The following is a 72,089-nucleotide window of genomic DNA, read 5'->3' on the forward strand; positions in this document are numbered from 1 at the left end:
GTTTCCCCTTGGGTGAAAGTTGCTACTTCCAGCGGCGGTCGTTGGCCGCGATACATGCACAAACACACGGGCCCACACCTTCCCCGAAAGGACGCAAGCGAACAAGTACGAAAAACGCATAAGAAGCGCCTTTTTTTCCTTTCAGGCAAACGGAAACGGAGCTCAGCCGAAAGGAAAAACCAAAACCGGACGAAGCACCGACCGGCGCAGATTTGCCTTTCAAGCGGAACAGGAGCTACCCACCACCATCGCTTACGCCCACTTCCACACGTTTGACCAGACAATCGTTTAGGGCGGAACGAGTTTTGCCTACCTCTCTCTCTCTCTCTCTGTTTGTGTCGGTGTGATGACGTCGGTGCAAATCCTTACCTGGTCGGTTTCCGTTCCCCCCACTTCCGTCAGTGTTGCAAAGCAAGAGTATGTTGAGGATTTTGCTCAAGAACCATTTGTGCCTTCTTGCTCGTCTTCGCTGCCGTTCTTCGTCGTTCGAAAGTTACCGTCGATGAAAGGGAGCAGTAATCTGTGTGCTGTGCGCTGTACACCAAAGAAACTGGCAAATGTGAGTTTTCTAGTGCAAAAAACAAACATAAAGGAAAAGGACTGATAGAGAGATAGAGAGAGGAAGGAACGGGCCCACCGGTACCTACAGGAAATGGAATGCCGTACCGGATGGTCTTAAGTAGACTTGTGCCTTTGCTGGCGGGTGTAAGGTCCCTTGGCAACTAGGCACTAGGTGCCAGTTGCAAGTACACGTGCGCACCTGACTCCTTCCTTTCGCTCTCTCTCTCTTTCTCTCTCTTTCTCTCTAGGGATTTTTTGTTCAAATATTCATAGGTGAACTTTTAATCCTCCTGCCTTTCTGTCTGTTTGCCGGTGGTGGTTGCACGGTTCTACACTAGCAGAACAAGAAAACTTATGCCACCTTCTCTATCTCCTCCTAGAAACTTTTTACCCCTTCCCCATTCGAACGACACGACAACAAAAGGCACGAACCAAGAGAGTGATCTAATGGTTCGTCATTTGATTTCTGCTGTTGGTTGGTTGGCTGTTTCCTTCACTCTTCCCTCTCCTTAGCCGTAATCGGTCGGAAATGTTGTGCATTTTAAATCGCTCTGGACTTCAGGCACACTTGTTGAAGGATGATGATGATGATGATCCCATACCCGTACGAGCGAATGGATACGCGAACGAGGTGCAACGTACGGTGGGCGTATTATAAATAGCTTGCAAGGGATGGAACGATACTAGATGTCTTCCGATTACGTGGTCTGTGTAAGGATGTAAGGATGTGCTGCTTCAATTCTTAAATTGGTTGCTTATTTGTATTTCAAATCTTCAGTGATGATTTTTACTAGTTCGTAGGTGATGCTGTGTTTGAATGTTGTGCCATCGGAATAGAAGCTTACCATCTGGTGTCTTGCTTTAGAGCTCGAGCATTAGGACTTGTTGTAAGGCGGAAATGTAGTTAACCATGAGATTGATTAACATTAAAACAAAGGTCGTTGTGCATTCAACAACTACGATCCCCGGACAATGGAAATTAAATGATCATATAATGTCGGATTCTTCTAACCACATCCTGAATATTTCAGCCCATTCTGCGTAGTTCTTCAACTGCGTAGTTTATTTTACTCAGAAGCTGATTGTGTCTGCTCAACTGATTGTGCAAGAGTAAACTGTAATAGCGTAATTTTGTTTTAAAAAACTTAACGAAAAGATATTAAAGTATTTCTTATATGAAAATCTCTTTTGGTTGCTAGCTATCAACTTAAACACGGTTGTAGAAAATTTCATTTCATTCTTTCTTTTTGTCTACCTAATGGTTAAACAAAAATATAAGGGGGCGTCCATAAATTACGTAACACCCAAAGGGGGGGGTGGGGGAGGGGGTTCCCTGTAGCGTTACGGTTTGTTACATAGGGGAGAGGGGGGGGTTCACATTCTGTTACGTAACGTAATACAATCCTATCACTGGTCACTGACAAATGATCGCCCACCAGGGTAAGTTTTGCACTTTTATTTCTTTATATCTTTTGATAGGGAATACGTTTTGCTAAACGAGCATTTGAGAATGCATGCTAGCCAAGGAGAAGGGAAAAAAAACCTTACTTCAGAACAAAATAATGATGATAGGCTTAAAGAAGTAATACACATACATAATGAAGATGCCATATGGAATGAAGAAAATGCCAATGTAATCGAAACAGATAGTGTTCCCATCATAAACATTACTGAACAATTGAAGCCAATCTGGCAAGATGTCTAAAAATGCTCAACATATATATTATGCGTTTCTTTAATTATAATTTTTTATCTAACTTTCCTTTCATTAATTAAACATTAATTTTAATTAAACATTAATTAAAACAACTCTGCATACTTTATAAAAGCAATCAAATAAAAAAATATAAAACCATATTTTTTGTATTTGTTGATGCAAAACCAAATTAAGGGGGAGTGTTCGATCATGCGTTACGTAATTTTGGAAGGGGGGTCTCCTCCAACGTTACGTTTTGTTACGATAGGGGGGAGGGGGTCGAAAAATCCCAATTTCAGCGTTACGTTATTTATGGACAGCCCCTAAAAGGCTTATAACTAGCCCAAATTATGGTAAAAAGGGAAGTATGACTAAAATACAGTAGAAAGAAAAGTAAATATAGAAAGGAAGCTAAAGAAGGAGTAGAAGGAGAATACTAGCTAGAACTGGCGTCGGTCCTCAGCCTAGGCCTAAATGACGTCGAAGAAATGCTGTGATCAAATAAGTAAGATGAATCGTAGAAGCGTTGAATCTGTTATCTGTCCATAGGTTAAAGATAGCTCTTGAAATAATCATACATAGGAAATCAATGTATGGATGTGCTGGTAGAGCTTTAGGGCATCCATAAAATTTGAACTAACTGCATAAAATCATTTTAGAAAGAATAACACGTATTTTTTCCATTTTCTCAAACAAATCATATCGTAAACGATGATAATTTCTTTAACATTTTCAAAAGTTTTTCTCATCATAAGGACTAATCAAATTTTATAACTCTATCAAATAATTTGTCGATTTTTGGGACATAAAGAGTCTAGCACAAGTGAACATGTTAAGACGCGTTAAATATATATAAAAAGAAATTATCAACATCTCGGAACGAACCCTTTGAGATGCTTTTTGTTTGGAGGATAGTATCAGCAATTGTTTCATTCTTCCATATCTTTTCCATATGGAGAAAAGAGACTGTTATTTACTCTTTCTGGTCATATCCAAGTCTGTAATCGTGATACTATGTGTGATCCTACTTTACCATCTGGGACTAAGGGTCAAACAGGGTCAACAAGGGTCAAAAGATTCTTGATTATTATCCAGTACGGTTCTTTGACATCAGTGTCATCTAAGCATCAAATCAACGCCTCTTAAACGTAGGAATGTACCGTGCTTGAACACTATCACAAGATCTGGAAGACATCGGCTGGTTACATGAATATAGCGTGTTAGATGCTTTACAAATAATTGTCCAAAAAAGAGTATGAATTGGTTCTACTTCTATGGCACAACAACTGTGTGGTCGGTCAAAGCCTGTCTGTCCCACTTGTGGGGTTGGTTTTCAATGACTTATTAATTTACCCATAGCAGGATAGTCAGTCCCACGTATAGGGGCACGGTATATGGGGCTTGAACCCATGACAGGCATCTTGTTAAGTCATACGAGTTGACGACTGTACCACTGTACCAGAATTGATAAGAATTAATTACCAAAGTTAAAAAACTGATTTCTGATTTGGATAAGATTACTTTTGTTCGCAATGTTTTACAGCAGATCTTTGAAATCTGAATGATACAACGTGATGTGAAAAGGGATAAACGAGATTCTGTATAAAATTTCAATAAGAAAAAAGTGTAATAAATTGATATACGTCCTACATCACAATAAATTAACGTTTGATTGCTTTAAAACCAAACTCAAACAGACATTTCATTACAATTCTTGTCTCAGTGTCCCTGCATGTATCTCCAAAGACCATTTCCATCAGCATCACCTACAGGTTCAATCAAACAGCATTGTAATACTGCAATGCTAAAATGTTGCACGCGCTCAATCGTGTGCTCAATCGTGCGCACAAATCGAATCCGCTACAACGTCCGGTGAGGCGTGACTATAGTCGACAACCTAATTACAGAACTCATTACCGAGCATAATTTAACCGCACCACTCACGAATACGACGGACCGCAAGCGGCCCACACCGACCGACCGTGCAACAAATTAATTCGACAGGATTGGGTGATGTTACCGGTGAGACCTAGCAAAGGAAGGAAACACCCGGAGCCGGTACGGAATCGTAATCGATCAAACTGACCGTAAGCTATCCCTGGGGAGCAATCTTCCCACTTCGATGTGGCACGATATGGAGATGAAGATGGGAGGAAAGTGATCAGGCAACTCAAAATGGGAGAAGGAAACGGAACACGTGGAAATGGGTTTTGGTCGCTCAGATACACACACGCACTTCAAGGTGGTGTAGATGATGATGCATCTGTCAATATGTTTTATCAGTTTGTTTGGAGTCTGGTCGGTGGTAGGCAATAGTCTCAAGAGCCTTTAGCCTATACGATACAGGCGCCTATGGAGAAACCCCAAAACAAAGCCGTCTGCAATCGTACCAGACACGGCACAACCGACACCGGAAACAATGGATGCAACCTCGCAACCACTCCAACCAACTCGTGGCCACCCATTCAGGGCGGGTCAACTTTGGAACAGGCCAGTTTGGAATGGTAAAGGGTGACAGTTAAATTGCTTCGTAGCTGAATCTGATTGAGTGGACAACGGCAACTCGATAGGCCACTCTACATCGGATGCGCCCTCGGTGTCTGAGCCCGTGTGCAATACATTATCTGTGCGCTGGTCAAGTGCAGTTGGGCAGGGTAAACATGATTTGTCTTGCCTTTATTCTGTGACACCAGCTGATGTTTACATATCGATTACAAGGATAGTTGAAGATGTTTTATCTTCTACGCATGCTGTTACCCCAATATTTATGTGTCAATTGTTATAAATATTTGTCTCAAAAAAATTAAACTATAGTCTTAAGATTATTTGAATATGATACATTGAAATACATATTTGCTTGTAGTTGTTATTTTTTTGCAGTAAAATACAGACGATTGGGGTGTGTTCAAATTCAACGTTGCTTAGTTAAATGTTATTTGTAATTTTCTTTATGGATTACAATTGCGATTGGAATACATTTTTCATTGGCTGAGATCATGAAAATTTCAAAAATAAATCACTTTTTGTAGATTTTCGACTTGCGCACTGTTTTATAATGGTTCCGAGTCATTTTTCAATTTCAAAAACATTTTGCAATGCTTGCGAGATGTTTTTCAAACAGCTGTCAAATATTGCATTTGCATAACGACAATATTTTAGTCCTTCCACATGATTTTCATCACGTCTCAAGCTAGATTGAGTTTGACAGTTTTTTCGTGATGTGCTGAAAATCATGTTTAATAACTGAAATTTTGTTGAAAAAATAAAAAAATAAAAAATGGAAAAACTATGTAAAAGTACCACAACTTTCTTCAAATTGACTAGGAAAATAATAACAGCATAAAAAAGCAATCAATAAAGTAAACCTGCATCTATTTTTTCTAGAATCGTCAACAATATTAAACTTATATCACGCACTGTGACAAAACACTCGCACTATGGGTTTGTGGATGGTACATGGCGGACAAAAATATTGTTGAAAGATTATTCTACGAACGAAATCCAACATTGATAGGGGAAGGTAGGTAAAGACGGACACTGCGGGTAAGATGGACACTTTTCATAAATGCATGAAAAAGGTAATTTTTGCAAAAATCAACAATGCAGTATCCTAACTTAAAGTTTAACAACATGTTTGAGAACATTTTTTACATAATATATGCAAAATTGGTTAAATCCACGAACAAAATAAATTTTCAATCGTGTGCACCCTTGTGGATCTAATATGACTACTACGGATCTTAAGCTCTACAACTTGTATCGTTTATATTTCCGGAAGTTTTATTTCATGAATGAGTTGTCGTGATCATTAATGAAAAAACTGGCGAAAGAACGAGAATGAAACCAATGCAAAATATGGTTTTCTGGTGGTTTAAACATCCTGGCACCAAAGCGGGAAAGACGGACACTTTGTTGTAGGGAAAGATGGACACCGAATTTATTGATTTATTTTACTTCTTATATCAATTGGTGATGAATAGATTTCTTCAAATACCTTAAATAAAGGTATTCCAAAGCTATACACCAATCAGCAACTAGATAAAGTATTGAAATTAACGAGAAATGAAACAACGGTCAAAATAGTAGCCATTCATTATGCTATTACTCGCTTGACGCTGAAGAGGCGCTTCAAGAAATCCAATATCTTGTCACGACTTGGACAACTTTAAGCAATAAAAAGATGAGGCATCGATACGACATCGTTCAGGAATAAATGAGAAATTCTGTGGGATTACAAATATCAAATGTTGAATTGCGACATGGATTATGGACATGGAAAATTGATTAAACTATTAACAAGTCCCTCAAAAATTACTGGGGTCATGGTCTTTTCGCGGAGTAATTTCCTTAAAGGAAGTTCTAGGCAGTTGTTCTGTAAGCTGGAGCAACGTCAGCTGTAAGTGCGCGATATTTCAATAATGCTTTAGATCCTGCATTCTACGATATATTACAAGCGCCGTTTACAATTCCTAAATTCATGGCTGAATGAATCGCCGTTGCAATAGACCAAGAATTGGTTTATAAACGTACCAGGACGTGGAAAGCGATAGAATTTGTTAAAATGCTGTAAAACTCTTCATTTTCTAACCTTTTCTACAGGTGTCCATCTTACCCTTGATGGTGTCCATCTTTCCCATATCAGGTGTCCGTCTAACCCGAACATTTAAAAACCGCACGAAAAAAATCATGTTTTTCATTCATGAAAAAACGCAAAAATCGATGGAAACTTAAAAGTCTCAACACATTTTCTGATAAAACATGAGTGTAAGATAATGTATGCACATTTTCATGGTCGTTGAACTTATATATCCCAAGATTTTTACCATTTCCCTTAACGTGTCCGTCTTTACCTATCTTCCCCTAATATTAATATTGTCTTTTTCATTTTATATCTGAATATTTTGACTAAGATATATTATTTCTTATCCTACAAACTTAGCAAATAATGGTTATCTATAGAAATCTAGTCGTTGCTATTTGTTTGAGTAGTGATTGAGCTTGAGATTAAAAAAAAAAGAATATTTGTTGAGTTGATTGAATTCTTTAAAAGCAATTAAAAAGAGAAATAAACACAAAAAGTAGTTTGTAGGAGACAATTTCAATGCATTTATTGATATTAAATTATAATACTTAATATAAACACAAGTATTCGGATACCAATGAAACATGTTTCGTTTAACCCAGCTCAGACCCACACCGATCCCCAATAAAACGCTTTCATTTCAACTAACTAAATAATTTTTATTGTAGTTTTGATCTAAGTATAGGCGCCCAGTAGTAAAAAGTTTCCTTTGTGTGTAGTTATTTTTCCTTTCATGGGTTGTTTTTGGGTTTTGTTTCCTCTTGCCTTCTCTTCACCCAATAGTTTAGTGATTTTTACTTTGCTATTTTGCCTTTAAATCATTTTGTTTGTAAATTTCCCGTATTATTTTAGCTTTACTTTCCGTTTTTTGTGTACTTTTGTGTGTAGGTGTTGTTTGTTTTACCCTTCCTCTCGTATGCTGTGATTAGTTCAACTACTAGGTGTTTTTGTTTTGTTTTAGTATTCTTTTAACCGTCCATTCTTTCCTTCCTTCGCTCCAGTTTCAAACTTTTAGCGCGTACCATTGCTAACATTGCTCTCACTAACATGCCTTATTACTTGCTGTCAAACATCCTACACATTATTATACTGTTCCTTCTCTTACTCACACTTTCATTCCCAAAGCGAACAGCAAACTGATTTTTTGTTACGGAAAAAACGTTTAACATCGTTTATTTTGCTTACAGTGTGTGTGTGTGTTTTCTTACAGCTAAAACTTCACCATCAATTTCAACTACTGACAAAAACCTCCAGCCAAGGCTTTCGTGCGTTCCTTCCTTTTTCCCATGTCTAGCTGACCTGATTTCCTAATATGTGTGTGTGTGTGGTTTTTAAATGGTAAAATTTATGCCGCTCTTTTACTACGCAAAACATGTAGCGATACAATTTCCGTCCCTGCTCACTTCCATTTTCCTACTAATTGCTCTATTCGAGTTTCTTTCCCATTAGTTAGATTTGATCCATCAACGCGCTCACACTACTCTTCATAAAACTGTACGATTTCTAAATAAGTGAACGGAAATCGGTACAAAAACAAGGAAAAATGTTCCTTTTATAATTTGATTTTGAAGAAAAAACAACCTAGTATCAATCTTATACAGCTACGTAACTATATTGTCACTTATCTATACCTTTATTGCCTGCTCAGGATAATAAATTAAATATAAGACTGAAAAAAAACAATCAGAAAACAAGACACCTCTCTGCGGATTAACGTTCAAACAAAAAGGGGGAAAATACCTTAAGTAATAAAGCAAACTAGCAAACACACGGCCTAAAGAAATGTCGAACGGTCGTTATTATATGACGAGCTGCTAAACCATGACTAGAGTTTCATCAAACGAACGCACATAAACAGTTTTGTTCCTTTCCCTCCCATCATTGGTTTTTCGTGTATACTTTTCCCTCCCCATTGTCCCCTCCCTTGTTCCTACACCCTCATACCGCGCTGCAACGTGTTGTTATTTACAATGATCGATTGTAGCGTATTTGCGTTGCGTTCGAAGACAAGCGCACACTGGATAGGAGGTTTTTTACTTTATATAATGGAATTAAACTGTTTGCGATTGAATTAAATAAAGCTCAACAAAAACAGAACTCTCTAATGTAGCTACGGCTTGCAGAGGATGCACAACCTTCTCGCCATCTCTCTCTGAACTGCACTGAAGAATTGACGAAATTTGCACCAGCTTAATCGAGTCCCAATGTAGTATAACAATAACTATCCTTGTGGCTATTCTCTTTGTCACGTGTCTCTTCTTCTCTCCCTTCCAAGCTAGGCGGTTGTTCGGTTTCTGTTCTATTTAAGCGTTTAGCGATCACTGTTTGTGTGTGTGTGTTTCTGGTTTTTATAACGATGATTTGGGATGTGATGACGAACGACCGTTTTCGTGCATCCTAATATTTATGGTAAAGTGTTTGCTTCGAAGAGAGTTCGCGCTCGCGGTGCTGTTTGCGAATTTTGTGTGGGACAGAGAAGGAGATAGAGAGAGAGAGAGAGAGAGAGAGAGAGAGGGAGCGAGCGAAAGGTAATAAACGAGACGAAGAATATTGTAGCTTATTGTACATGCCGGATATAGCACCTTCTCCGAACGGCTTGCACTTTGTTTTTTTTTTTACATTTTCTCTCATTGCAGCGGCAAAATATAACAAAAGTCGAAATGTGTATATCATAGTTCCGGGCTTGGGGTTTTCGTATTTATATTCTTTACTCAAATTACTAGAATAATTAAACGTTCCCTACACTTTTGCTTTCTTCACCTTAGTTCGCCTCCACTCCGGACGGGCGACAGAAGTAGACGTTCGTAATAAAAAAGTATAACACGCACACATTCAATACTAGCAGCAGCAGCAGCACCACCCACCGCCAGTGGGCGCACCCTGGTGTGCTGGACTGGGCGAAAGGAAAAGGAACAGGATGATACACCGCACTGCTGTGGTAGCGAACACCGGTATCCGGGATTGCACTGCTGTTCCCCCAATTCCTTCCGTTTGCTTCGATTTTTTGTTTTTACCGCAGCTCAGTCCCTGCTCAGTCAAGGTGTTTGTACATGTCATCCAGCTGGGGCGCAAAGTAACTTCGGATCTGGGGCCGCCGGGATTTGTAGGTAGGCGTTAGCAGACCGTTCTGTACGGAGAATGGATCCGGATGCAGGTAGATGTCTTTGACCTAGAATGACAAAAAACGTTTGAAGATAAGAACCTTGATTGTTGCACCACACAGAGCCTTAGAGACGACATGTACCTGTTCGAAAGACTTCAGTCCAAACTCTTTGCCCCACAGGATCATGTCGTTCAGGATGAGCTGCTTCACGTCTGGGTTGTTGCACAGTACGCTCAGCGTGCCGGGAATGTTGTTCTCCTGGGCCCAGCTCTTGATGACCTCCACGTCCGGGACCACGATTGCCACTATGCAGCTCTGGAATTAATGAAAAGTTCCAATAGATTCAGATTTGAATCAGCTGGGAACAAGCTGAATGTCTACGACTTCTCAATAGACACGTCTGTTGTGAATTCCATACATTATCATTTTGAGCTCTACGCTCTTTGGACAAATAGTCTTACATCAAACTTTATAATAACTCTAATTAGCTTATGTCTTATGTTTTACATGTCATTTTCTATTGACCTAGCATTTAGTACATCAAGATTAAAGTACATATAGACTTTGGCTTTCCTAACTTGTTCATTCTATATAACTCGGAATGCTATTTCAGGGTTAAGCTATAAGATTTGCTTGAAGAGGTCTAAAAAAAAGCTGCTTGATACGTTGTCTGACATACGCTGATTGCCTCTGGTACTATGCTCTGAGCTAGTGATAAAAGTAGGCAAAAAATCGTTTCAAATCCGAAAATGTTGGGGATTTTAGGGAATTTTGGCAGCTGTAACTGTCCGGAGTCGTTCAAAAACAGAGCCGATTTAAGTCATCTTAAATGATGAAATCTTTAAGGAGTTGGAATCATTCAGAGTCGAAGTTCAGAGTTGGAATCGCTCGGAATTAGAGTCGGCCAGAATTGGAGTCGGAGATGCCCGGTGTTGAAACCAGAGTTGGGAGGAGTCGCAACTAATCGTTCCGTTTTCGTCGAAGTCGGAATTGAACTAGTAATATCTGAAGTAGGTGCGCTCCAGAGAGCATCTTACTACACCGAACGTTACCCGTGATCAGCAGTGCATGACCTGATCTATCAATTCTAGCGATTTTCAACAGAAATTCTTGCCCTCCAAAATAACCTTTTACCTCCAAAATACCTATAGCTGTCATACAATCATTTCTTTGTCAGTTCTTCACACCATACCTTTAAGCTTTCGCCGTGCACGAACACCTGCTCCACGTACTGGCTGCGGATGTAGGCGTTCTCGATCTTCTCCGGCACGATGTATTCGCCCTGGCTCAGCTTGAAGATGTGCTTCTTGCGATCGATCACCTTGAGCGTACCGTTCGGTAGCCACTGCCCTATGTCGCCCGTATGATGCCAACCGTCCTTGTCGATCGTTTCTGCCGTACGCTGTGGATCTTTTAGGTACCTACAAGAACAACAAAAAGGCACGTGTTAACACTGTCTTAATAGCCTTACGTTTTGTCCCTTACCCAATGAAAACGTTCGCTCCCTTGACGCAAATTTCACCCTGCTGCTGTGACGCGTAGTACTCCATCTCGGGCACGTCCACCAGCTTGATACCATTGCAGGCGACCGGTGGCCCTACGTGCCCAGCCACAAAGTCACCTTGCACCGTCAGCGTAATCGGTGCGGTACATTCCGTCTGCCCGTAGCCCTCGCAGATCAGACAGCCAAGGGCGGCCCGCGAGAAAGACAGTACCGCCTCGGACAGCGGGGCCGAACCGACCACCATCAGGCGCAGTCGGCCGCCGAAACCTTCCTGAATTTTTCGGAACACCAGCTTGTCCCAGATGCTGTTCTTCCGCACAATGCCACGCTTGATCTCTGCCTCCTTCGAGCTGAGCGCCATGTTTAGCAGCAGCTTCTTGACGGACGATCGCTGCACCTCGGCAAACACTTTGTCGTACACGCGGTTCAGCAGCCGGGGGACGGCCGGCATCAGCGTGGGCTTCAGCGCTTTCAGGTCGTTCGTTAGCTCCTTGATGTCGCCCGAGAAGAAACCGACCGCACCGCCCATATAGTAGACGCCGTTCTCACAGCAGCGCTCCAGCATGTGCGCTAGGGGCAGGAACGAAACCATAATGTCGCCAACGCGTGGCCGATGCGGCCCGAGCTGCAGCAGTACGCCCGCCACACCGGCCAGGACGTTGGCGTGCGTCAGCATTACGCCCTTCGGGTTGCCGGTCGTGCCGGACGTGTAGCAAACCGTGCACAGATCGTCCGGTTTCGGCTCTAGCTCCGGGTTGTCACTGATGGCGCCCAGCTTTTCCACCTCATCGAACGTGTGCACATCGATGCCGACGTTCTTGGCCCGCTGCAGCGTGGCCGGCCGCACCTCCTTGATTGCGACGATCTTGCGGAGCGATCTGCAACAAGAGTTGATTGACAAATTGAGTACAGTGACCAAATCTGCAGTCTAACGCCGTGCAATACTTACCTCGGTGCCTTGTCTAGCAGCAGGTTCACCTTCTTATCGTCCTCCACGACGACGACCTGCATCTCCGTCTGGTCGACGATAAAAGCGCACGCATCGGGCCCGAGCGTATCGTACAGCGGTACGACGACGAGCGAGTAGCAGTAGCAGCCCTGCTCGAACAGTACCCACTCCGGACGGTTCTGTGAGTAGATGCCGATGAAGGTGCTCGGCCCTGGCCGCAACCCTAGCGAGATCAGTCCGGAACCGAAGTTCTTTGCGCGCAGCAGCGTCTCATTGAAGTTCATCCACTGGGTGAAGGAAAGGGGGAGACAAACAACAACAGAACGGTTAGCGTCGTCAGGGTCATGTCACGTCAGTTTTCAAGATTTGGGGAACGGTCAGGCCTACCTGATATGGTGACTGTAGGTTCTCTCGCCATCCCAGGCAGGGTCCGTTGTTCGACGTGTAGGCACCCTTGCGAAATGATTGATACAGCGTTCGGATGTCCTCCTCGAGACAGCTGACAAATTTGCCATCCTTTGCCTCCTTGTAGAACTTTGACACGTGTACCTGTTCCGGGCCCTGCAGAGAAAGCGGAGGAAGCAGAAATATTGCAAGAGTTAAACAATTTGTTGCACAGAAGATACGGCAGAGATACGCGGTTTTGTCAATGATCCAAAAGTCATACGTCGTTTAGCTCATCAGATCATTAATTTACCGCTTCTCCCGGCACCCAGTTTCGAAGATCGAACTCATATTTATAGCGTCAACCTACGGGTCGCTTTGGCTGTGTTAAACCATTCTTTCAACAGGCAATTTAGTATGATTTGTTTGCTACCACAAACACAAGAAGCAGCTCGTGCAGCATTCTAGTGAAATTACATCATCTCCCGTTTGCTCCAAGAGGGAGTTAGCCCTTTTTCGACCGCCATAATTCACCGTGCAGCTATAATCTTTAACCGTGCCCATGTGCACATCTGTACAGCCGAGCGAAACTGATCCTCCTCTTTTGAGTGAATGATCTTACTGGCCCCACGGTCTCTCTCTGTTGGCACCAGTGTCCAAAAACTAAATACACACATGGCGGCGCACTTTTGCTGACCGTGAGGCCTATTTACGGGGTGGTTTGTTATTTATTGGTGGACAACAGCATGGTGCGCGGGCGCGCGCACACAGTTGAGGGATGCCATAAATTTTCCACTTAACCGTTGCAATTCGGTTTTTACTGACCAAGAAGAAAGGCGCGTAGGAGCACACGCAAATACGATCTCGTTTGTTTTTACAGGGACACAATCCTTTTTCCTGCGCTGGCGGTAAATTTCCATGCGCTGGAGACACGCTAAGACACTACAGAATGAGGTTTTGTAAAATAATAAAACCATCATGCAGTGGTCGTCTTAAAGGTATTAAAGATTTAACGATCGTCACAATACGCGATCTCTTGTGCCGTTTTAATAGGCGTCAAAAGTTTTGGAAACCCTGTTTCCATTGTCCTCGCTGCGCGGATGAATTATTGTGTTGATCGTCAACCAGACAACGATGATTCGATGTCGTGGCATTAGCAAATATGTTTTTACAACCCCGGTGTGACAAATTGAATGTTTTTACTGCGAGAGCGGGAACTCGCTGGGACGTCATCTGTTATGCAACTCGCCTTTGGTCTTCGCTCCACATCATTCCAACGCGATTCATGATGCTATTTTCGTGGATGGGTATTTAATCGAAAGTCAACCATCATCCAAAATTAGTAGTTAGTGTCTTTGTGTGTGTCTTACAAATCTTTTTCCGGTGCCCGTTCCCACATTCGTTTGCCAGGTGGTTCGTTTGCTGCTGGTGTCGCATACGGTGGCAAATCGTTCCGAAACATTCCGTAGTAATAGTAATGGCCAGGGTTTACGAGGTCGATGCTAGCATCATCACGCGACCTAAAAATAACACTAAACTAGTCCATTTTTCATAAACTTTTCCCCATCCATCCCATCCACCAATTCGTGTATTTCCCGCGCGAAGCGTGTCCCTGTCACGGTTATTAGCTATTGCCTTTACGCTTTGGGCCACACATCAAAATCGAGGCATGGAAACTGTCAGACAGAGGACGATGGGACAGGGGAAAAACATGGGCGTTGGGGAAGCAGGCACCTCCACGTGGAAACTCGTGCTTCCGGGGAGAGTGAACGGCATTTCACGGTCGCTACGGCGCTACTGTCGGTGGTCGGGCGGGTGCCAAAAAACAGGGAGCGACTGAGCAAAAGAATCTTGCCCTGTTCGTGCGCCACCGCTTCAAAGTTCAAGTTCAGACAACGATGTGCGCGTGGGGTGCGGGTGGTTCGTGTAACAAGCACACTGCTCTGTGCTTATTTTATACACACACACACACACTCTTCCCTCTCATCATACACGATCAATGCACCGCTCGATTGCGATCATCGAACCCCGCGATCCGCGAGATGATGCAGCTTTCGGGTGGTGATGCAGCCACACACACACACTCACACCCAAATACCACACAAATGCCGAAGGTTGTCTGGTGGTGATTTATTTATTGCAGTGCACGACGTGTGTGTGCGCTCCCTTACTCGACAGGTGCCTTGAGTAGTCAGTCAAAAATTAGTTCGAAAAACGCAAACAAAAATTGTACTCGTTGATGGTGACGGGGGCTGCGGTAAGGTAAACAATACTGCTTCAAACTACTGACACCTCCGGGACCTCCGAACACGAAGATACTGAATTCTAGCTGTGAAAACACGGCACACGGAGGTTGATTGGGTTGGCATTCGAATGGGTGGAAAGAATAATAGTGGGGAAGCCAAAGCAAACATTTGCCGATGTTGATGGAGACGTCAATGTTGTTGTTTGGAAGTATGGAGAAAATAGGCAAATAGCAGCTCGGTAGATCGTCGCCAGAGATGTGAGAATCCTGGGTTGATTCATTATTGCACACAAATATTAGGGATGCGTTGTGGTTGCTATAAAAGCATCCTCAAAGTTATGGACTATTGAAGATTGATATATTTGACAGCTCTTAAGGCCAGGATTCTGCCGGAAGTTGCATCAGGTGATGGATTTCAAAGCTAGGTTTTCTAATTTTTCAAAATAGAGACGATCTATTTGTGCTCTAATTATAAGTTTTTGACTACATTTTATAGCAGGATCTTATAAAAACTGATATCTTTCAATAATGTTTGAAATCTGAACTAAACAGAGCCGGTGTTCAATAAAAATGATCGTAAACCGATCGAATATAATTAATCTTAATCTCAACACATTTCCAACCCTACAAGTTTGCGTATTCTATTATCATTTGCAGTACATCAACAACCCAATTCTGTAAATTGAAAATGTCCTGTCATGTTATACCGCAACAGCAGCTCAAAGCGTCCAAAATCTAAACAATGAAACTCAGTACAGACATGTCCCTTTATTGAACACTGATCTTTAATAAATGGTCACAAAAATATGACAAAAACGTACTGACAATAAACCCGTAAAGCACCAAATGGAGTAAGGGTGTCCACTAGTATGGACATCATACGTTCCCTTACTCTGAACTTACTGTTTTATAATGAATAAAGGTAGAACTTTGAAAGAAACAATTTTGGCATATTATTCATCATTTTAAACGTTACATTGCATACATTATTTACTTTATATGCTGCAAGCAATTTGAATACTAATGATCTATGACATCAAAAAAGAGGACGTCAGATAGCACAAGTTCTTGAAATGTATTTTTCCTTATAGACATACTAAAAATAAGATTCGTTTGAGAATCGTTGAAGATATCTTTTCGAACGATCTTCAATCAAAGAATATCAAAATTCAAAGCAAATGATCAATAATACGATACAGTCAGATATATAAGATCTTCATTATTTTCCTCAGGCAAGATTTTGAAAGTAATTTGAGTTAGCACAATAACAATATTCGTGATCGAAATCAATGACAAGAATGTTTGTTACTAGTCATAACACTAAACGTGGTGCGCAACAGTGTACAGAACAGATCTTCATAAATGAAATGATCGTGTTTCTGCCCGGTTTTGCACATGAATCCGGTCAACTCTACCCCGCCAAGTGTTTACGTACAGCTGAAATATAAGCTAATGACAGTTATTTGACATAAATATAGCGTCAAAACTGCGTACCCAAAATCATTCGCCCATTCAAACCACTCTGTGTAATTCGAACCCACCGAACGTCACCTTCGCTTCGCAGCTTGGTCACGAGTTGCGCCAAAACATAAATTGACAAATTCTAGATCTTGGCCTCGATAAAAAAAAATGCGTCTACGTGATCCTGGTCATTCGTGCGCAACGATGTTCGTTATCGATAATAGCGTCACATCATCTTCGTGCGCTCGAGGTTCGGGCTTGGTTTGTCGTGTAATTATGTAAAATTAGTGTTAACAGAAACACACGCCTATTATTCGCTCTGTGTCTGTGTGTATGTGAGTCGGAAACGGGTGAAAAAAACGCAAATCGCGAGCCGCTACGATAAATTACCTTCGCAACAAAATTAGTGTACGGTGCGCGATAATTTACTGTCAAGGTCCTCGTTTGCTATTGCTGCTGTTTTCCACGAACAAGTGCTTGTTCACGATCGTTCTAGAGCAAAACCGGGGGGTCCCGAATGTGTCACACAGCACAACACAAGCGCACAAAGCCGTGATTGACAAGGAAGAATTCACCCACTGCCGAACCATTTGTGGGAGCAAGCTAGACCTAAAGATCCTCGTGCCGTTGTTACGCTACGCTCAGCTGTCACCGGGACGAGGATTAATGAGCCTCTCTCTCCCTCGTTGCCCGGGGAGTGGGTCCACCGGCAGCATGTGACTGCTACTGCCACTCGACCAAAGCGTTCCTCGTGACCAGAAATTCGAACGGGCCGATGCCGATGCATGATTTAAGCGTCCAATCTTCTTATCTTGTGATCTTGTGGTCGTAGTACGAATCAATTCGTGGGGAGCACAGTATTAATCATCACGCGAGTCGTGCAATCCCCGGGTCAATTGTTCCGTGCTTTATTTGTTCGGCTGCCCCACCCTCAGCCAGACGTTTATTTGTGCATAAACAACATCATCATCTGGCATTCGTAGCAACATCACCCTGGTCTGGTCACGCGCTCGAATACCTCCATACCTCCACCACGGGAGTGATCCTCAGTACAGTTGGGAAGATGGGATTCCCTACCATTGCCACCTGTTCCGTTCTGCAGATGGATCAACCATGCCCAAGGGGGTGTGTGTCTCTGCGAGAAGTGTGCCGTACGATTAATTAAAATGCCACACAAATGCCGACACACAACACAACACTGTACCCGCGGTTTGTTTTACTTCTGGTTTGTTTTGATAGTGCCACCACGTATGCATGTGTGATGAAAATTTCCTGCGGAGAATAAGGCGCTTGCACCATGGTACAGCTGTGAGAGCAGAAGTTGCGAAAACTGTTGCTACCAAATGGTTGTTTTTTTAACCGTTGAAATCAAGCAATGTAGCTAGGGAGGATGCGCCCGTAGATATGATGTGTGCGAATATAATTGCACTTTGACAGGGCTTGTTAATCAAGCGACGCGCGGATACGAATCTTTTTGTGGATGCAGTCCGCGACAAAAAATGATATTTTTATCGTTTTATATGCATTGAAGTAAATCATTCAAATGGTGGCTGCGCAGGAAGATAATTAAAGCGACGCGCTTTGTGATACAAAGTGTATTGAAACCAACACCATTGAAAGTGAAGCTAAACTGGCACTAAAGTCAGGGCTTTAATTGTGTTTTAATATTTAAAAATATATAGAAAGAAACCTACATGAGGTACTCAACGGGACAAACTTGTTGATCAAATATCTTACGTAAAGCTTACGTAAAGCAAGTTTAAATAAATCGTTTATACTACCAATTCAAAGTAGAAATACTTATTTTTATGTTAACTTAAACATTTCTCATTCTAATTTGTGTTTTAAATGAAATAAATATAAAATTAATTTTGAATATATAATTCGTTAACGAGAGGCTGCCTCGCTAAAATAATCATTATTTGCGAATTATCGGATATTGAGTATCACGTACAGCGAATTGTTTTACATTGTATTGGCATAAACAACAAACAATTTGCAATTTACTATGAAGACTTTATGTGGCAATTGAAGCATTCATTTAATCTAATTTAATAAAACAAGCCAGTATTTATGCTTTTCAATAGGTGTTTGATTCCTGACCAAATTGTGCTAATGTTGAAAGATGAAAGAACATTGAAATCCACTTATTTAGTTTTAATTTCATCACTGGGCCTGATAACAAAGGCTTCAATTTCCATATCGTTCATTTAAAGCGTGAAGGGTACATATGGAAGATAAGATTAACCAAGCAACATTTCAACCTACTATCCATTTCGGAAGTGTTATCGAGAAATAGCCGGCCCTCGTTTATTTGACTGCACGGGAAAAACATGATCTGTTAATGACTCTCCCGCAAAACAACCGCACGGGTGCCAATACTTATCTATTACACTCTGCTCGGGTAATACGATACCGCACAGTGCCATGAAGGACGATGTATATCTTCCTCACAAAATGACCAGTCGCTGCGTGTGTGCTCTTTCCGAACTAGCGTAAATATTAGCCTTCGCATTGTTGACATTTACTCAAATTCCGGTACAAATTTCTAAACACTCCTGCTGGTTTTTTTTGAAGAGCAATGCTCAAACAAACAAAACATTTGAAAACATCATTAACAGCAGCAACAACACAACGTGTAATTATAGCACTCATCACTGAACAACACACATGAAAAAACATCAACCTTGGAGTACCGATGTACCGAAACCGAAAAGTTTAATTATCCGCATCGCTGTGCGCCCGGCTGTTCCGGTCACAAATGTGCATCACATGACAATATCGCTTTTCGCTACCCGTGCTCTGCTCCGCCACCCTCCCACAGCGGCTCGCAACAGTTTGACGGGTGAGTGAGTTTTCCTTAATAAATTTTCCACGCACCAGCAGAACCTGTACCGGATAGGTTGCTTCCCACGCGATGCACAGCTAGCATGCTCGTCGTGTGGGTTCGATTATTTTGCGCGTAAAATGTTGGCTTTCTTGTTGGCCGCTGGTGCATTTTGCTCTCTTCGCTTGAAGTTGTCTAGCTGTCTAGCTAGCAGCTAAGCTGGTGCTGACAGTGTTTCCGTTTTCCGCTGGACGAATGTGCGTCAGCGGTATTAAATAAAAGACCTTTCGATGCTTGTAAACCATATGGCGAGCTGCACAACAGTGGGAGCCGCGTGTATTAAAAATAAGTTCCACTTGAGCCGGAGGATCGTCATTTTCCGATCCATTTGCGGATACGTTGAGCAGAGAATTTATGTAAAATAAACAACAAGTATGCGTTCAATGTGAGGTATTTGTTTCGTTAAAGTGAAATCGTATGATCTTATCTTACTTAAACGTAAGAAAACGTGTTCATGTGTGATAATGAATAGTGGTTGAACGGAAATTCTATCAATTTGAGTTGAATAATTGGAACAGAAACGGAATATACTGATTTTAGTAGACACGTAGCGATATTTCATACCTTAACAACAAGGTAATATTTAATATTTTACATCTAAAGCGATTCAACCAAGAAGTGTTGTGCTACGATTTGTAGAAATTATCAAAATATGTCGCTCTTTTAAACATTTTCTTCTGAGGAGTTCTCTTTTATCAATCTATTGCAATAGATTCGTAATTTTGATCATTTTCCACTCTTCTACTATCATTAGTTTGTATCATCTACTCTAGACGAATTCAGGGATATGTTTATTGTTACAAACCAAATTGTTTTATTGAAAAATCTCCAATGATGCTTTGTCAAAATACACCGGATGGACCGAGACGTATTTACGAACCTTGAGAGTACCATAAAAACGATTAGTGCACACTTTTTATGCCATAATTAGGACATGCCATAATTTAGAAGTCGTTTCTATCATGGAGATGCTTCATGTAAACTTTCTTACGCCCTTATAAACGTTAAATTGATCGGTCGTTTAAAGTAGAATATATGGGTCCTAAGTATTATTGGAATTGATTCGTTATGTAGGCAACCAATAATTTCATCTCATTGGAAAGTGTGAGAACACCTTAGTACACCCAAAGAAGAGTTTAAAATCGTTTCCAAAGTCGTGAAGCTATTTATATTCTTTGTTAACGTTTATGCCAATTCAAATGTATAATGTGTACCAAATTCTCGCGGAAACTATGTCCATATTCACACCAGCACACAGGCATCACACCCTTCCATACTTGTCGTTATTGAGATGACCGACATTACCTTCAAGATGTCACTCTGAAAGCCGGGATTTATCGGTGGCCGGATCGGTTCCTGCGAACCACAGCATGACATGTTGTGGCCGTGCCGTTTGTCTGCCACTCACTCCTTTACACACTCCTACACAACACTGCGACCGTTTCTCACTGCACCGACAAAGACCACCCGCCCGGCTGCACTCACTATTTTTTGAAGGAAAAAACAAAACTGATGCGAAAATTACACCTCCAATTCAGCACAGTAAACGCTTCTTCACACGGGACGCGCTTTTGTTGGTTCTGCCTTTTGTATCCTTGAGCTAATATTTTCAACCCGACCGAACGTACATCATCGCACCGTACTGCTAGGGGAGGATGAGACCAATACCCACCACAGTAAACGGTCAGGGGTGGATCATAATAATTTTAAGCCGCACTTCCCTGCACTTCTCCCCTTCTATCACCTTCACCTTGGGCAGCAGCTGGGTTGGATGAACACACTCAACTAGTGGGATTTTGATCGCACAATCGCCGCGCACAAGACTTGATCGCGTTGTGTGTGTGAGTGTATATACCTTCCACTGGCTAACCCGATCCCGCCTAACTGTGGGTTAGCTATGATTTTTTAAGCTGCTATTTTAAAACGCTAGGCACCGCACCAATCCAACACACAATTTAGCGAAAATGTCACAAAAACTAGCGATAGCCGAACGGAACGGTACCACCCTTTAATGGCATCACATACGGTGCATTAAGGCGGCAACACTTGATTGTAACAGCTTTTGAAACAGCTGGTTTTTTTTAATTCCAATTTAAATGATTCTTCTAGGTAGAAGGAGCACGCTTTTCAGTAAACAAAACCCACTATTCACAAACAGTACGATCATTCGCAGATAAATGCTCATGAACCACTTGGAGGGAAAACGTTTTCTTTTTTCTCTTTCGCTCTTGAAGATCACCCCCTTATTTTGGCTTGTTTTACTTTAGTTGCAAAGGTGCACAGGAAGAGAGAACGAGAGAGGTTAGATTTATATTTATTTTTATCCTATTGTTACACTCGACCAAACGACCAAAACGTACGCCCAATGTTAAGGACACGGGGTAGCGCGATCGACGCACACGCAAAAAAATACACACACAAAAACTCAAGACACACCGCGACGTCCACCGGCGACAACGTCTTCTAGTTCACTGACCAAAACGGTCCCAATAGCAAGCGAGCCAACGGTGCAAGGCACCGTAAGCGTCTTTGCTCCTGCGCACAAAACACGCGCACACACACACGATCATTCGGACCGGCATTTTCTCGGTCATCATGATCGGTGATGATCATCATCAAGACACAAACGAGGATTTTCCTTTCCTAAGCTGTTTTACTTTTTTCATTTTTTTGCTTTAGTCGGGATGAATTAGCACAGAAGACACTTAAAGCAGCGGGACCGACTCTGGTCTTTGAAATGTGCTCTTTAAGTGCACGTCATTACTTCTATGATCTATGAGTAGTAAGAGCATGACGAGGGCTGTGCTGAGCCAAAGTGCCAGGGAAGGGTACATGAAATGCGTACAGGAGTGAGAGAGAATTTTCAACAAAAGAAAAAAAAACATCAAGATGCTCTGTATGGGGAGATGATGCAATGCAGCATTAAGTTTGACGTTTCAAGTTTCGCAATTAATACGGACACGAGTGATTAGTATTGTGCAATAACGTACCATCAGAAGGAGTCATGGAGCGCTATTTTGTCATAAAAAATAGCAAAAATATTCTAATTGATACCATTTTTGACATAAGAAATCACAAATATCCTTGCTTCTAATCAGAGCTAAAATCTAACTAGAGCAAACATCTAATGAGAGCGAAAATCTAATCAGAGGGCGTAAATAAGATTGTCTACACGTTTATTTTTACCATGCATTACTGATGGATTTTATTCTTCAACCTAAAATGTAAACCATTTTAAGATCTTCTACCCTTTGGTTCGGAAATGGTTGCTAAATGTATTCTCTATCTATTTTCTGCTTCTGTTTATCGAAACGTCGAAGATCATGCCGCTTCTATTATTGCACTCTCACAAAAAACCAAAACTTCATGGTCACAGTGATACTTGAAAAGGCGTTTCTTCACCCATTGAAAAGTGTAATATCGATTAGCCCATCGCATCTGGCACGATTCACCTAACACCCCGAAAGGAACATGTCTGCAGAGGCATGAACATTCGACGCTAAATAAATTACAAACAATCATGTGCCGCACCGAAATCGAACAAAAATGGTTCGAAATGTTTGTAACGCGAATCGATATCGTTTGCGAAAGGGAAAGGAGTTTCCCTACCTCGATTGCTTTCTCTCTCTCTCTATCTACCGTCTCTGCTCTAAACAAACATGAGCATAAAAATTTGCAACAACACCGATTCATTAGCGCCCGCACGTTTTATGAGTATTTATAAACGAATTAATAAGATCAACACATTATCGTGGTTTTTCTTTTTCCCCTCCCTATCCCCCTGTGCCATGACCTAACCAAGGGTGAGATAGAAAAATAGGAGCGAATTTCAACAGCGCACCAATCGTCGGCATCCAGATGCTACAGCTCTGCCCCATCGGTGTCTGGCGCGCCTTCGCATAAATATTTGATCGTTCCGCTTCCGTCCTTGGTCCAGTGGTCGATCGATTCCCGATCGATGACGCACCCGTCGTGAAAGAAACCCCCTCCGAGAGTTTGGCTTCGTTGGCACCAGGCGCGAACCCACTCGAAAATGTTCGACCATTGTTTAATCGCTCGAGCTCGATGAAAGAAGCAAACGAATGGCGGGAGTAGGGGCTTTAGATGCGCAGGGCCGGCCGGTTTTTATCGGATTCCCGTTTCCCATTGAAAGCAGTAAACGTTAAAGAGGCTCATTAATTTAACAACCAATCGACCAGACGGGTGCTGCTCCCTCTTCTAGCACGCGGATGGTTGCTCGAGCATAACTCTTCTAAACATTTTCATGATCATTGTTTTTTTCTTCTTCTTACTTGCTCCTGGCAGGGTGCGCTTGACTGCGCTGCTCAGCAAGCTGCCCCCCCTTGGCGCGGTTGGCCGCTTTTGCTTGCGTGCGATCGTGTATGTCTGCACCTTTTTCTTCTGGCGCTATTCTTAGCTGATAGCAGATTTTTGCCGAAACAACAACGCAAATAACACCTCACTAAATACACCACGCACACACACACACACACACCAAGCTCAGAGAAGCATTGGGCGGGTGGGAATCTATTTATGAGACGATCCCATTTGGCTACCGGTGATGATGACACCCTGCCAGCGCGCTACAAGTGACGCCGCCAGTCAGCGCACGGTGCGGCACTAGGCGTCTCCACCAAACGCTCGTCACGACGTCATCGGTGTACCGGTGTATCATGTGCTTGCGCGACGTATGACGGTATTGGGTGTGCAAAACACACGGACGCGTATACTTACGGCTTCGATTGGACATTGGTTATCTAGAGGCACTAGCGGTTTCTCCGGCACGGGTCTGGTCGAGTAGTAGTAGGTTGCGGCGGCAACGGCAGTCGTTAACGCGACCGCACCCGCCGTACCGCCGACGTACTGCAGATTTTCCTCGATTTCGTCTACTGTTTGGATGAAAAGTGGTAAAAAAGAAGGTAAACGATAAATACATTAGTGTAAAAAAAAATTAATATTACGAAGGGTAAATGCCAATTAATGGCAATAAGTCGACATAATGAAGAGGTGCGCCTAAAAGTATGCAATTGTTTAACACGCATAATAAATGTAGCGAAGGCACAAACCTAGCCGTTAGGATTGTACAGTGAAGTATTAATAACATTTTAAACTACTTCTTAACATTTTGTAGATTATTGAAATTTTCTAGTCAGTTTCTAATTGTGATTTTCCTCATTTCATTATATTTTTGCATCATTTTTGTTAATTATCTGGGAAATAGTCAGCCTATTTGTATATTTGAACCAACATAAATTTTCTTAAATTTTTATAATTATTTGCATCGTTTTGGAAGATTTACGATTTTGCTAGGCTATTTAGTAAATCATTAAATTATATTTTAATTGTTCTCTAGTACATGATCGATCTAGAACAAACTAAGTTAAGCTGTGTAGGAGCTAAAGCGGCAAAGATACAATTTGTTATACATGTTGTACATTACATTTATAAAAAACTATTTCTGTACTTCAGCGCATGTTTCAATGCTTTCTGTTATCACTTGCTGGGCACTCGCGCTTTATGTAGCAAGGTAATAAATAACCTCGTGGTACCATTTATCAACCACAACAAGAAACAGTCGTATCGGGTCCGACATATTTGATAAGTGCGAGCAACACACCTCACTCGGGAATTACATAAACTGCTCGTATCAACACAAACTGTTGGCCCAACACGAGATGGGAGCCCTCTCAGTTTCTTCCCTTATCGCACCAAACGGTATTATTATTAAGCCATCCAAAGGTGAACCCAATAGTGGTGGGACTTTTTTTTCGCCTCTTATCAAACACCTTCACATACCCGAGTGCGTTATCGGTGTGTCGCATACACAAAAAAATAGCTGACCAGTACAACCATCATCATGATATTTCATTTTTGTGCTTCTTCGACGCTAGCGGATTGATGACTCGCCGAAAAAAAATCACACCTAATTCGCACGTGTGCGACCACTCAACAATCGCAACGCTTTTAGATTGTGCGACATGATTCGATCGATTTCCAATCATCACTCGGACAAAAAATCAATGCGATCGTGCGGAGCTGCTAGTGATTTCCCGTAGCGATTAGTGACCCTTCTCGTGCGACCCTGAGCAAGCTGCCAATACAACAACGAGCCACTAACCATAACCGGTGACTAGAAAGGCCGGTTTTGCGAAGTATAAAACTACACGTGACTTTACTACGACGTCCGGCGTGCTGAGCGTGCACTACCACTCACTCTAAGGTGCGGTACAGTAAGCTGAGCCACACCGTACTGCTGAGAGTTACCGCATGTGTTTGTATATTTTTTTGCTAAGAAAATAAAATATTTACATAAAACTCCACAACAACACACACATGCGCCGCCGTAGATGCCTATAAACACCTAACAGTGTACAGCACGATCTGAGAGACTTTCTCTGGGCACATGCTGCTCTCAGACTGTACTGTGCGCAAACAATTACAAACACCGCCGCATACAACGTATAATTAAAATTAAAAACACCACAATCGGCAGATGATACTGAGCAGACGCAGCGAGATCTTTACCGCATGTTTTGATGAACTTCAACATTGTGTTGCTGCTGCTCGTGTTAGCTACCCCGTTTCCTGGTTTTGCTGTTGATCCTCTCTTGCACTTTTATATTCTCTCTCTCTCTCTCTCTCTCTCTCTCTCTCTCTCTGGGTTACAGACAACACTGCGTGTTTACTTTCACTTCACACTTCTGCCTCTTTTGGAGCAATTTACAATAGCCTGAGAAACTGACAGCTCTCGGCAAATTCAACCTCCCTAATAAAGAGAGTCTGAGAGACCCAGACCGGTGAGGGTGAGTTAAGTTGGCGATCGTGATCTCGAAGTTGTCTGCAAAAAAAACCGCCGCCGCCGGGAGGAGTTGGGAAATGATCACAGCTGCCACCGAATGGTACGAATGGTAACCTCAGAAAGAGGTTAGGTTGGAAATGTAGCACACACAGAGAGAGAGAAAAATCACATAAAAAGCTACACTTAACACTACACACTAACACAGACACGAAAAAAATCGCACACAGTAACGGCACGATAGTTCACCAGCACACGGACGGGGTTTGGCACGAGGTGGGCCACAAAACAGCACCAGCAGCTGAGTACTGACTGTTGCGTACTGCCACCGCGAGTCTGGCATTTACGTCTGGCGAGTCGTGCCTGCGTCTGTTACTCTGAACTCTTGGGTAACCGGTCGAAGTGGGGGGTGAGGGGGTGAAAACTGTCAGCGGTCTTCAGCACACTCGCTCTAGCACAGCGCTCCCCCATCCGCGACTTTAGTGTGCGAGCGCCTACGTGTGTGAGAAGATAACGGGGGTAATTTTTTTATGATTACAGCAGTAGCAGAAACAAAAAATTCAAACCCCTTTCCGCTGTCTGCAACACTACACTTCTAATTACTATGACCCCGGGGCCTCCCGGCAGGCTGGAACAGGTAGGTACCCGCAATCGCCCCTGTAAATGCCGCCTGTGGGTGGGATCGATTAGTGACACGAGGTGGATGGGTTACGCATGGTTTCCCGAACGCGTTCCCGCGTGTCTCTCGCCATAAACATACTGCCTGCTACTGCTCCTCGCTTGCACGGTCGCACAAGAACCGTCCGACTGCGCAGACGCCGTGTTGGTCTTCGGGCGATCGCCCGACAAATTTGCGACAAGATCGCGCTCAAGGAAATGGTTATAATAATGCACGAGGTGAACGATCGAGGGACTGGTCTCCGTCGGTCCCCGGCCACCGCGCGTTTACAAGCGTTTGCTGCGCGTGTTCGTATCGATAACAGACCCGGTGACACTTGAGGAGCGATCGAGACGAGGGTTCTTATCGACGAGCGAACTATTGACACAAGGGGTGGAGAACTTTCATCTTGGGTGCGATTGTGGGATCGTAGAAATGGTGGGGTTGTTATGGTAAACAAGCGAGAGAATTTATGATGTTGTGAGAATTGTGCTTGACCCACATTGCAAACAACGTTCCAATCGATTCCAACCGGGATCGTCTTTGTCGTCGGTTATTGGAGTAAAAAATAGAGCCCGGATTCTACACACTATAGGCCACAGGTACAGTGGGACTCAAGAAAAGCAGAAGTAATTCTCTCCGTTAGGAAAGAAATTGAACTTACTGTAAGATATCGGCAATGATCATGTTTATTCTCAGAATATTTCTCAGAATCTGAATATTTCTCAGAATTCCTAAGAATAACACGATTTTAAACAATATTCAAGAACTTGATATCAGCATAGATATATGCGTAGAAATTGAATATCTTGAGTAAGATCTACATAAAAAAACAAAACATTTTCCGAAACATGAAACAAACCCAATGTTTCATATCTATATTATCATTGAGATATCAAAGGCAGAATGGCTAGAACAAATATGAAAAATGTCACAACCAGACTGAAAAAAGTATCATAATAATTAAAATTAAACGGAACAGCAGTCAGTCATGTTTAAAATGCGTTAAGTTTCAGAACGTTTAGATTCTTTGTTGCTGAGTCACTTGTTTGGAATCATAGTAAATGTAACATTGCGGCATCTTTTGTACAAGAATTTTATATTAATATGTAGATTTAGAAGCAAAACTGCATACTGGCATTAGGCAGTTAAATCGCAACCTGCTCAGAGCATTACATTTAAGTTCATAAAGTAGAAAATATTGCGCAAAGTGATGAAATGCACAACAAATCCAATAGTTTAAAATTCTTTGGTATTCTTTGTATGCTTAGGCATCTTTACAGTGGTACATTACGTAAACGTATACTGATGATTTTCTGTAAATTCTGTAATAAGGATCATTCCTACTGGAAGAATGACTAGAGCACCTACGAGAACATTCGAAGCTTGGCAGCATTTACTGCCCTATTAGCAGAGTACATAATTCTACCTCTTATGGCCTGGAGCAAAATTCTTTAAATTTTGATCCCCAAACACGTTCATAGTACCTCATAAAAATAAAACAGCTCTTCCTTCCTCCAATCCGATTCCTCATCACAATAGCGGCCGAATATCAATCGCCAATCACCAGCTCTATAAGCCCACCAATCATGTGTATTCTGGAAGCGTTCATTGTGCGCCCGAGCGACGCTCGCAGAACAATTAAAACCTATCTCGCCGTCCATTATTTTTACATTAGCTTCGCACCCGCACCAGATATCGTAAACGCATTTTAATGAACGCCGGTCACCGGGCGCTCCATCAAATCCTTGACCTTGCTGATAGCGCCGGTACCAAAAGTAGCTACATTCATGGCACACGTGCATTGCAACCGAGCGGTACGAGTGGGCACCTTAAGGGTGTTTTGGGTGGGTTTATCAGATTTAAAACTAATTCCAAAATCAGTCCCATTGCAACCGGGGCCTGATTTTATAGCACCCGCCCCGAAAACCGCACAATGAATCCAAATCCAAAATGAAAACCACGCTTACGTAACACAAACCATCGCTAAAGAAGAACCAAACGGAAAAGCAGCCCGATAAACGTCATTCTCATGCGTCAGGGAAAGCAATTTCTTCCTCACCCTTTTTGTCGATAGATGGGTGGGTTGGTACAGACCACCTTTGAGCACACCCATTCCACCTTTGCTATTTAATCGTAACGTTTTTTTATTGCTTAATTAATCCAACTTCCTTTGCTGACGGGTTTGGTAAGCTCTAGCTGTAGCGCGCACACAGCTCGCAATATGTTGTCAAGCGTTTTGTTTTACAGTTGTCATAGCTCAAGTCGATATCCATTACGAGGCTGGTGGTGATATGACGACTTGGCTTACAGGAGGTTTCGTAGATGCCGCGCTAAACTTTTGATTTCATGTTTCTTCTTATTCTTTGGGGCGTGTGGCATATGTGACAGGCGTGTGGGAAAATGTCTTCCTACCATAATACCTAAATGAGGAGCTTAGCCTGATTATAGTTTAATTCATACTAAGCTCACTTCAATGTTCCTTTCGATGTGTGATTTATGATTTTTATTTTGTTTTTTTTTTGTATTATTTGTTTCATGTTTTTTGACTTTTAAACATATTTTGTATACATTTTTTTCTTGATTCCTCTGTTTTGAGGCCATTTTTTGCGTAAGATTTTTTATATTTTTTCTTGTTTTTTGTTTTACGTTTTTTGGCAGATTTTTTTCAGTTGTTGTAATTTTCTCAGTTTCCTTGAGAAACTTTTTCCTTTTTTGTGACTTATTTTCTGTTTTGTATTTCATCTTATTACTTTCATTGTATTACTTTCTATGGAATGTTTGTATAATTTGCACGTTTTTCTTCAATACAAAGGTGAGAGAATTGCAATAATTAAAAAAATACTTTAATTAACATTTAAGGAAAAGTCTTTAAATCGGAAACAAACAACAATAAATAAATAAATAAACATGATCAGTAAAAACAAAAAAAACTAAAACAAAATACCTAACCAATAAACGTATCAAGTGCAAAATACTTACAAAATCCCGTCGCGTTGGACATGATGGTAGTCTTTGCTGATTTCAACCACGCCAAAAAGCTACTCGGTACTAAGAACATTCACTTTCACCGTGCTCCTCCGTGCCCCAACACCCCAGACGAAGGGCAATCCGCACACGCTTTCGAACACGATCCGGCCCAAGCCCTTAATCGGCCCACCCTTAAAGATTCCCTTTTTGTCTTTCTGCTGCCGAGACCGAACCACCAGGACCGGTTTTGTGCTCCGGCACGGGAAGAGTTTGTTGTGAACTGCACACAAAGCGAAACACAAAGAAGGGCTGGAGAATGCAACAATCAGCTGCTGCTGCTGCTGGTCGTACTGCACTTGCGGGTGACACTTCCACTGGCGTACTAACGTGGGCCGCCCAACGGTTGCCTTGGTTTTGATTTCGCGCCACAAGTGCTGCACACTACGGTCGCTATCAAAGGGCTCAAGCTTTCGTGCAATTGCAAATATACACGCATACACATACACTCACGCTCACAACCGTACTGCAAATGCAACTTTCCTCGGCAGCACTGTGGGTAGCATGTTTCTTTCACTAAGTTGGAGCAATCGGGTTGTAATCTTGCTCGTTCTCACACACTCTCACACTTCACTCGAAAGCTCACTCTCACTTGCTCAGTCTCTCTCTCTCTCTCTCTCGCTCTATATTTCTGTCTCGTGGCTACTTTACATGATTTCTGCAAAAAGAAAACAACCAAACTCGTTACACGTTACGTTTTACTCCGCTTCCCTCTGTCGGGGCATTGGGAGGGATCACTGCGAAAAGCAAAACTGAGATAACAGCACACATTAGCCCACTTGGGCTTATCACACAGACCCTTTCTGCGTTTCTGCAAAGTAGTAGCGAGACGCGACAAACAAACACCACCCCCCAGGCCTCCGGGCTGGGTGTTAACATGCGAGATCTCGACAGAACAACGGCCGATCGCGCACTGTTTGCGCTCATCCGCACAAAGGATCGGGGGAGACTGCGATCGCGAATCGCACGAGGAACGTTAATTGTCGCCGTCGGCCACAGTTCACCACTTTATCGTACGAGTCGCCAAGTTAGACGACGATCAACGTCTTTGTGTTGTGTTGTTGATGTTCGGTTTTGTCAAACGGAGACCGCTCCAGTCAAACGACGTCCCCGTCTGAAAGGCATGCGTCGCGCGATCGCGACCATGTTCGTAGACCAACACGTAGCGAATAAAGAATCTTAATCATGCCGGCCACGTACGTTACTGTGCAGGAGATTCCTCAATGTGACGAAATTACGCATCGTCATTACGCGACCGCACGCTGATGCGGTGCTGACAGTAGTTGCTATAAACGGGTTTGTCCGGATGCCATAAAAAGCGTGTTCTGCTGTCGCATATGCTGGATTTAGGTGCCTATAGGAGTGTCTTCCCAAAAAAAAAAACACACTTGTCGGTCCAAAAGATACTAAACAACCATTTTTTACTGCTCAGCTTTGTAACCTTGCCTGTGACATCCCAAAAGACTCAAAGGCTCATTTTGAATGCAGAAAATTTTGCAAACGATATCAGAAAACTGTGTTGAGATCCGCAAACAGTGACCACACTCCTCTATTTCCAGCAGGACCGTGGTGGTGCCGTGTGAACCGATACAACCGGTTTATTCATTATCAATGTATCGATCGGATGACCTTTCCCGTGCGGGTGGCCGCGTGTGTATGTTAAAATCATGTCGATAGTTCTGGCACAAAACACACATACGTCGCCCGTTTAATGATATGTAATTTCTGGTGATGGAGACACGAAGAGGGTTATTTTCTGTCTCTCTCCCACTGACACGCTATCACTACTTCGGCCAAGGTCTCCAGAAGAAGATCCAGTTTCTAGAAAGGATGGGCATATCGCACGTACATTGCCATAAATAAAACATTTTTTTTTTGTATCATCCCCACCCGCTGATGTTCTATAGCGGGTCGATCGGTCGTGCTGCAGCACGGTATGCTAAAAAGGATTCAACCGGTTGACAAAACATGCATTGCTGATAGCCCGGCCTGTTGCCATGGGTACCCGATATACAGTGAGTGCAAAAGGTTCAGGTATGGGCTGTAGGAAGCGGAAAAAGTGGATAAATTACAATCTGTTGTGATAGTAGGTCGATTAGGTGTGATTGTTGCTAAAAAAATTGGTTTAGAACAGTAACAGCTATATATTCTTACTTACTTACATAAATCTAACAAAATAGCATTTTCATGCTACAAAGCAAATTGATGTTTACCAAAATTTGTTTACCTTTTTTTGCCTAAAAACCTTGGCTGATCTTTTCAGAATAGTTATACGAGTGGTTTTACCTAGTTTCTGTCGCAAAGTGTCCAAATCCATACAAAAATATGTGTTAAACTCCACATAACATAAATCACAAAAATATATGTTGCATTGTCTTCTAAATCTGTCATACATCACAAACTTAATAGTTGAACTTTCATCATTGCCTGTCAAGTATTAAATTTGGTAGAGTCGGAAGTTACAGGTAAAAGTTGAGAAAAGAGTCGGAATGACTATAATGGCCGTAGAAAATGGCAGAAAATGTAATACAAGTCGTTTTAACGTACAAGAAGGATTTTAACCCACATTTATGTTGCCAAATCAGTGTACAAAACAATCAAACAATCAAGTCTCAGTACTAAGTTACTGTACAGAATGATTATTTTTGACGCTTATTGTCACTGAGCTTTGATAATTCATAAGTTAGATGGATTGGAGTAAATAATCTGATTCAATCGAGACATACAGATACAGAATAAGGCGAATTAGAGAAGGTCTTAAAATATAAAAAAGTGCGGACATTTTGGAACATTTCAATAGTATTCCATATTAATGTTCATAAAACGGGAGCGGCCCGTGGTACAGTCGTCAACTCGAACGACTCAATAACATGCCCGTCATGGGTTCATGCCCAGAATGGACCGTCCCCCCGTAGCAAGGATTTGAATATCCGGCTACGTGGTAATGAATTAAGTCTCTAAAGTCTGTATAGGCCGGCATGTTCGCGTAGGACGTTACGCCAAATAGAATAAGAAGAAGAAGAAGAAGTTCATAAAACCTACACATAGTTTGCTTATCAAGAGCCTACAGACGGCTTACTATTTGACCTACAATCACACCTGATTTATCTACCTAACCTCGTTTATTTGAACTGACCCATACCGCAAACGTCCGTAATCCATCGTTTCGTATCAAGTATTCAGCTAGTCGAACACTTTTGACCATCACTGTAGTTGCAATCTTGAAGGTAGTTTGAAGGATACATCTCGTGCAATCAAACGGTTCAAACCGCATGGAGTCGATTCCGTTTGCAGATCGTTATTTTTAAACTCAACACATATTCACTTAAGCAGCTATCGGGCAAGGAATTTCGCCACTTTTCGCTACATTTTCTAAATAGTTTTCTCACTTGTTTTCCAATCAGAAAACATGCTTCAAACGCTTGCTAAGCGCATTGCCGCACATCATCCGTTTTTTGGTACCTCTCACATTCGCTCTCTCTCTCTCTCTCTCGCTCCCTGCTGTGGCCTTTTCAATCCTGCTGCCACGCGGTTTTTAGAACAGAAGCACACACATACGCATCCAAACACACACGCACACGCTCCTAGCGATAGGGGAGCTATATTCCGCGGATGACTTATTTATAAGTTGCCCACTTTTCTCCGCGCCGGGCATCATTTGGTGATAAAAAAAAAATCACACACACACCGTCCGGTCGTGCGTGTGCTGCTGCTGCTTTTCGCGAAATACTACGCGCATCCACTGTGGCGCGTAGTTGAAACGTTTGCGTATTACTACTGCTCCAAACCATACCGAGAAACCCCAATTCAATTATGTAATTGTTGGCTGGCACACTGGCAGAGCAGAAACATTGTTGTGGTGCTGGGTCACTTTTCCGGGTTGTTTTTTGCTTCTTCTTGCTGTGTGCATAGGCGTAATTGAATTACAAACAACTCGTCTGCTGCCGCTAACGAGGACAACATTTTAAGGCGACATCACTTCTATACCCGCACACATACATACACGCAAGAGTAGGGGGGAAAACTCCGGTGTGCCGCGCAATGACAGGATGACCTGGTCCGGACGTTCCATGTGCGTTTTCCACCCAGACAGCTATCGTACGATACTTTTCGATCGATTTTTTAAACCGTTCGTATGTAGAGAGAGAGTGCTGTCAGTCGATGTTCGATAGAAAGGCACCTGCAAACAGCACTGAACATTATCCTTTTTTGTCGGTTCGATTTTCCATTTGCTCTGACCTCTGCTAGATGTGGAGCAGCGCCATGAATGGATAACGCTGGGAGGGGGTAGAACGGTCTCCTTAGTATTTCACCCGTATCAGCCTAAAAGTATGCAATCACGCGATCGATACGATACACGCGAGTGGTGAGATGGCTTTTCGCTTACGCCTGCACCACGTTCACAGTCGACATATTCCTACCGGCAACACAAAAACACGAATGGCTTCTGAAGTGCTTTTTCACAATTGTAGCAGCCACATTCACAACCTACAAACTGTAATACAAAATTTTCCACACTTAGTTTTTTCCTCAACCCACAAAACACACAATCACTATAATACACACTTCCGCAAACGGCTGCGAGCTGACACGTTTCTCTCTCTCTCTCGTTTAGTTGATTTCACCACACATTTGAAAGAGAGCGGATCTATGCTGTCTCGCATACAGAATAGTTTCTCTCCAACATTCGCTCAGCATATGCTGCAAACAACGTGTACGGCGCCACGTTCAAATGTGTGTGTGTTTGTCTGCGTGAGAGAGAGAGAGAGGGCAAACACGAGCAAAACGTCAACTGTCAAAAAACCGCCGCATCTGCAAAATGGTCCTCTGTGTGTGTGCGCATATGTCAGCACTCACGTGTGCGTGCGGAGCAGCCGGTTGTGGGGAGTAGGGCGGGTTGGATGTGTCACTGCTGCCGTTTAAAGCACTGGTCAGTTAGCATTGTATGTTCCAACACGTTTGATGTTTGTTTGCTGCGTACCGATGACTACGCTTCTGGCATGAACTGGAACGAAGCAACGAAGCGATAAGGTACAACCCCGCACAGGGAACGCGCAACAATGCGCAACGACTTCAAAACACGGGCCCGGACACTCCCGGCATATGCGGTACGAAGCAAAATGGGGCCAAACCGAACGGAATGTTTTGCACCGGCTAGAACGGATTAATTGCCCAGACACGGTAGCTGGTAATTAGCGGTTCGATAATGATTTCTTCACGGTACGGCGAGAGAACTCCTCTGCCCCCAAACGTGGTCTGAGCATACCGAGCTGTCTGGTTTTTTTTTTTCTATATCGTTCACCTTTTTTATGCTCTAGAAGGCCACGGGAAAACGACAGCTGGGATGCAGATGGGTGCATGCCACACGGTTCACAGAGGGGGTTTTACCGCGCACTTACGCACCTCCGCTTAGGAGCTGGTACGGGAGCTAAACTAACGCTTTTCAAACTCAGCACGATATCTTTCTGCAAGATTTTTCACTTCACACAGCAAACCAGCAAACGAGCTGAACTCTACAGTGCTTGAGCACACGGGCAACGGGCCGTGCGATCTGACATTTCTCTCCGGTTTCCTTCTCGGGTCGGTACAGCGCATGATTCAAGTTTGCGGCTCGTACGACCCAGCACAGGATACCCCACAACGGCACACTCCCGGAGAATCGAACGATAAAATAAACATAGAGCAATGTAGGAGCTGCTGAAACGCACACGCACACACACGCACACAGTCCCGATAGAACACACTAAAACCCGTTCGGCTGTGTATTTGATCGCCTGCATGACGTCAAATGCAATTTGCAAAATCACACCAACAAACAACCAAAAAACGTACGTAAACACACTGTGGCAGCACATTCTTTTCACTTTATTACATCTTTCCTGACCGTCGGGGCTCTCGCTCTCTCGCCCTCTCTTTCCTTCGCCGAAATCTCAAACGCCCAACACACAGCGCCAAGACACCAGCAAGAAGTCCGTCCTGCCTGTCTGCCTGCCGTACGAAAACTGCAAAGAAGCACTACGCCTGCTACGATTTGTTACCTGAGGAGCGAGGTTTTCACCTTTTGGGCTGTGCGAGCAACGGCGCAACGCTTTTTTTCCCTTGCCCTCTCTCTCTCTCTCTCTCTCTCTCTCTCTTGCCCTCGTATTCCTTCTTTACTTCCGTTCCGTTGCCGGTCTTTTGAATAGTTTTTGCTCGCAATGGTGTGCGTGTGGACCCGTTCAGGAAACACACACACACACATACATACACACAGTCAGTACGGCACAAGTGGAAACGTCACGCGATTGATGCAAGGATGCGTGGTGCGCATGTGTGTTGGTGATAGCGCGAGCCAGGACGAGATATGGTGCGATTGATGACGTCACAGCGTTTTGATTGCACCGTTTATTTTCAAAACTCGTACCACGCGGTTTGTTGGCACGACCGTTACAATTGGGTGGATTTGTTTGTGGTGGAATGATTCGCCAATCGTATGATCCAACGCTGTACGGTAATGGTGCAGAAACAGGGAACGATAATTCCTATTTCACAACGCAACAAAGAGCACACGAAGAATTGAAAGGTGCATCGACCCGCGGTGGAGCGACAGAGAGTCAAAGGGAGAGGGTTAGAGATCTTCAGCAGCGTGTTCAGAAGCAGTGTGTAATGAAGGAATCGGCGCAAAAACTGTTTTCGCTCCGAGTGGGGGCGATTTTATTACGTGCTCGGCATTGCAGGGTTGGTGGCTTTGGCCTGTGCGCGACTTGCTTAGAATCGCGCTGGGGTTGTGCGGTGCGTTATGCGCGGGAAGCTCCATTTTCTTGCGGGAGAAAGTTCTTCGACGGAAAGGTTTCTGCGGTTTTGTAAGCGGAGTCGGTAGAGCGTGCAATAGTGGTGGTTATGTGGTAGAACAATTACGGTTCAGTTGTTTATTCATCAGCGATAGTAGTGGTAGTGCGTTTAGGAAGTGAAGTCTTTGAATCGTGGCTTGTTTGAAATTTTAATTCCTACTTTATTACTGAATCACTGCATCGAAAATAAGAGTGGAGAAGGCATAAATGCTCACGAAGCACGTGTGCAGCTTGTCCATGTGTTCTTCTTGGGATTTAACTAGGTGCTCAACAGCATAGCACTAGAAACACGTGAATCGGAGACTATATGTGTATCAAACTTTGACTAGCTATGAGTCTGATAATGTAATATAATACAAATTGAAAAATCCGTATGTTTACTACTAGAACATTGTAGAATTAAGAAAACTACATACAGCACCAGAGCCCATGTGCTATACAGAATATCATTTAAAACCCAAGAAAACAAGTTTCAAACTCAAATATAGAAAACACAACTGTTTGAGTTATTCTGGTATAGGTAGAGCAATAAAGAATATAAAATTGCTTGAGGTTCAGATCAATGGAAGTACTTCGCTCCATTGCAAGGCTATTTATCGAATAAATAGACTAATATGAAAAAACTATCTCGTATTTCTTTCGAACGGTAAAAAATACAGCAAATTGAATAATCATGCTTGAATTGTTTGTTATTAGAGTTTTAAAATTCATTTAAAAAATTATACAATGTCCAATTGAATCTTGCGGGAAAAGACATGGATACCTTCACTGTTTTGTTCCACCTCCTTCACCTTGCTCAGTACACTATTTTTTGCGCATATAATTGTACTCTAAAACTCATGCACCAATTTTGTTTTTAGTATTCCATAAATATTCTGCAAAATATTTACATTTTTCGAAAGGACATCCATAACAGTTCAAAATATTGTGTGCTGTTGCTTCAATTGAAAACTAAAAAAATGAGCTAAAACTTTATTTTTATATTGTTGTTAAATTTATGTGAGTTCTATACGACTGATGATAATTCTTTATTGACTCTACCATGTATAACTTTCTAATAAGGGGCCGTCCATAAATTACGTAACGCTGAAATTGGGATTTTTCGACCCCCTCCCCCCCCTATCGTAACAAAACGTAACGTTGGAGAAGACCCCCCTTCCAAAATTACGTAACGCATGATCGAACACCCCCCCCCTTAATTTGGTTTTGCATCAATTTGCACGTTACGAATTCCCTTTCTCGATCATCCGGGTGGTCCGGATAATCGAGGCAGCCGAATTATCCAACTAATCCTGATTGACAGCACCGCACGACTGTTGTTTACCAACAATAACATACAGGTCGATGCGTTTAGCGTAGAATGACATGTAACTGTTTGAATTTTGTTGACGGTAAGATTGAAAACTACAGTCTTTACCTGAGACACACGGCTCTTAAACCTGTATTACACGGTGGATTTTTTCATGGCAATTTTCTGTCAAACCTCTGTTTTGGTATTTTATAAATGTCAAGTTCGTATTCCCTATCAAAAGATATAAAGAAATAAAAGTGCGAAAATTACCCAGGTGGGCGATCATTTGTCAGTGACCAGTGATAGGATTGTATTACGTTACGTAACAGAATGTGAACCCCCCCTCTCCCCTATGTAACAAATTGTAACGCTACAGGGAACCCCCTCCCCCCCTTTGAGCGTTACGTAATTTATGGACGCCCCCTAACTACATTCTTGATCACCCGCCCAGGGGTGTACAACACTTTATTGCTTTCAGTTATTGTCGTAAAATAAAAAGGAGTAGGCAATATGGCCTTTTCGGATTAAGCCATTCGTCTGATTAAAAAAATCATAATGGTTCACAAGACTGTCAAGGGGTTAATATCTACAACTCAGTATTTCGGTGAACCACTTTTATTATGGTGAGGTGTTATACAAAATTTATAACATTATCACGTACCTAAACCTGCACTGGAAAGATATTGTATAACACTATCAGCTATACTCATACTGTTTTATATTATGGCATAGTTAGCCATAAATTATGCTAAACATAAAACACAGTTCTGTACAAAACAAATGCATTTATTTTCTTATGCATATTTTTTTTTGGCTCAAATTTTTGTTAGAACGTGTCATAAGAGTGAGTATATTTTAATTTCTTTACTTCGCCTCTTTCTTTATGGTAATTTTCATCATAAATAACTCATTAATCATATCAGGATGTATCCTATGCAATAATTTTGAAATAATATAGTAATTTACTGTGCAATAAATAGTAATCATCATCACATAAAATATAATAATTTTAAAATAGTAACTACTCCATTTGCTAGGATATAAACTATCACTAATTGAATCCTCATACATTCAAGCGCAGCTGTTGACATCAATCCCTCCCATATCAAATTAGTTGATGAGCATATCGTTACTTACACGCCACACTCTTCCCATACGGCTCGTGGTGCATCTTTATCATCAACATTAATTGACATCGCATCGCTGTTAGCGCGATTGCATTCCATTACCGGTGGGTTCAGCATATTTCCGATCCACCAAAAATCGGCCACCATTGTTCCACCAAACGCTTCCCCTTTTCCAATAGCATCGCCCGTCAACTGACCGATTTGTAATGAATTTACCCTCAATCACGTTTATCATTCACTAGCACCATTCGCCCAACACCCTTGCGCGTTCGAGCAGCGGGAAGAGTGTATGTAAAATGATTATGCAAATTTCGTCTAAATCACGAACATCGGTAAAATGCATAAAAAAATACAAAAAAATACGGAACCGGAAGGACGAACCGTGCCGTTGATTGCAACATTTCATCGTTGTTGCACAAAGTACACTAGGGATGATGCTGATGCCTATAAGCAACAAAACTCTTCCGAAATGGAGTGCAAAATCGCAAAAAATACGAGGAAAAAGGAAGTAGGAAAAATAGCTTCAATCAAAACAAACAACCAAAAAAAAAAGCTGCATCAAACTACTACACACCGGAAGCAAATACAGTAGTAGCAGTGGTGAAGGTGGGCTGTAATGGTGCAAGGAAATAGGTCTGCACACAAGAAAAAAGGATGAACAAATATAAACGACACGACACAAAAATGCCACTCGAACACAATTGACTATTGATTGAGTTTACGGTTCGCGTTAGTCGCCCGATTGGGGATTTTTGTTTGGGGACGCAGTAAACAGAGTGTTTGATAGTGTCAACACTTGAGTTTTGCATGGAAGGCAGTGTTTTGATGGAGGCTGGGCGTTGGAATTTGTCACGTAAAGCATCAGTGGAAGAGTTCAATAAGCATGGCGTTTAAGCAGGGTGAATAGGAGAGGTGAACTATTTTTTATTGCTGTAATTTATTCTGTAAAAGTAGATTAATCGTAGGTTTACATATCAACGATTGAAGCATATTGTTTGTTTTTTTAAGTATGAATTTGAAGAAGTTAGCTCTTGATATTTTAGAATATTTTTAAGATTTATAAAATAGACTTTAATGCTAGTTTTGTTACATTTTAAATATACACATGTAGCTTTAGTTGCATATGATACTGTATTGCTGTTGTCTGAATGTTGAAGCAAGGAAAATACAGTAAAATATCTAATGAGAAGCATTTTTTAACCAATTTACGAGACTAAATATACAAACATCGGAAGTTTTTTTTTCTCAAATATTTGTATTTTCAATTGAAGCAATTAAGTACAGGGTATGTTTTGTCGCTGCTCTTCTACTTTTCATGTGTTATGTTTCAAATCCCAGAAATATGATGCTGATATGCGAATTTAGAAGATAGAAAATAAAACAGGACCATGTCTCTAAACTTATCTGGATTTAATGCATAGGCTCTACATCAACTACTTGGACCTTATATTTCAGATCCTTTTGTAAAGCCTCATTCATAAAATACCAATCATTCTCTAGTAAAACTTTCTGACTCGAAACCGAGCAATCTTCAAATCCCTATTCATCACAACACAACATAGCCCCATGACATTTGCATGTTAATGGATTGTTCACGCAGGACATTTCGTGGACAGCTTCCATCCACCAGCTCATCGACTAGTCCAGAACCCCATAATAGGTAAGCCCTGGAAAAGGGTAGTACTATTAGCTTTTATTTGTACACACGTGTGAACTTTACTGATGAGAATGAAACCATCCACCAAGGGGGAACGAGTTAAAAAATGAGTAAAACGAAGGGTTATGAATGCGGTTCCATGAACTATAAGGGGGGTGCGTACATTTTCCTATCGCAATTCAATAGGATTCACGTTTCGAAGTATATTCACGCTACATCCGCTACGTTCGATTGTGTCAAATGCAGAAGATACAACCGGATAGTGGCAAGACGATGGATCCCCGGATGCCGCACAGGTACCGCAGCGGATGTCGTCAGAACCAGTGGAACCGTTCCATACCCACACCGGCACGGGAAGGATATCAGCAAAAAGGGAGTAAACAATTTCCCTCCGTAGTTTTTTTCTTTCTTTCTCAACTATCTTGCACTCGCTGCTCTGTAAAGTGTAAGCAATGCGAGGCAATTTCCCGTCTTTTCAAGTTGACGCTTGTTAGTGGAAGTTACTGTATCATTTGAGCAATTCAGTAATGTGTGCAATGCGACTTTATTCTTTTGCTGCTACCATTCTGCAAGAAGCGCGACTTTATCCTGTTGCTTTTTGGGGTTTTCCAAATTTTGGTCCTGTCTTGATACGGTCGCCTTGGAGTCATTAGAGACAACATGGGGCTGCTTGGTGAGGGAAAGGAAAAGCATTGGTGGCAGCTGGCGGTGATGCGGGGTACATATTTTATGAAATATTTTCACAGTAGCGCGGGACGGCATTCAACTGGGCGCTGGGTTAGCGTCGCCGAGGGTTCCGGATGAAGAAGCTGATGAAAGTGATTCCTATGAATATTTATCGTTCTCTTTGTTGGTGTTACTTTTCTTTTACTTTTAGTAGGGATATCATCCATCCTATGCATTCGTTATTCTTTTCCGGAATCGATCAGCATCCTTTTGACTTTATGTGTAAGCTTGAAAGCCATACGGTGTAATGCGGATTGCATACTTGTAGGCTCAATTATTTAAAATAATTATTCAACTAATTCGCGCGCAGGACACTCTTTTCTACAAATGGATGAACAATTTATATCTAAATCAAACTAAACCTTAACCCAACTAAGATTAAATTTTGCTATAACTTTACCAAATTATCGGAGAAATCTAATAATCGAATATAGTAAAAATCACTCGTCCACAGCCGTAAAAAGTGCTTGAAGGTAAGCGTTCTTCATGCAAATCATATATTTCAAAAACCTTTGTAGTATAATGCATTCTTTAAACAATATTCTTTTAAAAGTTTCCTAAATAAAAAGGCAGCTGAAACAAGGAGAATGAAACCATGTTTACGTAACTGAAATTAAAAAATAAAACCTAATTGCATGTATTCAGGTGCACTGATGCACCAGGCTCAGAGCTATTGCGGCCAGGGCCAGGCCAGGATTTTCCAAAATCCCTTACAGCCTATGCTGGTGCCTGAAAGGACACATGAACACACCACTTTTAAATAGCCTTACAACCCAGCCCAACGATCTTACGATAGCGACGATGCAAACTTGCAACCCACAATGGCCCTCATCGAAACGCTCGTCCGTGCTAGGCTATTCTGCACGCATTGCTGCTGCAGGTGCGCCGCTGGTCGATGGGCACACAATTGAATAAATTAATTTCCATTTGCATAATTAGAAAATTTGATTACACGTACTTTAATGCTCCGCATCGGCCGGCACTGCTGGGCAGAACAGGTCACTCCGAAGTGACACTGCTTGATGACGCTGACGCTGGCAAGGCGGGAGAGATGATTTAAGTTTCCCGTCGTGCAAAACGTTGCACTGGCAGCGTTGCATTGCGTGGTTTGGTGGAGAGGGCTTTCACGGGCTGTCCAAATATTCCTCCGTTTGGTGCGCACCCGGTGTGCTAATCGATGATATTGACAATCGTGACATGGGATGGGAACAGGTGTGGCCAACATGTTAACACCATTTAATTAGTTGAAAGCGCTTTTAAAATCTCACTTAGTAAGCATTGCTTGTGATTACAATGTATCGTTTTTCCAATAAGTATCACTCCCAATTCTATTGCATTCTATATTTTCGATCGTTTTGCATCGAACAGAAGTCCTGCAGCTAACACAACAACCTACAGTGTCCCACCACTCACCTGAAGCTATGCCCTAACCTACCTAGAACAAAGTGAGTGATAAAATGTCGTCCCCTTTTCGGTCAGGTGACGACACTATCCAGCACGGGGTGACAATGATGCAACACGATGCAATTTCTTCCCATTCCCGGGTACATCCGAGGCGGCCACTACTTCGCATAATCAACCCACACACACACACAAACTCACACAGCGCACAGAAGCGCACTCTGTCATTCCTTGGTTGCGTTTGCGAACAGTGCGTAATTTATCATGCAAATATTCATGAATTTCGCAAAAGTGAATAACCACTAATTTAAATTGGAAAGTGTAACGCCGTCCTCAACGCAGTGGTGTGGAATGTGGTCCGGACGTTTGGGGCTGGCGTTGGAAACAAACACCGAAGATCGGACGCCATCAGTCCCAGCGTTCAGCCGGCGTCCGGCATGATAAATGTTGCATCGAGCCTGTCCACTGTCCCGGAGTGTAGTAAGCCGATGATGTTGGTACTGTGGCACGCTGCTGGTCAGATGTTGCTGCTGGTGGCACGCTCCTGGCACGCTGGTGGTCTGGGCAGAGCTGGGCAGAGGGTCAGAGTGACATAGTGCATTCTCTCCATCCACCGGTAGTGTGTTTGATGTTTCTATTTACAGTTTAGAAGTTTTGAAAGCTGTTAATTGATTCGATTTTAGATAAGATTGCTCACGAAGTTGACTGACCACTCTCGCTCACACCGAAGAGAGAGTCAGACAACACAACACATTGTCAATAGTGGAGCGTTTGGATGGACATCAAACCTCCTCGCTGGCCGGTATTGCCATTGAAAATAGTTGTTTAAAAGCTGTCAGTTGTCAAAAGTTTAAATGCATTTCGGCACGGGGGAGTCAGTTTATAAATAAACAATTAATGGATGGGAGTGTCACTCGGCTGAAAGCATTAGCCGATACAAACTATTCAAAATAGTTCTAACTAAACATTTGGAAGTAGCATTAGTACTAACACTCCGGAATTGATCGTATCACCCAATCTACATTGGGGTTCGTTTTGCGGTTCGTTTGACACCAGAAAAACCGCAAACATCAATAGATTTGAAGTCCTTTCCTTTTTGTACTATCCTGTTCAACTGACGCAATGTACTGAGCAGTGTAGATCGCTACGGACATCAACGTCCACGTCGTCGTATCGTTGTTGGTTGGTTTCATAGACCACCGTACAACGTTAAACTTCACAAACGTGTTGGTTTTTGCTCTTCATTGTACCGTACGCGTACGCTGAAAACGAGTTCGCCTCGTAGCCTTGTTAATATGCAAACCATGACAACATGCCCTCCCAACCCACACTGAACTTGCGAGGATTTAACACCCCCCATCGGATGCACTTCCGGGTTGAAGAATGACCGGATCGTGCCGTGTTGCGTTCGGCAGTGTCGTAGGGTGCAGGTGACACGGATGGTTTGCAGTTTACTTACACTTTAATACTTTATTTGGCGAGTTTTGTTCTGCGTTTTGTTTTGTAGCTCTAGGATTATTTCTTCCTTTTTTTGCATTTGATATGATGTTTGAGCTCCAATGAAGTGGTTTGACGAAAAAAAAAAGTTTATTAATATCATATTGTTGTGCAAATTGCATAATTGTAGGAGGCTTAGCTTGGAACTGTGTTGAGTGCACCTAAAGGTATGCAAACTCATATTATGTATGTTCAGATATAACTTTTACTTTTATACAACAAATTATCATTATTTGAACATTACTTAACTAACTGTATATTTATAATGGCATGGAAACACAATAAATGAAATTACTACGAAGTCGTTTCAGCACAAGCCCTAAAAGCCATTTCTTTTACATCTTCCTTCGCGTGTTTGAAAGTCAACACGACGACATCAACAATTAACGACAGACGTGATTTGTTCGCCCGTCCGTTCAGCAGGAAGTTAGTTCAGCCACACAGCACAAAAGCACCAAACTCACACTCCGGAAGCGAAAGTCAAAGCCAAAGCAATTGAGTTGATGATTTTTATTGCTCCACATCGCTGCGTGTCGAAATTGAGGGAGGAAAACGCAAAGGAAAAACTGAATGTGTCGTGGCAGCATCAAATGAAATGCGATCCTTAATCGAATTATGGCTTTTCGGCCGGCATTTTGCGCGAGAGAACTCAGTGTTAGAGCGGTGTGGTTTTAAGGCGAATTAGGCGTACGCGCGACAGATTATGCAGGAAGGAGCAGGCGGTAGAAGTCGAAATGGTTGCGGTTTTTCTTTCAATTTTTTGTCCATTTTATTGCATAGCTCTTCTGACAAACCCGGATGTTGATGGCGGGACGAGATATGGTGGATTTATTCGCAATTTGCCGTTTTATTTTTGGTTAAGATTGGAGCTGGGTTGGAGAAAATAATTTATTAATTTATTCATACGTTTGCGCCGGGGCGCAGAATGTTGTACGCATTGGCTGAAGGAAGCGTTGAAATCGGTGGTCTGGTGGGATTTAATTTAAAATGTTTATTACGGAATCGCGTGCAGTACTTTGCGTTTCATGGGATGGGTAAGCTAATATAAGATTTGTTTTAACACACTGGATAACGCTCGTTGATCGTTGATTTTGGATTTTGTCATGTATTTTATTAAAAAGTTTACTTAAGAATTTGTACATGAATAAGTGTTGTTTAAAAACTGAGGAATTTCGGAAAAAATAAATTGAATCTTGTTGAATTTGCAGCTCTCAGTTGATATTAAACAATAAACAATATCGTCATATTTATGTCACTTTTAAAGTATTTTCTTCTATTGATAATCCATCCATTAACTCCATCATTAAAAAATAATCATACCTTCTATTTAAATGATATGATTTTAGATGCCAATTATATTCGGAGTAGTTTTATGCTACAAAAACACAATTCGATCCTTTAGTGAAATTTGTAACAAAGATTACAGTAACAAATACAATAACAATACAAAAACCAGGATTTGTTTAAAATAAGAACAGAACTAATCAACCCTCCTGTCTCCTTCGTAAATAGCCTTTTTATTTGCCTTCTCTGTGTTTACGTGTTTCATATGTTAAAAATATCAGTCCGAAAGTTTTTTTTTTCGTTAAATGACATTTCCCATCTCTAAATTGTACAAAACTAAGGTATGCATGCATCTTTTCCTTTAATCTCGAAATCAAATTGTTGCACCTGTAGTAACTCCCTTCGAAAATCTTTCTCCAGCTTTATGCCTTCATCTACCAATACCTCGAACGATGCAAACAGTAAAAACTGTCGAAAATGCTCAATTGATTCTGTCACGTGTTTTGCCAACCGCGTGCATGTCTTATCATCATGCCCATCGTGCTGTCGTCGCAGCTCGGCAAATCGCCCAATTACTTCGCTCGTTCCATTCTCCTTGCGAAGCAAACTTTCAAACGTCTTCCCGGTAGAACTTTCGCTTATCACCAGCACCAATCGGTACCCAGCGGCAACCGGCAGCCGAAATGGTAATCCAATCGAGCTGACTTTCCCCTGCTGCACGATCCAGTTGTGCAGTTGAAGTTGCGCCTCGAAGAACCGGCATCGTCGAAGGATGGCAGTCAGCCCGAAGGCGGTGAGCGCTGATAAAACGCGCGCCAGCTGTGCAAGTCCCTCGGCCGTGTCCCGGCTGGGGAGGACGAGTGTATCGTTCAGCACAACGACATCGCCGGTAGGAAGTTTGCGAGCAAGTTCAATTAGTATTTTGTTAAATACAATCGTTGTGTTGGCGAAGTGTTTCGGTGCCCGCTGAAGCTGGAACGGTCCGAACGGTGTGGCGAAGGCGAAGAAGCGCTGGGAGTCCGGTTCCAGTGGGATCTGTAAATGTCCCGCATCGAAGTCGAGTGTGGTGAAGTAACGGAATGCGGCCAACGCTGGCAGAAGGGGTTCTGGGACGAGATAGTTCGGTGGCTCTCGGTGGATTGCTCCGTTTAGGTGGGATAAGTCAAGCACAATGCTTTGAGCATCGAAGAGATGCATCGGATGGCATAGCGGAGGAGCAGTGGAAGGCGACATCTTTTGAATGACATTACAGGTTAGGTGAGAGATTAAGGAACTTTGCAGCAGTCGGGATTTGGCGTGGAAATCGGACAGTTTGGCGGTGTCTAATTCCCTCGAGACAGTCGGTGTCTTCAGCTGTACCACGATCTGGTGTGTTTTGGAGATGCCCAAATCGGACAGGTTACAGGACACTGCCATCCGATGGCAACGTAGTAAGGATGACAGCTCCTTTCCGACTGCTTGAAGCACCTGGGGATTTCCGTGAAGAGTTTCGGTTAGATTTTCGCCACCCAAAGCAATGTCCTCCATCCTATCGGCTAATGCTTCAAAGTGGTCCAGCGTCAGTTTTGATTCGTTGTACTGGCGCATCAGCCCATCCAGCTCCTCTTGCCAATGAATTGCATCTTTTAACTGTTTCAAGGAAGTTCCAAATGGAACCGCTTTTGACAGGATCGGGTCTTGAAGTCCTGCCACGATGCTACTGACAACGGCTTTCTCTGATAGGTTCATACGTTTGCCCAACCTTAGCATCTCCTCGGTGTACTCATCCAGGGACTCGTTTGGTAGTTTTTTCCTTCTCTCCAATGCACGCTGGCAAGCTTTCCGAGATGTTGAGTTGAACTCATTCTCTGGAAAAGCCTTCACAAACGTTTGCTGAAACTCTTCCCAACTGGACACCTTTGAGCGGCTGAGCCAAGTCTTTGCCGAACCTTGCAGCTTTCCTCGCGCGAAGGAGTACAGCTGGTCTCCACTGAGTGCACTGTTGTGGCCGAATTGTTTCACAATATTCAACCATTCTTTAGCGGTTAATTCGGTGATTTCTGGATCGTAATCGTTCACGTGTTGCTCACAATACATCGTCATTACTCTCAATATCCTATAACATCTTCCCCCAAAAACAAACTCTTCCAAGGATTTCACCAAAAGCCGTTTCACTCTTAAAGTTTACTAACAAAACACGCCGCAGTTGCCGCTTAAGTGGGACTGGCTGGGATTTTATCGACCGTTCCTGATTACGGATGAAATGCGACTCGCAGCACAATTCACGCCGACGACGAGACATGCCCGATTGTGATCGGGTGGAGTTTTCCCGGCGTTTGCACTTTACACAAAACACCGAACCGGCTCGCCCTCTTCCCTTTTCGCTCCAAAACGCTGTGCTTATGCGCACGGTTTGGAAAGATTTCCTTCTGCGTTTTTCCTGCCGATGTCACTGTGTGTACGTTGTGGATGGTCGGTAGGCCTTTCCCGTTTTATCCTACAGGGAGCATAAGCGTAACATTAGTGCGTGGAGTGCGTTTTTTGGGAAGGGGAGCCGAACGAGGGTGAACTAGAATGAAGTCAGAATAGGAAAGGACTTACGCACACCAGTAAATCAGTCTCGGTGGTGCGATTGTAGCAAGCAATATCCTTGAGACAGGGAGGCTAAAGGCTGTTGAGCGTTGTGAGTGTGTTGATGAGCAAAATAAGTTTGAAAGCAGATGAGATGAAGCAACCTGTTGACATGGGAAGGGACGATTTAATTCGATCAAAGACTCTATTTATATAGAGTTTAATACATTGCCTTAAAACCAAACTCTATAATTTTAAGAAACTTTTTAACTCAAGAAAAGTATTTACAGTAAATTGTCTGAAACAAATATTTAAAATCCCGTAACTGAAATATTTTTCAAAGATTCAAGGCAATGCATTGAAATTGTAGATACAGTTTAAAGATACTCAGTACACTATACAGTAAATAAATATTTGAGTAAGTTTTGGTCCCATGCATTTCTGTTTTAAATGATGTTTTAGTATCTGCAACAAGGTAATCTGTTTTGTATTGCACAATGTATGTGTCAAACTCGGACTGATTCCAGTAAGTTTGCGCAGCACAACTATGTCCAGAAACCCTGTGTAGATCGACATTTACCGAAAAAGGTGAACAAGAGAGCTATTTGATACATTTCGGTTTGGCAATAGCTTACCTGAAAAATTAGTTTCCAGTAGTAATTAGTTTCCAAAGGCAGAAACAAGTGATGGGTAAAGTGGCACAAATCCGGAGTCGAGTGCGAACATTTCGGAACCGACTGCGAACAGCAGAACCAAAGTCTCGGTGAAAGAATGCGACGAGCAGAGATTTTAGTCTCTCTGAAACTATTTTGGATCGTACAACTAAATCATGCAATTCTGAAAAGTACTTAATGTACTTTAACTACTTTAACGATATCTTCACGAAGGAGAACATACAAACAAGACGATTTTAACTTGCTACAACCATAAAGTACCTTCCACACACATGTAATCCCAACCTCTTTCGGGACACCCCGTTCGATAAGCTTCTGAATGTATTAGTTGCTGTCGAGCGTCTCATCTCAAAACATTTCATCCTCGCTTATCATCAGTAAACCAGCTGGATGTAATGCGATGTAGTACCAGCAACCACTCGCGAGCACTAAAAAGTCCACTCAAACGAAAACGATGTGGTGTGATAAATTTTTATTATCTTCCCCACCGGAGCTTTTATTGCCACCCATCTAATTACATCGACCCGCCAGCCCCTCAACGGCGGTGGTTCTGTTTTTGCGTGACTTTAATTGGATTACTTTAAAAAGTTGTCACCCGGAAGTACGGCCGGCGGTTGTGGTGGTGATGGTGGCGCGTACCGGAATTGTTTTTAATGGCTTTAACTTTCTGGCCCTGCCCGCATTGCACTGTCAAACCGGTGTCACACTGGGCAGTAAGGTTAAGGATGCGCAGGTCTTCAATGCGGGTCCACACCGTTACTAGCAAAAGTTTCGGGCGGTGTGTCTGTAAATACTGACCAGAGGCACGGTGAAGAATGAGTGGAGAAGAGTGCTACAGCTACAGTGAACCGTGGCAGAATGGAAACAAAAGAAATCACTTACCCTTAAATCAAATTATCAAATTAAGCATCCACCCGGGGATGTCGATGAATGGCGGTTTTTTGTTGTTGTTGTTGTCGATGGCTTGTTGTTGATGTCGTTCGCTAGGAAAAGTCCACAGGATATTAAGCCGGACGGCCGCCTACATCCCGTATCTGTTGTGGATGAGCGCAGCAGTAGGATAGCAATGATGACACAGAAGCCCTCGTTTGTAGACCGAAGTGGAATGAACCGAACGACGAGTGGGTTTTGGTTCGAGTGCACTCATTTTGTATCCTTGACGAGCATCCTTAATGCCGATGAGCACAAGCTTGAAGGAGTCAAAACATAGGACAAGCAAAAAAAAAGAAGGAAAACTCGGCGGCCCTATTTCAACCACCAATGTCTATTCGGTTTGCAAAATGACATAAAACCACCGGTGGGAACGGCGAGAGGTAAAAGCCACGATGGGAACGATACGAAGATTCGTGGCAGTGCGCCAGAGCCAACAAAAATAAAACAAAAAACTCTTCCCCTCTGTGGTGATAAACATTCTCACACAGCGGCCAGGTTTGCAGTTGACAGGATGTGGAATTTCTCGTCAGCTGATGGTTTCGTATCCGTTCCTCGTGCTTCGCCTCCACGGGGACGTACAAAAAGCCACAGTCACAAAACATGTCCGTCCGCTCGGTGCAAGGTGCCATCATCACAATGAATCGTTCTGCGGTTTCACGGTAGATGTCGCTCACATTTCTCGGTGTAGTGTATTGGGTACGGCGGGTTGCCTTCACCGTCCGGAATTGGTGGAATTTTTCGGAAGTCGGAATGCGCTTGGAGTGTGTAGTGTATTAAGTGGAGCGCTTGGAATGAAGATGTCAGTCGTTGGAAAGCGAGAGCCCCATCTAATGACCATTAATTTAGTGCCACTTATGAATAAAACATCCACACTTAGTAACGCTCATAATAATCCAACACATCCGTGAAAGCAGTAGCCTGCCGTTGGGAGGTTGGTAAAAGTATTCCGACTTAATGAGAGCAGCGAACCGGTGATGATGGGGCAGGTACTTTCCCGCACAAGCTCCGATAAGAAACGTCAGCCAGTGCCGGTGTGCATTACTCTTTCTCAGTGGCTCCGCTACACGAGTCGGGGGCGAGCGGGTTAAGAATAAGCAAGCTAGTAATTTAACCCCATTGGCCGGTGGCATTGGTGGCGTCTTTTAGATAAGACGGTGAATGATATTGTGCAAGATTTTTCACATTCCCAGCAACCGACGGTCTTCCGGTGTTTGTGCGCTGCAACTTCCGCATCGGTTTCGTGCATCGTGCTACGGGTTCGCAATTTCGCTTCAATTTCCGAGCATCGTTTGTGCGATAAGCAAGCTTACGGACAATACATCCTGGCCATGGGGGTTGGGTTGGGGTTTAATAATGGCGTGCTTATACTGTTTGGATGAATTCTACTCCATTTCTTCAAATGAAAGGAGCATTGTCGGTACGGGCTGGTAGACTTATTTCATCCAGCTAACGTTCGGCCAATTTGATGGTGGAACTTCATCACTTACTCGCCGCGGAGGGACCGTGATCGGATTTGTTTGATTTTTACGCGGCACTGGTAAAGTGCGGAAGTTAAGCACTACGCTGTTGTTACAGCAAGAGTTTTGTTGCCCCCGCAAGCTACAATTTGGGAAAGGAAGTGGAAATATTGAAAAATCTCTTTGATGTTTTGCCTTAGCTTCACGATGGGGAATCGCCTTGAAGTGCATTTTGAATTGCTTCATTGATATGAAATTGGGATGAGGTAGTGACAGGGTGAGTTGCTTTCTTTTTCTTGCAGTTTTTTTGTGGAAAATGTTTAGGAGTCATCGGTTTGGGAGTTTAAAGTATTTTTGTGTAAAAATAAAACAAATCCATCAAATTGCTAATAAATTCCTATCGCAAAGTCTAAGTTCAATTCAATTTGAATTAAAATCAACGAGGTTTGTACTACATCAGCTTTGGATCAGCATCCAAATATACAGCCTTCGTGTTTATACAGGGTTTTCTAGGGGTTGTCATAGTTTTGGGACACTTTCTCGACTCTTTCTGATAGGAAGTAAACTTGATATGTTGGGAATTGGACTCTATGGCACCATTTTCTACAGCATTCTTGGAATTTGCTATTGGATTTGTCCAACAAGGATGCTATAGAGTCCAATTCCTGGTACATTAAGTTCATTTCACTTAAGAAAGAGTCATTAAAGTGTCCCACAGCCATGAGAACTCCTGGAAAACCCTGTAAAAAAGGCCAAGGGGCCTTCTACAACATTCATATTGTTTTAATACATTATTATTTTCATTAAAGGTGTTTGTGATTATTATGTTACCCAATATTTAGCATTGTTTAGTACCGTGTATTTCTTTTTTATTAGAACGGTTTAATATCACTGAGATTATAATTGAGTCGCTTTTTATCCATATTAGCACGTGTTGTCGAAAATAATGTAACGGTGTCACCTTCTACATACCTTGAGCTCAAACTTAGAAAAAAAACTTCTCAAGTATGTCTAGTGATGCGTGGCATTACTCGTAAAAAGTACTTTTACGTTACTTTCAGTCTAACTTTTGGGCCCTTAGCTGTAAGTTTCCCATTCCCCGATACAAACTACCTCCTCCAAGAAACGCACGTTACAAATATTTATCTTAACTTATAAATCCAACGTCGCCATCAAACCTTTCTCAACATTCACACCTGAACGATTTTAAATAATAGCCTTTTCTTGGAGCGTACTTTTCCCTTCTCACAATAACACAAATCCACCAAACTTTACCGTCTACCGGCATGCAAATATGGTTATTTTTCTACACATTACTTACTTCGGGCGTAAACCGGGCGTAAAGTTGTGCCGAGAAGGATTTTCTCTTATTTCTCAGAAAAACCCGCATCCAAACAAACGTACCTCGTAATTACCGTGTGTATTTTTGCATGATTCACATGGCAAGAATTGTATGACGTATCTTTTACCAGAAGTGTATTTTTCCTTCAACAATTGTTAAGCTTGGAGTTTCGTTTTCTTTTACAAACGTTTACGATCCTTTCACCAAGTGAGTAGGAATACTCACTTGGGACTAAGGTTTGAAGAAGAACAAAAAATCTATTCACAGGAATTATGAGTATAGTTCTAAGGAAAAATCAATCTTTTCCCCCTCTTGGTTGAGTAACTCGCAAGTGCTTGTGTGGGTTTCAATAATTCATCAAGTTCAAGAATGAACGTAGCGGCGGAAACTTTTCTGCCCGTAGCGCCAAATAGCTAGGCGCTTTGTTTTCGCTTCACACCCAACCAGGCGCGGATGTAATCGATCAGCTGATGAGCAAAGGATTCCACCACGAAACATAAATGGAATGTGTGTTTCATATTCGGTTTGATTTATTTTCCCGAACACGCAAAACTTCCGGCCCCGGCCGGCGGTGCCCGCTCTGGGGGAGAAGCCTTAATGTATTGTAATCACGTGCCCGAATCACCATCCCGGTAATGGTAATCCGATACCGGTGCGTGTGCATAAATTGATACGCACCGTAGCTTTTATGGCATGTGTTTAAGGATTTTTTATTGTGCACGCACAGCTACACAGCGAGCGGCAGTATTTATGTTGCATGTGGGATTATTTTTTGAGGTTGGTTTTCAATGCTTTGTTCGGGTCGTAAATCTTCTTTACTCCTATCACTGTCCTAGGGGTGCCGGGGTGATGTTAACGCTCTAAAGTAGCACAGCTGAACACATAGCCACGCTCCATATGGTGAGCCGATAATTGGGGAAATATGTTTTTCTGGATTTGTGAGTTGAAGCAGACATGGTATTATGTAATATTTGATAATTTTACGTAAATGTAAGACAGAATCTTATTGAAGCATATTAATATTAACTAATAATACAAACTAATAAATTAAAGCGTGAAAAAAGTAAAGAACGAAAGAACTTCTTCTTCTAATTGGTATAACGTCCTACGCGAACATACTGGCCTATACAGGCTTTAGAGACTTCATGCATTACCACGCAGCCGGATAGTCAATCCTTGCAATGGGGGTCCATTTCAGGCTTGAATCCATGAACGAAAGATCTAAATACCGTAAATACTAAAGCTGGAAAAACTGATAAATAAGACCTAACGTAACGTGTAAAAATTGTAATAAACGTTCGACACCTAAACCAAATAAAAGAGCAAATGATAAATTTACTAAAAATGCAAACTCTGAATAACTGAAAGTAAAAAAAGCTTATTATCTTAAGAAAGGAGTGATGAACAAAAACCCGTTGGAACTACATAAAAAAAGGCTAAAGAACTTTACAAAATATTCTATAAAACTATAGATCTTTACAGTTATAGTTCAACAGATCTAAAGAACTGAGAAAAGACTGAATTGGTAACTTACTTACTGCCACCTCAATTTCTGACTTTACGCGATGTATTATCCTGTTTCATGCGTCTTACATGACCAGCCTATGGGAGAGTTTCGCCAGATAAAGACACTGACCATGCCGCACAAGCGTATGTGAGTAGGCGTGAAGTCCTTTGACAGCTGATGGAATGTCTGCAACGACTTCAACATCGCGTTCACCTTGCCGTTCGTACTTAGATTTATTGATTCCTTGGTAAGTTTCAAATACATAGAAGAGCCATATACCACCATGCGCTACGGCGCTGCTTTGCGGTCTTGTCCTGTTGTAGGAGTGTCACTCATTCAATAATTAACTAGTTCTCCAATTCTACTACGGAAACAACTTACTTATGAATAACAATGTCCACCTCAATTTCGTAGCAATGCAGAATGTTTTAATTACTTTACCGCACACACAAAACAAACCAAGCAATAAATCCCTTAGCTTTCATTCACTTACCGTAAACAAAACTTTGACTCACCCAAACATTCACACACGCACACAACAATGGTCTCCGAAGTTCATTAGAAGTGCTGTCAAAAAGTCAATCGCATCGCAAAACTGTCTTTTCCCGGGAGGAATTTCCGAACCCGATCGGCGTTCTGCTGGATCCAGTGTTTGGAGATGCTGGAGGGGGAAAAAACAACAATACGAACGGACATGCCGTGTGCCATGACATGCCAATTATAGACATACGGGAATTGACTTGATACATCTAGGGTGTGCACGAGACCAAGTTATCGGGAAAGAAGCAGCTAGACTAGGGCAAAAAAACACAGAAACAACTTCTGCTGTCAGGAGATCTCTCCTCCCCGTAAAGACAGTACCGGCAGCAGATCTTGAATACAGTGGTCATGTCACAGAACGCAAGGCAGAAGTTTAATGTATCATATCATTGCCATGCTACCAAATGGGCTAAAGGTCATCAAAACTTCTTGGATGGAAGACGTAAGAAAAGAGTGAACGAAGAGTTCAGCTACCTCTTTGGATGTGAAAATTCAACATTATTTCGTACTTTTCCGCATCGCTAGGTACAAAAACTATGACCAGAAAAGTAAACTCAACCACATTAATGCTTAAGGGCAAAGGTTAAGAAAGAGAAAAAGTTATGGCTTAATAAAAGTTTGCCAAAAGAAACCCGGGGGGGGAGAAAATGGTTTCTTTATCCAACGCCAAACAGATTTCACTTGAAATAGTAAAAGTTATGATACCTTCTTCTGTGTTTTAACTCACTTCACTTTTGCGCTCGATTGAAAGCTCCACCCAAAACTCAATAAGATGCAAATGAACCGTGTACCTGGTGCGGAATTCTTACCCGCATCAACGAGGAGCTGCTCAGTTTTTGAAATATTTTCATGATTAACTTTCCATCGTTTGGTTTTTGCGGTTCCTGTTGCGCTCTGTCTTGCCGAGTGCCCCCAAATTAAGGGAATGATTGACTCCTTTACCCTCCCCGAGCTAAAGCAAACCAGAAACACAAGTTGTGATTGAAATTCGTTAAAAGGGGCAACAGGAATTTGGTCGGAAAAGCCAGCGAACCATAATTTAATTGACTCCTTTCAATCAATAGCACCTCAGCTTCTTTTTTGCCTTGTGCAACTAAGCGACATCCGCACATGTATCTTTCTTTGCGGCAACAGGATGTGGATATTTAGAGAGAGAGCGAGAAGAATCATCTTCATCATCAACATCATCATCATCATAAGCACCAGATGATGGGCCACGAAGAAAATAGGGGCCAAATCCAGTTGAGCTGACCGAAGCTGACCAGAGGCCCCTAAACCTGTGAAGGGAGAGGGATCTCTGAAATAATCTTTAACCCTCGGGCAGGCGGTTAAACATCCGGCACAAACAGCGCCAGTGGGCTGAGGCGGTGAGTGTTCCCGCTGTCGATTCTCTGATCAATAATTCATCTCGCCAAAGGTATCCCATCCCGGGGGAGGGTTCCGAACCGGAATATGTAAACCGATTTGCTGCGCCGTCTAGAAGCTGCCGAACGGGGTTTCTTGTGCTGTTGGGACGGATGGTAGAGACTGTTTTTTGAACATCTTAGTAGTAGGTTATCCCCACTCCTGCACCACTCCTGGGCACTGAATGTTTCATTCCTTTTTTGCATTTTTACATCTAGACACACACACTGATGGGGAGTTTGAATTTTTCATTTCCTTTTTCGGCCTTGTCTCGCTTTGCAAGGCAGAGGCGAGCAGAGGGTGAAAGGTGTTTTTTCTTCTATCTCACCCGTTCAGTGCACCCTTAATGGGACGATAAGGTGGAAGATAAGGAGCGTTAAATGGGAGTGAAAAAAGGGGAGAAGCAGGTGAGTGATACAAATTGTAATCAAATTGTAAAGCGGTTAAGGAGCTGTTAATATCTGCTACCAAACCCGTTCGGTTCGTCCTTCCATGACTGTTCGGTTGATCAAAATCAATTTTATATCTCTGATTGAAATTGACAACACGCTCTGCATAATGTGTAGCGCAGGAAGCTTTTGAACGCTTTATTGAATGGAAATTACGTATGTACGGTCTTTGTCGTTGTTTTATTTGAATTTAAATACTTTTTAAAACCAACCTGAAAGTGAACATTCAATGAAGACGCATACAAATTTACTTATTTATTTAATTGCCCGGCGCTAAAACCGCTTTGCGGTCTTGGCGTGCTTTCACAAGGCAATTTGAATCTTTGAAATTGGTTATATTAGCTTTTTTCATTTAAAAACATTTCATGTACTCAAAAGAAGTTAAAGAAACTGCAAAAAAGGAGAATGAGAAGAAAAAAGAAGAAGCTGTTGTGTGCGCAGTTGCTGCATCCGAAACGACAAGAACCTCATCGCTCGTCGGAAATAACCCGAAAACCGGTGCAAGCTTAATCGTTGTTTGAAATTTCGTGAAATATTTCACAGCTCGTGAAAGCTTGCGTGCGTTTCTCATAGATGGCCGTAGTGGGAATGCCAAAGCGGTTTACAAGTTTGTTACATTAGCTCAAATGGTTTAAATCAAATAAAGTAAACTTTTATCAGGAGAAGGATGGTACGATTATTGTTATAATCTTAAGATTAATTTGTATGATAATTTAACGGGTAAAGCCATACAAATGTGTACAAAAAAGTAACATTTTGCTCTAAATTAATAGTGAGTTACTCAGATCACGAAAAGTTAGTTTTTGGTGTCTTATATCAAAAGTTATTTTTATAAAAAATTGTAACATTATATTACAAAGTAAATAAGACAAATTTCACTAAAATTTAATATAAACGCATTTTTTCTTAGTAGTAACTGCTGCTGGGAATATGCATGCAGGCCTTACATTTCACTACTTCATACTACTTTTAATACTATTAACACTGTGCAGTGTTGTCATTCATGTAGCAACAAGTTAGACACATTACTGAAACCCACTGGTACGAGTATGTGGGAATGAATGGGACGGAAAAAATACTACGCAATTGTATGGTGATCGGTAGAACATTCCCAATTGTACACGAATTAAGCATTATTGTGAACATAAATATTGAATTTCAGCATGCAAAAAAAAACCCATTAAAAACAGTAGCAGGGGAGTTTTATTAGGCGGTACGGAGTATAGAGTAAATAGAAAATATTGCAGCACCTCAACGAGCATGATTGGAAGCTTTTTTAATTCAATTACTCGAATAGTTGTCTGCCAGCGCAGTGGTTGTGCCAAAGTTTAGCTAATTATTTCAGCTATGGATTTTAGCTCCAGTTTCCCGGGGAAAATGTTTCACATTCTCCGTCTGGCTGTGTACCGCAGAGCAGTAACTAGTCGGTAATTGTTGCCATTACGTTGCAATCGATTGGAAATTAATTCGTTGTAAAATATAGTCAGAAGGGTGTTGTGGCAAAACTGAAAGCAAATCAACTGCATTACACTATTACGCTCACATTCCGTGCGAGAACAAAAAACCGTGGAAAATACCTGAAAACGTAGCCTCCCGTGACAGGATTTGATAGTTTTCCACTAGCCTTTCCAACAACACAGTATGTATTTGCACGGAAAGGAGTGCTCTTTCTCCACAGCTCCATATTTCCAGCTGGAATATGAAAATTCACTCATTCATGCCCCTCCCGTACCCAACACGCACTCCATTCACTCATCACGGTGTGATTATTATGTCCTGTGCGGTGTGGCGTTTGAACGATGCCTCTGGTGGTGACATGCGGTCCCACACCAAACCTCGTCGTAACCAGTATCCCTTCCCCGCGAATGGTAACCACGAACGGTGGAGGTTCCTCTCTGTTCCACTGGGGTCGTCCACACGATAGCAAAACTGTGTGTGTGTGAGAGATTTCAAACGTCATTGCCATTATCGCTGTTATTGTTATTATTATTTGTTCTTCTTTTCTTTGCCTGTCGTCGTCGCTCTGTCGAGTGCAATGCCGGAGCACCAAAATCCGATTATAATTCAATAAAACAATGCACGCAGGCAATATTCAACCGAGAGGAAACATTAATAAATTTCGCTTCCCATGATCGGCGGGACTGAAGTGCAAACGCACAAACACACCACTGCATTCAGATGCCGGGGAAAGCGGAAAACTCAAATTGCCTTAATGGGTGCGTTAGCCGATATGATAGCAGGTTTTATTGAATTTCGAAACAAGATGGGTGTGTGTAATGTTTCGGTGGTATTGTTTTTACATTTGAAGGTAAATACCGATTACTAGTAAAATTCACATGATTTTATGTAGTATAGAGTTTCAATATGTCAAGCAAGTATAAGTGTGGGTTATTAAGGTTATTTTAAAATGATTAATATTAAATAACTATTATATATATATATATATAACTATTATATATATATATATATATATATATATATATATATATATATATATATATATATATATATATATATATATATATATATATATATATATATATATAAGTTCGATTACGATCTAGAGATTACCATCTCCCAGGTTTATCATACGAAAAATAGGCGTGTCATTTCACTTTGAAACGATCTAAAATTAATTGCAAAAACCTTTCAGAAACATTGTCACAAGCAATTTTCACTTGAGAGTACAAACTTGAAGTCACATATTAATCGAAAGGGTCACAATTTCACCGCAGACTTCAAACCATTTCCTCTGTCCCTGAAGGACTCAAGGTTTCTCCAGGTTCTTTAATGTAGCTTGTGTGAGTTCAAACATTGGGAGGTTTTACGATACTTGACAGTCTTTTATATGGAGTTTGACCGTTGGCGACTGAAATCGTGTCAGCACACCATACAAAATCACTAGCCAAACTAGCCTCAGACTTTCGGGCCTGATTATTTTAGTCAAAAAAATATGTAAACAAACGTCGATTCGTGGCAGACTCCATCAGGCAGTTTAAATATTGCATCAAGGAACGTAAAAAACTGTTTGATTCAATATTATTGAATGAATTAAAGGTACTATCATCCATTTTTATTAGAATTTAAGAAAACAACATGAATTTAAAATGCATCTTCATTTAGCTCATCCTGGCTTAAAATATCGTAGTACATATCCTAGTAAAACAACCTTAAATCATCCACATTTTTGTAATATTTTCTGAACTCTTTAATTGAGTTTCGCTTTCAGTTAGCTATTGAGTTTTGTCTGAAAATCGTCCTATTTTTAGTTGCCCCTTTAGAAAACATAGCTGAATTTTTTCTTTTTCATTGTTCCATTTAAACAATTTCTTTTTAGTTGAACTGTCATCCAACTATCGAAAAGTCGAATCGTACAGCAAAAGATGGTGTAAAGATTGTAACTAAGAATTGCATAAATATAATTATTCCTAGCCTGTGATCGAAATTAATATCGAAAAATAATTTAAATAATAAATTAAATACAACAACCCCCCTAAAGCCGTACTTCTTTGCAGCTTATAATGTTTCCTTCATTTGCTGTTCCAATTTCGATGAACATTTGTACAGTTATTATGATAAGTAGCATCAATGATTCGCCTAGTGGACAAACGGAAACTACCACCAAACGCACTTTTGACGCTATCGATAACGATCAAAAACTGATCGAACAGAAAAACACCTTCAAACAGCACACTTTTCCGACAAGGACAAAACAAAAAAAAAGGGAAAAAACAACCCAACGAATTCAAATCACCACCAACGGCAGCCAACACTTGCTGTCATCACACACATAATTGCAAATATACGCGCGCGCGGGAACACCCAATTTTAATCCTCTTCTAATGCAAAAAGCGCTGGGACGATGTGAAACGGCGACGATTCGCGTGTCCAATTTTCCACGCAGCGCTCCCCCCCCCCCCCAAGCTGGTCTCTAATTTAATCAGGCTTCTGGGTGGGCAAATTTCATTACATTTCCAATTCGAGCCTGTACCGACCGAATGGTGTGCATTGTGCCTCACCTGGTCGGCGCGTGGGACGTTGAAAATCAAAGTACGAAACCCGCACCTCTGCACTAGGAGATTTTGTTTTGAACAGGCACCGCGTGTCGCGTTGCTGTTTTCCATGCTCCCGCAAGCTCTTGCCCGGGAAGGCTTTTGTTTGCCTTCGTTCCGAGTAAATTAATGAGTACGTGTTGTGGTGAGCGTTTTTGGGAAAACAGCGCAGGCCGGGCAGGATTTTGAACAGGGAAACAAGGAGATTCCAGTTTGCAATAAGGCACTGCCGGCAGGCTCTAGTGCGAGAAAAGGGAATCTTTCATAACCTGCACCGTTCCGTTTCCAGCTAGCGGCTTATAGACGGTCTCTCGCAGGCGTGCTCGAAGGCTTTGCCGAGTGAATTTCTCCCCCGAGACAATTCCTCAAAAACATTGATCGATCCCATATGGTTCCCTGGGAAACTTCGCAACATTCGATTCCGATTAGAGTTTAATCTTTGTGAAAGCAATTTCCATCATCAACAATCGTGGCTGCGGCATGACGACGACCGGCAGTAGACTACATGGCGCAGGGAATGCTGTCAAGCGAAGCTGTCAGTCGCGGCTTTTGCGAGCGGAAGGGTGGCCAACCGTGATTTACACCAGATTTCACTCGACCGTGTGCTGCAGCAGCGAACAAAAACGCCGACCAGGCGAAGGAGCTAACACGGTGACTGCTCGTGCCGAATTGTGACACCATATTGACGGCGGAATCCGGTTCGAAGGGCCAAATTTTTCACTTCCTGCACTGCACAAATGGATGACCTTTTCGCCGCTGGCGGGCTAAAAGAGCAGCAGCTCGTCTCATCCGCCTCGTCATGTTGCTTCATTATGAATAGTAATCACCGAGACGTCCTTTCTGCAAACCGTCAAGCTTTATCCGACTCCAACCAAGACGGCGGCAATGTCTTCCTGCCAGACTTGCGTTACATTTGCACATCTGGTTTTTAGGTGATGAATCCCGGCAACACGCCAGGCGCCTTTCCGCTCTCGCCATTGACACTGAATTAATTGTAACGGTAGTGACGGCACCGAGTCGTCCCCACCTTCGTCCGGGCATTCTCATTCGCAAAGTGACACACACACAGAAGTGCACTATAGCTACCCTTCTGTCTTTTCCCTTCGCCTGGACCAGTGTGCGTCAGTGCACACTTCTGCCGGCGCAGTTCGTCACCTCTGTCATTTATTTTAATAAAATGCTTACTCGTGCTTGCTGTCATAGTGCTGTCAGTGACGTCGAGCGCCCTTCCCCCTATCACTCTCACGCTAACGAGCCACCGGGCATGCAACATTACAATGATGGATAAGGGCCGGATGCGCACAGACAAGCACACACACACACACACACACACACACACACACACACACACACACACACACACACACACACACACACACACACACACACACACACACACACACACACACACAGTTTTTGGCACGGTCATGAATGGGATGACAAAGTGATTGACAATATTTTTGAAATCACACTTCTCAAAGGCGTTTCTTTTTTTGTGTGTGTGTCTATTTGTTTGTTACTAAGCTATTCGAGGGGTGGTGTCGGGATGGCTTTAGGATTAGAGATTAAAGAGAGTGATGGGTTTTGTTCTGTGATGGGTTCTAGGATTTAGAAGATTGAAAGCAACATGTGCTTGCGACCTTTCGACCTTTATGTGTGCGCTGATCAATTAAATATGAGCGAGGGACGGTTTGATGATGATTACTTTTGCAGTAATTTTGAAAATGTTGTGGAGTTGAAGTTATTCAGGATTTGAAATAATATTTGAATAAAGTGAATTTTTTGAGCATGAAATTTGAACATATAATAGAATAAATGTATAAAGAGAAAATTATGTGGGACAGCATTTACTCTGCATAAAGATTGAATATTGTGCAATGTAAAACTCTTTAAAGGAACATTGTTAATATACTGTTAATGACAATTATGATAACCTTTAAAATGTTCTGCACATTTTTTCCTATTTCAGGCTGCACAATGCTGCTAAGCAATTTAAAAAAAATCAACATCAACATCAACATGAATTGAATAATAATGTTTGGATTACTTTAAAATAGAAAAAAAATAATAATTTATCTAAGTTATCAATAGCAATTGCGTAGAACGTAAGATAAACAGTTTTGAACTATAGAACACAAGCAATAACACACCCATCTCGGAAGCATAAAAATACATTCAGCTTCTCTTTTTCTCGTGATTAGAGAGTTTTCCAGATTTTTCTTTGCTTTCCAATTAATTGATTTCGTCTCATTTTTAATCAGCTATTATTGATCTTTCATTTTTGCACATATTTTTTAGTTCATCCCAAGAATTATGGACTCCTAACTGATCGATTTTAAAACATGTTCAATCATTTGTTTCAAAATGTAACCACTAAGTTAATAAATCGTAGAAAAACGAATTCCGGAAGCACAAAAAAGTCCTTGGTAAATTACTACAAAAACCCCTTTAATTTGAATTAATATAATGTTAAACACTTTGTTTTATACACAAAAAAACAGAATTCGAACCTGGTTAAGAATTATTTATTGAAAAGTACACAAATAGTAAGCTGTATAATACTTTAATCAAACAATTTATCAATACCAATGTTTAGTCCACCAACAAGTGCATGTGACCATGCGTCTAATTTCATTCCAGATTAACTTATTCTAGAGCGAATTTGATGTCTCTTATCATTGAGTAGTGAAGATTTGGGTCAGGTGTCAGGCCTAAAGGTGTTTACAATTGTGTTTGTTTTTTTTTACTATTCAATCTATTTTTTTTATTTAAGGAATTGTACAAGTATTTCATCCACATGTAGCATAGAGTCATAGAGATCAGTTATACTTAAACACAAAATTTGTCAATTTACGTTTTTCCTTGCAACCAGAAATATCGAGACAATTTCACGCCGTGAAACGTGAATAAATAGCCAAAATCAACACGTCGGAAACATTTCACGCCTAAATGTATGTACCCAGCTGTCATCGTTTATGGTGCGAAGACATTTGATGAAATGCTAAAATTTCCGCGCGCCTTCACATGGTGTGAACATATTCGCCGTGAAACAACCACAAACGATCCCATTGTATTCATCCGTAAAGATCTGAAGACAAACTGATCCAAAACTAATAAATAGCTTCCAATAGTTTTGCTGGAATCTGCACAGCACAACCTAAAATGTAGCACTATTTCAAGCATTTTCGTCGGTAGTAATTCTACTCTTATCGCTTTCCCCTCTTACAACAGTCATTAACGAAAACGTTTATGCTTCACAAACAAAACCACAAAACGGACACAATTTCCCGCACAGTGTTTACAATGTAAGTGCGATGCTGTCGGAGAAATAACTCGTTGCCAGCATAAAAGACCGTTACCACTAGCCATGTGGTAGCATCCGCATCCTTTGCCAAAAAGGCTCCTTTCCCCCAACAAACCAAACGAGCAGATAATGCTTGCTTTTGTGCTTCATTAATCGTACCGAGAAAGCAAAAAAAAAAAAGAAGGAAGGAACACACAAGCAAATCAAGCAACTGTGGCAAGCAAAACTCTCGTCTCTTACCACTAATAGCGTTACTTCACGGCGAGCCATTCAATTACCGGATTCCCAGTTTGAGGCAAAAATCTCATCTATCCATTGCCGCAACAAAGCGGCAGAAGATGGACACAACCGACAGCACCGGAGCAGGGAAAAAAGGAGACAAAAAAACAAAACCTTCCCTTTTACGGAAAAGCACCAATGCTGTCTGTATGTTTTGCCCAGACAATACGGAAAACGCATATGCGGAGATACCGTTGGGATGGAAAAGTCGAACAAACAGAACGAACACTGAACGATTTTTCCCGGACGCGCTCTCTCCGGACGGACGAAACTCCCCGTGCTGAGAAAATGAAAAGTCGTCCACCCTCGACGGCCCGAGCCTCTCTCTCTCTCTCTCTGTCTCCCCCGAACCGTTGAACGGAATGGCTAGCCACCTGTCGTTCGTAAGATGCGAGAAAAAGGATGTCGAAAGTACACTTCTGCCACGGATCGCCACACCTCCTTCCGTCTGTGCGCGGAATCGGACGGACCAGACTCATTTCAACAAACATACAATCAATTTCCATACCGTACCGGTGCGGTCGGCTGCCGGAAAAGCAACCAAAATCGGCAAACAAGTTCATCAGCCGGCAACCGATAACTGTTGCCGATGTGTTTCCGCCCCCTCTCTCTCTCTCTCTCTCTCTTTCCCCTTCAAAGCCTCAGGAGAGTCTCGAGAGAGTCGTTCTGCTAGTTGTTCCGGTACCTTCATATGAAGCCAATGATGGAGAAACGACGAACGTTTGGCATACGAGGTTTTGAAAGGAGAAGTAAAATAAAAAAAGAAAAGCCCTGCCGGCCGGTGTGTGTGTGTGTGTCTGTTCACGGAAGGAAGGAAGGATATTATGGACGGTTTTTGGATACGGCGGTAGGAGTTTTACACGCACACCAGAGAAAAGGGGGAGGGCAAGGACAAGCAGAAATGCTTACACTCCACTCCGGAAGCTCAATGAAACGGAAGCTTGCCAACAGGGGGAAAGGAAGAAAAAGAAGAAGAAAAAAAGCTACACAGCAACAAGAAAAAGAAGGACGAAAAAAGCGAACCCGAACAAAAGGAATTAATAAAGTATTGTTGAGGAAGTTCCGCACAGTATTGTGGAAAAGAATAACGCTGTTTCCGTCGAGGCTGATGCCAGATGGTTGCCGAACACTTGTCCTTTTCTCCCGCTGGCAGCCGCCTCCTTTTTTCCCCCCAGTTCCGTAAAGCTCTCCGGAACAACAATCAAGCAGCCTCTTGCTGCGTACCCCAACGGATGAGATGTTCTCGGTTTCGCATGAGAAATTTTCCAAACCTGCTTCACTTGTTCAAAGAGGCGAAAGGATGGGGCTGCTCTTTCCACTCAAGTCCACTCTTCAGGGTGCACACATACACACACACACGTGGGATGGAAGAGTTTCTTTTTCATTTTTTTCTGTTTGTTTCGCCCGTTGTCCACGAAATCCTTTATCCACTTCAGCCGTCAGCCGGGAAATTGGGAACGTCACATTGAGGGGGTGGGAGGACCGTAATAGTCGATTTAGTTCATTAGAATAATAAATGGTCACATTGTAAACAAGTCTCGGAATCTCGCAGTCCATATCGAGACGCGTTTGACCGGTCCGGGATGCTAAGGGGGATGAGCCTTTTTTTGTGGATGGGAAGACAAGGTTGTTTTTCAATTGCTTTGGAGGAGTCATGGGCTTTTCCCAACATGGCTGATGCTGCGATGTGTCGGAATTCGGTTTCAAGTGATTTTCCTTTTTCTTTTGTTGAGAAAATGATCGAAACAAGACAGGAAAGTTGGGGTTGTTTGGCAAAAAAGGATTTCTAGAGTTTTTTAGCTGTTGTAACTCTGGAAGAAATAGACGTTTTATTCGGTGTATTACATTGTTCTTGAATATGATGCTATAGTATTCGTTCAAACATATGTTTGATTCAAATATATTTAATTTTAGAGTAAAAGTTAGACAAATCGTCTATCGGGACTATTTTGTCTGATGATACAGCTATCAAAGCGCTTGGCAATGTACAATATCAAATTTTCTATAAAAAATTGCGTACAACTTAAACCTTTCACTCAAAAAACTTGCTAAAAAACGTTTGAGGTTGGCTGCATTTGATGTTTGACGCATGATTTAAGGATACTGAATTAATGATACTGCTGGAAGGCCATGGGTTAGGTACCATAAGTGCAAGCAGCGTAACCTTACTAAAGACTAAAAGGGCAATTATATTACTCGAGCGCTGCAGGAATAAATATCAAAAATGCTGATTTTGTATTATGACACCTCAAATTGTCTCTTGTTTGATATTTCTGACTGAACGAAGTATTTTGTTAAACATCAGCATTTTCTGACTAAAATGGACACCAGTTTTTGTCAAACAGCGTACTGTTAGATCTAAGTTACGGAAAGAGTTACTCTTTTTTACGCTTTTATTATTAATATAGTTAATTTCTACCACAGTAATTGCAAGTAATAATACTCAGAATAGAATAATTATCATTCATTACAGTGAAAAGTGTGATGAAAAGTATATGAGCAGCTGAACTAAATAAAAATTATCTTCATAACATTAATATTTAGGAAGATGTTTGAAATTATCTATTTCTGGGTTATCATTATTGATAAAATTTCTTTGAAAAAAGGTCGATTATTTTCGTATTTTTTTAATATTTTCAATTGATTCATTTCATAGTTTTGTTCACGTGATGTACGTGTAGAGCCAAAACTTCATTTTGAAGTGGGTTTGTTTGGCACTTTACCGCAAAGTGTATGAAGACCAAGTGGTCTCAACGTTGCATTGTAGTGGACCAAGTGGTTTGCATTGTATAGCAGTTTTCGAGCAGCTATCTAAATGGATACAATATACAGGTGGGCTTATCCCAAGGTGTATGAATTTAGAAAACTGATTTATATCGTTTCTGTTTCTGAATGAAGATTTTAACAGTGTTTTGTGTATTCGTCAAGCCTCAAAAAAGCTTGTTTGAGCAAAAGTTTTCAACCATCCTGTCAAAAAGTGATATTCAAAATTGGTTATAAAAAAATAAGCTATGAGACCACCTGGAGTACATGCTCTTTGATTCTGGATTCCATCACCAGATCTCTTTAATGCGCCTTAGGATAAATGTAAACACCACCTTGTTTTGGCATTTTTCGAACAGGTACTCGAATCTAATTCTAGCTTTGAGGCTAGAATAATCTAGACTGAAAATTGTAGGCTAGTTTTATGTGTGGTATTGTATGGAGTGTTTAAATGATTTCAGCCTCCAACTGTCAAACTCCATACAAAAAACTGACTAGAATTGTGAAGGGCCTCAATCTTAGAATCTTCGATATTTTCAACTGAAATACCCTAAAAAGCACACAAAATATTTCTTATTGTCAGCTAAACGAAATCTGAACCAATTAAAATTCATTTTCGGATCAAAATAATGCCATCGATGAGGACACCGATGTGTACTACATATGTGTTACTAAGAACAAAGCGAACGGTTCCTATGGAAATTCATTTCACCCATATTGTCAAAAGGAGCTTTTTTGATTGCGAAATTAGTTGTCAATTTGTATGGGACGAGGCCACCTGATATTCATACACTTTGCTTTACCGTGTGACTTAGATAATTGCCCGGATTGTAGATCATCGAAACAAACGCCTCCTCTGTTATACTTTTGTTTAACACCTTTCTGGTAAAAATTGCCTATATTTAGGCGCTTTTCTTTCAAGGCTCATGACGAACATTAGGAAACTGAAACGATTTTCTTTAAAGCAAAAAGAAATTAATCGTAATCCTTTTAAATTTGGTTGATTCGAGGGTTTTACCAAAGATTATAACGCTTTTGTCAATGAGCCCAACATAAATGTTTGATTTATGAAAAAAAATTATCACACAAAAAAATATTTATTTATTTATATTTATTTTTTCATCAATATTATAAACAAATCTCTTGGCATCACGTATCACAACATCAGCACACGTTTAGGGTTCATGAGTTTAATCATGGCAAAATTTCATCATCGTCAAAATTTGAGTGTCCACTTTGTGCTTTCGTACCTCTCCAGGGTGATACTGCTACCCACACAAAAATAGAACCAGTAGCATCAAATGCATGTTTTGCCTAATATTACCACTTCACACCACGTCAGATTTTTGCTCTAAGACCGTAGCCACCGTTAAGCCGACACCGAGCAGTGGGGAAGTTTCATAACACTTCATAGATTATTGTTATTGCCAGGTGTTTGCGCTGCTGCTGGTGGTAGTGGTGGACGTGCAAAACTTTGCCCCCTCCAGGATCGATGTGCATGAGATGGTCGTTAACTTCACCCTTCGCTCATGCTCACCCTGTCGCACCGGGGTATATCATCATCATTGAACCCGGTTCGGTTCGCCCATTGGCATCTTGAAGCTTTATGACCGTTTGCGAACTTCCGACAGTTCGTAAAATAACGGCTGACGAAAGTTGTTTTTCCCGCGTCCATCGCAAACTCGTCAGGGTGTAAGGCTACTCCCTCCCTCCTCCGAGGTTGGCCAAGACACGTCAATGTCCGAGTGACGGACGCAGCGAGCAACGAGTAATGGGTTGTAAAAACTGAAATTTCCCCCGAGGTGCCCTACCCGACAGGTACACATACACACCAGCTGTCCTGCGCTGCGAGGACTAGCTGCGAGAGCAAGCGGTAATGGCATGCTCTGGTGAAGAGTTTTTGCAAGTTAAATGTTGTTTCTTCTTGGCCACCTGGGCATCTCGACCCACCGACGTGGCCACACGTTCCGGCTGCGTTGATCTAACAACAATATCACTTCCGGGGAGTCGGGAAGTCAAATTTCAAGAGAACAATAAAATTTAACCACACTTCCAGCCGGGTTTGGCAAAGCCACTCCCTTATACGATCGGGACTGGCAGTTTTGTGAGAGACAATAGGGGCGAGCCGGAAAAGAAGTGAAAGAGAAGTAAAGCAGTGAACTTTGGGGACCGATAAAAATCATGATAATGTCGAAAGGGGATGGTAAAGTTTCGCAGCACGCTACGGATCGGTTCATTTGCATAAGTGCAGTTCGGGAAATGGGATAAGCGAGATTTTCCACCATCCCGATCTTAATGGGGCACCTCTGGGAGGCGAAGGAATCGCTTTAGAGCGGGCTGCGAGCGGTTTAAGCTAACGCTGTAACGACCTGCGGGAGATCGCGATTTACTGATGCCACTGCGCTGGTTCCGCTCCAGTTTAGAGGCTAGCGTGTTCAGGCTAATCGAAATCAATTGAAAAATCGGAGGGGAGGTCGATGGAGGATGCGGGGTTCACCCCTGTTTTGCCTTCCTTTACCCACGGGACGCACCCGAGCTACCCGTTGGCAGGAGAATTGAATCCTTTATCGTGCCCTTCGAATTTCCATTTCAAATCGAACCGTGCCCCACCGGTGATGGATGCGATGGTTCAATAATTTTACACAACATTATCAAAATGGGTGTGTGAGCGTGAGCATTTGTACGCTTTCAGATGAAGTTTCCGACTCGGAAACGAACAAAGGGATTCGGAATCGATTTACCATTAGATTGCGAAGCTGGATATCATATCGTTATTGGCTTATGGGTAAACGCACACCCCGCATGCTGTGTATGCTGCGTCGATTATCCTTTGTCATCGGTAGCAATGACATGCGACGTCGGATATATTAAGATTGTTTCTTTATCGCTTTGAGCTAGAAATGGCGTGCTCATCGAATTGTCAAACAATGTCCCGAAGGACGATGGCAATTTTGTTGAAGGTGTTAATGAAATTACGTCTCTCGGTAGTTTATGTAAGACGCTTACATACGAAGAGATTTCGTATACAATTTTTCCCATTTGTTTAATTTATACCAAAGACCGTTAAATGGAAAAATAGCAAAATAAATAAATTCAAGAATTATCTCCATCAAATAACAGCGTATTGTGTTAACAAGAGCTTGTTTGTGAAATTTCAGTATTTGACAGCGCAGAAAAGATAGTTGCCGTTCAACTGGTGTGACAATTGTATACATTTAGGCGATTGCTATTAAAATATAACAAAAAAATGCTTGTTGCATTAGATGCATAAAAAAGATTAAAAGCTTTAGATTTTGTTTTTTTAATAATGTAGCTTGAACTGCATTGATAACTCCAAACATATAAAGTGAAAAATATGTAAAATATATTCTAACGATGGACCACTGGCCGAGTTTTTTATTTGTATAAAGCGTTAGGATAATCTTGATATATACAATTTGCAGTAATTTAGGAGTATTGAGGTTTATATCAAAAGCATGGCCGGACAGGTTTTTGATGTTGTATTATTATAGAGGTTTTGGACCTCGTGGGTCGTTTTCACCTCTAATACCCACGTCACACGAAGCGTAGACTCCAAAAGCTTAAGCTTGATTTTGTGGAAGAGCGCCGAAATGTAGACTAGGAAATTAATGCCAGAAAGTTGTTACATATTGACTTTCTTAAATATTGATATTAATAATTTTATTAACGTTCACTATCAAAGACTCTTTCTATGATTTAAGCTTGAAAGAAAATTTAATATACTTTAATGAATTTAAAACTATCGATTTTTAACCATTTTTAGCCTTTCTTTGTCTTCATATTCCTAGCTTTCCGACTTATTCATGCTATGTATTGCATACCTTTAGGCGCTGAGCAAAGCAATCGAAATAAACTTTACTTTTATCCTCTTAATTTTAGCTGAATTCAGCTAATGTAAATACAACCGAATGGCAACAATGAATCCAAAAACAACACAGTGTGTTTTACTGTATAAGATGCAGAATGCAGTTTGCGGTATGTGTTAAAATAACCGCTGTAATTAACCTACTCTTACCCATTCAATGGTAAAACCAATAAACCTACTCTTACACCATTTGGTTCGCCAGCCCTGAACCATTGTATGTATGTAAATTACAACCGTAGGCTATATTTCACACTTTCACTGCAACGATCTTCACACCCCTTTGCCACAAACACAGACATGTGTACTTTTTTCTCCGTCCCATGCTTATCGCCAGCAGCCTCAAGCATATTCTGCTCGACCGTACGATTGAGTAGCGGTTTATATTTCAATCAATTTAATGATGTCATTTTAGCCCCGTCCTACCCAACCAACAGGTGCAGCTTACTTGCCCGAGTCAAACCATTGAACCCATTTTCTACCCCATTTTTTGATTGATATTGATAGCAGCGCGATGGTCGAAAATAAAACACAACACTTTATCAGTTTAATGAGCGGTGGAACGTGGGCAAGCTCTTTGATGTTTTGAGTTATTTTATTCATTGTGGTCTATTATGCATCGCGATAAGCTATTTTTGCAGCAGCTGGATATAGCAATAAAGAGAGAGATTAAACGGTCTTCAAATGAAAAAAACGCGCAAATTCCACTGCCAGACGGATTAAATGCTGTTGCATTCGACGGCACTTTTTCCACCGGCAACAGTAGCCCAACCTACCGGTTGCCGAATTGAAATGAATCGCTCCGTTTTTCCGCCCCCCTATTAACTGGCTGGACGAGCATAGAATGTTGTCAAATCATATTTTCCTATCATCACGTCACCACACGCGCTCACTAATTGGCTGGCAGATTGAGTGCAAAACGCGTCGAGTTTGATCGGTGCTCGATTTCAATTAGTGTCGTCAAATTGGCCGTCCGACAGCCCGGGATCGCAACCAAATGCAACTCGCCGCACCTGTGGACCCTCACCGCTGCAGCCCCAAAAGCCGAGACAACAAGCGATTCAAATTGCGATCACCATTTCAAACGGAAACCGACATACCACCATCACCGCCCGATCTCTCCAACCGCCCCAACCCAACCTGTCATATGCTGTCATCGTCAGCATTTGCCACAAAAGAGGAGCGACCGCTCTTATTGACAGGCAGTTAATGAGTCGCCGGTGATTGTTCTTCTTCTCCGTACTCCTTTTATCTCCCGGCCCCGTCCACTGCGATTCCCAGGGTTC

General features: G+C 41.9%; 1 protein-coding gene across 9 annotated transcripts; it reads right to left on the bottom strand.

Moving 5' to 3' along the window:
* Positions 1 to 7,477: 7,477 nt before the first annotated feature.
* On the bottom strand, positions 7,478 to 35,848 carry LOC120899535 (long-chain-fatty-acid--CoA ligase 6). 9 transcript variants are annotated; one of them, XM_040305495.1, is made up of 9 exons: positions 35,726 to 35,848; positions 29,809 to 30,511; positions 24,107 to 24,261; positions 12,783 to 12,956; positions 12,396 to 12,682; positions 11,428 to 12,324; positions 11,135 to 11,363; positions 10,084 to 10,257; positions 7,478 to 10,008 (listed from the first exon to the last, which is right to left on the bottom strand). In XM_040305495.1, the coding sequence occupies exons 2-9, from the start codon at positions 29,885 to 29,887 to the stop codon at positions 9,871 to 9,873; spliced, it is 2,133 nt and encodes a 710-aa protein (XP_040161429.1). In that variant the 5' UTR covers positions 29,888 to 30,511; positions 35,726 to 35,848; the 3' UTR covers positions 7,478 to 9,870. The 9 variants fall into 9 exon arrangements, with proteins under 9 accessions (XP_040161429.1, XP_040161431.1, XP_040161433.1 ...); XM_040305497.1 differs by having other exon boundaries at positions 35,686 to 35,838; XM_040305499.1 differs by lacking the exon at positions 35,726 to 35,848 and adding an exon at positions 35,257 to 35,380.
* Between the last annotated feature and the right edge of the window lie 36,241 nt (positions 35,849 to 72,089).

The sequence above is a fragment of the Anopheles arabiensis genome, chromosome 3 (assembly GCF_016920715.1).
Source record: "Anopheles arabiensis isolate DONGOLA chromosome 3, AaraD3, whole genome shotgun sequence".
Taxonomy (NCBI): domain Eukaryota; kingdom Metazoa; phylum Arthropoda; class Insecta; order Diptera; family Culicidae; genus Anopheles; species Anopheles arabiensis.

Excerpts from the sequence above, each read along its gene's own strand:
- LOC120899535 (XM_040305495.1), bottom strand. The coding sequence starts at position 29,887 with ATGTTCTTAGTACCGAGTAGCTTTTTGGCGTGGTTGAAATCAGCAAAG. Across the intron at positions 11,364-11,427 it reads GGAGCGAACGTTTTCATTGG|GTACCTAAAAGATCCACAGC; the intron begins GTAAGGGACAAA and ends TTGTTCTTGTAG. Across the intron at positions 10,009-10,083 it reads GACTGAAGTCTTTCGAACAG|GTCAAAGACATCTACCTGCA; the intron begins GTACATGTCGTC and ends TTGTCATTCTAG.